Consider the following 71,735-nt stretch of genomic DNA (forward strand, 5'->3'; position numbering starts at 1 on the left):
GACTTAAATGGCATCAATTTCACCATGAGCCACTTGGCCTATGCACAATTGCTTCTCCACAGGCGGTTGTTTCAGTGGCACAATATTCAAATAGTCTCTTTTCCCTTTCTTACCGTACCTGAATCAGACTGGATAGGTAAAAGTAGTGTGGCGGATACTATATAGATCAGATAGTGTATCAGTCTCGGCCATGCTACTTTAATGGATAGTTGACAGAAATCACTGGTCAGGGAATAGGGTAATTTAACAGACTGACGCAGCATTAACTTTGTTTCTCCACTAGTCTTTCCTCGATTCATTTCTTCTCGCTTCCTTCTCATAATTCATTGGAGGAGAAGATCCGGTGGTACCTCACTTTCTCCTCCAAAAAGTTTTAAAGGAATCAAGTGGAGAGGACACAAGGAATTAAGGAGAGACTGCTAATCAAAATCAACATTTCTGTTCACACATTGAATACTAATAGTTCTCTGTGAACTAGTGTAATTGTGCCACCTACAGCTCTGGTCATGAATTGCTTATTGAACTGGGAACGTTATGTTTTGAACTATTTCATTTATCTTAACCAGGCAAGTCAGTTAAGAACAAATTCTTATCTACAATGACGGCTTACACCGGCCAAACCCAGAAGATGCTGGGTCATTTGCACCGCCCAATGGGACTCCCAATCACGGCCGGTTGCGATATAGCCTGGAACCGAACCAGGGTCTGTAGTGACGCCTCAAGCACTGATATTCAGTGCCTTAGACCGCTGTGCCACTCGTGAACCCTAATACGATCACTATTGTATTAAAACAGCCTCGTTTCCCTCTTCATCATTTACCTTTGATGTGCTCAATTCACTTATATTGACATAGTTGGCAACTTAAAACGTGATCGCTGAATATATACAAGTTTGTATTCATGATAAATAAATGGCATTTTAAAGTAAATGCTGCTGGCTTGGCTCTATAATCTGCCTGGACAATGTGCCAGTGTTGAGACCTAATACTGAAACCTGTGATGACACCTTGACCTCCCTCTGAATAATAATTTTGTTGACAAGGTTATGTACGTGACAGAAATAGGTTTGAAACCTGGTTTTCACCAACCCAATAACATTCTCAAGGCTCAAGAAGGGTAGGAAGTAAGGAAGTTTTACACATTTGAACAGGAGTGGCTATTTCTCATTTAAGTCAAAAAATATATACACACACACCATCGCATCCTGTCCTTCACTGCACTGAGACGATAGAACTGACCAGGGGAAAGCCAGCCTGACAATGAGAACTGACCAGGAGAAAGCGAGCCTGACAATGAGAACTGACCAGGGGAAAGCCAGCCTGACAATGAGAACTGACCAGGAGAAAGCCAGCCTGACAATGAGAACTGACCAGGGGAAAGCCAGCCTGACAATGAGAACTGACCAGGGGAAAGCCAGCCTGACAATGAGAACTGACAGGAGAAAGCCAGCCTGACAATGAGAACTGACCAGGGAAAGCCAGCCTGACAATGAGAACTGACCAGGGGAAAGCCAGCCTGACAATGAGAACTGACCAGGGGAAAGCCAGCCTGACAATGAGAACTGACCAGGGGAAAGCCAGCCTGACAATGAGAACTGACCAGGGGAAAGCCAGCCTGACAATGAGAACTGACCAGGGGAAAGCCAGCCTGACAATGAGAACTGACCAGGGGAAAGCCAGCCTGACAATGAGAACTGACCAGGGGAAAGCCAGCCTTACAATGAGCCTTTTAACATATCAACAAGTATTGTCCAATCAGTGCAGATAAAGAGTGGGAGGACAGATAACAGCAACTGAGATAGGCTGCATGGTGGGTCTAAGGAAATGACCACGTATGATAGAGTAAGTATACCATCTAGTGTTATAAAAGGGAAACACATGGAGAATTGTCAACAACACTGCCTTTCTGGTTTCAAAGGGTCCCAAAAACACAACTAAAATATTTAACTTTCATAGTAAACCTCTCCTTTGTGCAGCTGTACCCATCACACATGTAAATGTCTTAATTCTCTTTGGAAACCTTCTGTACCCTCTCAAAATAAACATCTTCTACCCCAGTCTCTACGGCAATGTCATATCTGAGCACAGAATATATAATAAAATATGTTAGATTTATCTTCAAGTTTGGTGCGAAAAGTGCAAATCAATCTCAGAACAACAGCAAAGGACCCTGTGAAGATGCTGGAGGAAACAGGTACAAAATAATCTATATCTATATACACAGTAAAGGAGAAATATCCTCTGGTCTGATGAAACAAAAATTGACCTGTTTGGCCATAATGACTATGTTTATGTTTGGAGGAAAAAAGGGGGATGCTTGCAAGCCGAAGAACACCATCCCAACCGTGAAGCATGGGGGTGGCAGCATCATGTTGTGGGGGTGCTTTACTGCAGGAGGGACTGGTGCACTTCACAAAATAGATGGCATCATGAGTGAGGAAAATATGTGGATATATTGAAGCAACATCTCAAGACATCAGTCAGGAAGTTAAAGCTTGGTTGCAAATGGGTCTTCCAAATGGACAATGACCCCAAGCATAATTCCAAAGTTGTGGCAAAATGGCTTAAAGACAACAAATTCAAGGTATTGGAGTGGCCATCACAAAACCTTGACCTCAATCCTATGGAAAATGTGTGGGCAGAACTGAAAAAGCGTGGGGAAGCAAGGAGGCTTACGAACCTGACTCAGTTACACCAGCTCAATCAGGAGGAATGGGACAAAATTCACCCAACTTATTGTGGGAAGCTTGTCAAAGGCTCCCCAAAACATTAAACCCAAGATAAACCATTTAAAGGCAATGCTACCAAATACTAATTGAGTTTATGTAAACTTCTGACCCACTGGAATGAAAGAAATAAAAGCTAAAATAAATCACTCCACTATTATTCTGACATTTCACATTCTTAAAATAAAGTGGTGATCCTAACAGACCTACACCAGGGAATTTTTACTTGGACTAAATGTCAGGAATTGTGAAAAACTGAGTTTACATGTATTTGGTTAAGGTGTATGTAAACTTTCGACTTCAACTGTATGTAGTTCTGTATTTATGTAGATCTTGAGGGAGATTTTTCACATTAAAGGCAGCAAAATGTGACAACTGTGCAAGGGGCATGAAGAGTTTCACTAGGCACTGCATTTCTGTCTCCCGAGTGGCACAGCAGTCTAAGGCAATTTGTTCTTAACTGACTTGCCTAGTTAAATAAATAAATCAAATATTCTGTAGGAGGTGGGCCTCCTGTGGGGCGGATCTAATGAGCGCACGGGCATGGTCACCTGACCGTCTGAAAATGAGGTTGCAGAAGCTTGGGAGCAGGGGTCTTGACTTCTTTTGGCGCCATTGTTTGAAGCAGTCGCCATGAAAACATTTAAAATTACTTGCCAAGCAGACAGACCAGGAGTCAGGATTTTTTTATTTAACTAGGCATGTCAGTTAAGAACAAGGTCTTATTTACAATGACGGCCTACACTCCAGGATAAAGTGACTAAGGGGGCAGTTGAAATTGGTGAGGGGGGGGGGGCACAATTTGGGAGGAGGGGAATCTTGCAGTGGAATTATACTGAACAAAAAAATATGAAAACGCAACGTGACTAACAACAATTTTACAGTTACCGTTTATATAAGGAAATCAGTCAATTGAAATGAATTCCTTAGAACCTAATCTATGTATTTCACATGACTGAGCAACCATGGATGGGGCATATGCTCACCCATTGGGGAGCCAGACCCAGCCAATCAGAATTATTTTCCCCCACAAAATGGCTTCATTACAAAGAAATGACTTCATTACAGGTAAAACAGCTAAATCCTGGGCTGGCGTGGTTTATACGTGACAAAAAATGCACATTTTAGAGTGGCCTTTTATCTGCTCTGTAATGACCATGCTGTTTAATCAGTTTCTGATATGCCACACCTGTCAGGTGTAATGATCATGTTTAGTCAGCTTCTTGATATGCCAAACCTGTCAGGTGGATGGAATCTTGGCAAAGGAGCAATGCTCTTGAACAGGGAAGTTAACAAATTTGTTCACAAAATGTGCGAGAATGGTCTCGGCCTTTGAACTATATACATTGAACAAAAAATATATTGTTTAAACGCAACCTGGTCCCATGCTTCATGAGCTGAAATTAAAGAAATTTAAAAACATCACAAAAAAATTAATTTGAGTGTTTTTAGCCCATCTCCACTGTATTAGCACAATGGACTGCCCCCACCCCCCATTGACACTAAAGCAAGGTCTCCTACTCCGGACGTAACATAATACATAGAAATCCAGGACACTGGAATTAGTATGATATGTTACGGTTGGCATGGTTACATACAACAGATGGTTGCTTAATTAAAGGCAAAAATAAAAGGGTTGTTGGTTTCGGTGGGTGAATAACGTGAACGTCCAACAACTCAAAAGGTTGTTAGTTCAAAACTCATCACTGACAACTTTAGTATTTTAGCTGATGAGCTATTTTTCAACTGCTCACTACTTTTTACGCTACTTTGTAACTACTTAGCATTTTAGCTAACCCTAACCTAACTCCTACAATGTAACCCTAAACCCCAAATATTAGCCAGCTAGCTAACATTAGCCATGTAGCTACAATTCGTAACAATTTTATAAATTTCTCTAATTCGTAACATTATCATACAAAATGGGTGATGGACATCCACAAATGAATACGTAACATAAGAAACGTAACAGATACTAAATGCATTTACAGATTTACGTACAGAATAATACGGAATGCTCCAAAACTAGGTTTATGACAGACCGACCCCACATACTCAACTCTGGACAGATAAAACATTTAGTATTTTGCTCTATGCAATTCAATCATGAGCGCAGTTTTTAAAATGTTATTATTATGATTTTTTAACGGTGGAACAGACCGTTGTAGGTTACGTCTGAAAACTAATTTTGAGTAAACAATATTGCATTAATACACAATCCATCTTTTTTTTTTTTTAAATAAACATTTAACACACTTCACTTTTTCTGGCCATGATGGGTTCATGTTCCCAAAATAGTCATATCCCTAAAATTACCATGTGCATTTCTCATTGAATTGGGTGTATTAGATACGCTATTAGCGCAGGTATTTTGCTCTATTACGTGAGAAAGGAAAACGTTCTGTAGCTTACAGTAGAATGTAACAGGTGAACAGACAGTTGATGTAATGTAAATGTAAATGTTTAGCATTGAAGTCTGTCTACTTACAGTGGAAGGCGAACAATGTTTCAGAATGTAAGCAGTGCAGCAGCATAGGTTAAAGAAAAAGTCCATGCAAAACATAATCCAATATTAAAATCTAACGGTCGGTTTACAGGTGCGCAGTAATTTGCAGTCGTCTTTCGTAAAAACGTTGTCCGTGTTTGCTTACTGCTCTTCCCTTTAGAAGAACTGCCTCGGCCTAATGCAAAATACTTCCAAAGTATATAGCACATGCGGGCGATATTCTCACACTAAATAGACTTAATCTTTTTTTATTTCCAGGCAGAGTTTTAATGCTCGCTCACGCGTGTTTCAGGACCGGTCTGATTTATAAAACAGAAACATGGGTATGTATGGCATGAGCCAAGATGATAACTCTCAATATTTTTTGTAAGTGTGCAGTCTTTTCAGAAAATGGCCCAAGCAGATATTTAGTGTGACACGAATGACACCCCAGGTGAAAGCTATAATCCCTTATTGATGTCAGTTGTTAAATCAGTTTAGATGAAGGGGAGGAGACAGGTTAGATTAGGATTGTTAAAACTTGAGACGATTGAGACATGGATTGTGTATGTATCAAGAATGGTCCACCTCCCAAAGGACATCCAGCCAACTTGACAACTGTGGGAAGCATTGGAGTCAACATGGGCCAGCATCCCTGTGGGAACGATTCCGACACCTTGTAGAGTCAACATGGGCCCAGCATCCCTGTGGAACGCTTCCGACACCTTGTAGAGTCAACATGGGCCCAGCATCCCTGTGGAACGCTTTCAACACCTTGTAGAGTCAACATGGGCCCAGCATCCCTGTGGAACGCTTTCAACACCTTGTGGAGTCAACATGGGCCCAGCATCCCTGTGGAACGCTTTCAACACCTTGTGGAGTCAACATGGGCCCAGCATCCCTGTGGAACGCTTTCAACACCTTGTGGAGTCAACATGGGCCCAGCATCCCTGTGGAACGCTTCCGACACCTTGTGGAGTCAACATGGGCCCAGCATCCCTGTAGGAACGCTTTCGACACCTTGTAGAGTCCATGTCCTGATGAACTGAGGCTGTTCTGAGGGCAAAAGGGGGTGCAACTCAATTTTAGGAACGTGTCCTTAATGTACATTTGCACTCCTATTTTGAAAGTGTGGGTGCAGCTGCTCCATATGCTCACGGCTCGGGCCGTCGGTTCCCGTGATAGAGAATCCACTGAACACGTTCTCTCAAATAAATATGTACAAAGCACGTTAAGTAGAAGGGGAAAAAAACTTTACTCGATTACAAGCCTTAAAATTCAAAAGAACAAGTGACTCATATGACTCCTTTTCTGAGAATGAAATGATTTTAGAAACATCTAAAAACGAAAAGTCTTTGAGAGCCTTAGCCTGCCTTGTTTACGTCTGTTTCTTCACATCGTTGGCTTTCATTAGGGCCTTAATGGCCCTAGCTCTCATCTCTAACTCCAGGAGCTCCAGCTGCTGGGCGGAGGGCTGGCTTGGCGCTGGAGTTAGGCCAGGGACGGGTGCACTCTGAGCGGGCAGCCTCGTAACCAACAAGGGGGCCTCTGGAGCAGCGGCTAGTGGTGGCACCATCGTTTTCTTTGCGTCTTCCTGGTCAGGCGTCGATGCTAAAGCCAGGATCTCACTAACGCTTTTGTCTATGTCCTTCTGGAGTTCTTTCTTCGGTTCGGGGGGTTTGTCCGCAGAGGTTTTCCCGTCGGCAGGAGCAGGGGTCGCGGAGGGGCCGGGGTTAGACGTTTCTCCAGCAACTACTTCCGGTGTCCTGGCGGCTTCCTCAGTTTTTTCAGACGGCTCGTCTTTGTGTCCCTCGATGTCACTGTCGTAGGTGTCGGCGTTGATGCTAAGGACGTCGCTCTCCTCCGAGCCACCACCTTCTGCAGACAAAGTGACAGGAATCAGTTTGGGTCAAAAGGAATCTGTTCGTCACACTCATCACCGATGTCAACTAGATTGAAGCATTCATTCTATCATTTATGACATTCAGGTAGGCAAAGGCTTATCTAGTCTTGTAGGGCCACATACCACAGAAGAGAAGCTGCATGTATCTAATTATAGACAAGTTGACTTACAAATAGCTTACCAAAATCCTGGAAATTCTAAGCAGAACCATATCTAAATTAGGCAACAAATAAAAAATATATATATACATTTTCACCCCCATAAAAATAAATTGTTCCACCATCTGACTGTAGCCTACAGCACATTTGATATTTGCGGGTTTAGGGTCGGGCCTCAGATTTTCATACAATAGGATGAACAAACAGCTGACCCCCGTGCAGCACTACTGCAGACATCAGGGCCCAGAAAACTCAGTAATGTTATGACGATTGACTTAAAGTAATACTACACCACAAAAGTAACTTTTAAATATTTTGCGCTTTAAAATCCACTGTTTTACACTCGTATACAGGTTGTAAATGGCAGGTTTGGACACTGATAAGCGCCTACATTGGAACACAGTGGCTGTACAGAAAGATGCTCAACAAGCCGTCAGACTTCAGGGTCTCTGCTCCACAGCTCTGTATGGGGGGTTTGATTGACAGCTGTTCTGAACTTGAGCACCACGTGACAGGAAGTCATCCTCCCTCCTACCCTCCTGCTAATTGGGCAACTTTCGGAAATGTTTTGTCAGAGAGAAATGCTGTAAATTAAAGAGGACTCAATGCGTTTTTAAAGAAGAGTCCTTGATTATAGTAAAATACTGCTTTGATTGTCATACAAACAAGCCAAAACACCCGTGAGTCCAAACATGCACTTCACATTTACGAATTATAAAACTCATGTCACCGTGTCCACATTTATGAAAACGATGTTTGATGCACAGTTACAAGATGACACGGCGTTATACATAATATATGCCATTTAGCAGACGCTTTTATCCAAAGCTGTATGTGTGCATACATTCTATTATACCCTGGGTTGTTCTAAACGGAATGAGCCGGTTTGGTTTATTTAGAAAATTCGCTGTGGCACATGCACCTGAATGTACTCATGACCTCTTTCTATGCTCACCAAAATTACAATCCGTTTCCCCGAATTGTCTTGTGAAAGCCTAACACTATTTTAAGATTATATTTTATAACTTTGGTAGTCACGTTGGCAATAGAACAAGATTTCAAATCATGACCACCTAAATCTAGATTGCGCTTTATAAAAATTGACAATTTTGGGATAGCGCAAACAGTAATTGTGTGACGTCGGGGATCCAGGGCTTTGTTTTAAATTAAACTACAAGTGTGTTTGCACTAGTTCCTCAGACAACAAAAAAGTACCTTATAGACTAAATCAAATCAAAAAAGTGCATTGAAATTGCTTAAGAACTGTGCACACTTTGGAGAGATGTGTGGCCACTTGGAAACACCAGTTTGACCTCTCACACAAACCCTTGTCATTTGTTGTTGTTGTGTCTTACACCATGTACCAGGAACAGTCTTATCATGTTACTGAATCAATCCAGAGTATTTTTTAGATGTCTTTATCAACAAATGCAGCGAGAACCGTAATTGTAAAATGCACATACAATCAACAGCGTAACGTCAGGATTCAGTCTTGTCAGGTGAACTGTGGTGTCCCTCACCTTTTAGTTTAATCATTTTGAAATAAAAATCGCCAAACCGTTTCCTTTTAACTGTTACCATGGTTACGCGTTTGCTTTCCATATTTCTTCTGTAAGAAACATTTTTTTTAATACAGGCCAATTCCCATGTGTGTAAATGGGTCATGTTACCCGACCCCAAAATGAAGCATATCAGCGGTCAACAAAAAGCACTTTATACGATGAGCAACAAACAAAAACAAATCCTTGATGCATCCACCGTACGTGCATTTTCCTTTCATCTGACACGAGAGCAGAGAGTGTGGCCAATATGCCGGAAAAATCTAGACCGGCTATTTCACAAAATGTGATTCACGTTTTCAAACAGTCCATTAAAACGTTCACTCTTGCGTAGACATGTAGAAATTAAAAACATGCCCATTTGACAAATAAGCCACAGGAGATGATTGAGCGAGAATTAAGACGACTTTCGAGTAGTAAGACATGTATAAAAGCAACAGGTACCATTAATAAGAAGGTGCTAGAAGCGTCTTATATGGTGAGTGACTAGGACAGACAAGCCCCATACTATTGTGGAGGACTTAATTCTCCCTGCTGCTGCGGATATGGCTGGGACAATGCTGGGGGAAAAGGCCCCAAACAACGATACAGACAATGCCTTCATCAAACAACCCTGTTTCACGACTCATCAGTGACATGGCAGGAGATGTTTTGAAACAATTATTGCTTTGCATACAAGCCATTGAATTCTATGCAGCATCCACCAAGAGGCTTTGTTAAAGCAAGGCCCCTGAACTCATGTATTTTCTGCACCGATACGGGCAGCGACCATGTAACGCTTTTACAACATACAGAAGTGCGCTGGTTATCAAGGGGGAAAGTATTGACACTTTTTTTTTTTTTCATTGAGAGACATGTTTAAAGTTCTCTTAACTGACCATAATTTTCACTTGTCTGACCGCTTGTATGATGACTGGCCTATCTGGGTGGTTTCTTCGTCGCCTGAATGATCTGAATCTGGGATTACAGGGACTGTCCGCAACTATATTCAATGTACGGGGACAAAATTGAGGCTACGATTAAGAAGTTGGAGCACTTTTCTGTCTGCATTAACAAGGACAACAGGTCTTTCCATCATTGTATGATTTTTTTTATATGCAAATTAACGCGCTTACGGACAATGTCAAATGTGATATATAGCGAGGCACCTGAGTGAGCTGGGTGCGCAATTACATTCCCAAACATGGAAGACAACAAACAACTGGATTCGTTATCCCTTTCATGCCCTGCCTCCAGTCCACTTAGCGATATCTGAACAAGAGAGCCTCATTGAAATTGCAATAAGCTGTTCTGTGAAAATTGAATTTAAATCAGAAGCCACTGCCAGATTCCTAAATTGGGCTGCGCTCAAGAGTATCCTGCCTTGGCAAAACACGCTGTTAAGACACTGATGCCCTTTGCAAACACGTACCTATGGGAGAGTGGATTCTCGGCCCTCATTAGCATGATTTAATACTGAGACTCCAATACAACATTGCAGATTTATGTACATCCTTTCAAGCACACCCTTCTCATTAACCTGTGGTAAGTTATTCACAATTTGATGAACAAGCAAGGTTTTATATGCAAGATGGTTAAATAAAGAGCAAAATTTGTGCCCTGGTCCTATAAGAGCTTGGTCACTTCCCACGAGCCGGATTGTGACAAAAACTCACTCATTATTATGTTTAATAAAGGCATCGTATAGTTTGTGTGTGTGTGTGTGTGTGTGGCAGGCTTACAATGATGGCAAAAAACAACATTTGAGAGTGCGCTGACCCTGGTGCTAGAGGGGGTACAGCTGACCCTGGTGCTAAAGGGGGTACAGCTGACCCTGGTGCTAAAGGGGGTACAGCTGACCCTGGTGCTAGAGGGGGTACAGCTGACCCTGGTGCTAAAGGGGGTACAGCTGACCCTGGTGCTAGAGGGGGTACAGCTGACCCTGGTGCTAGAGGGGGTACAGCTGACCCTGGTGCTAGAGGGGGTACAGCTGACCCTGGTGCTAGAGGGGTACAGCTGACCCTGGTGCTAGAGGGGGTACAGCTGACCCTGGTGCTAGAGGGGGTACAGCTGACCCTGGTGCTAGAGGGGGTACAGCTGACCCTGGTGCTAGAGGGGGTACAGCTGACCCTGGTGCTAGAGGGGGTACAGCTGACCCTGGTGCTAGAGGGGGTACAGCTGACCCTGGTGCTAGAGGGGGTACAGCTGACCCTGGTGCTAGAGGGGGTACAGCTGACCCTGGTGCTAGAGGGGGGTACAGCTGACCCTGGTGCTAGAGGGGGGTACAGCTGACCCTGGTGCTAGAGGGGGTACAGCTGACCCTGGTGCTAGAGGGGGTACAGCTGACCCTGGTGCTAGAGGGGGTACAGCTGACCCTGGTGCTAAGGGGGTAAGCTGACCCTGGTGCTAAAGGGGGTACAGCTGACCCTGGTGCTAGAAGGGGTACAGCTGACCCTGGTGCTAGAGGGGGTACAGCTGACCCTGGTGCTAGAGGGGTACAGCTGACCCTGGTGCTAAAGGGGGTACAGCTGACCCTGGTGCTAAAGGGGGTACAGCTGACCCTGGTGCTAGAGGGGGTACAGCTGACCCTGGTGCTGAGGGGTACAGCTGACCCTGGTGCTAGAGGGGGTACAGCTGACCCTGGTGCTAGAGGGGTACAGCTGACCCTGGTGCTAGAGGGGGTACAGCTGACCCTGGTGCTAGAGGGGTACAGCTGACCCTGGTGCTAAAGGGGGTACAGCTGACCCTGGTGCTAGAAGGGGTACAGCTGACCCTGGTGCTAGAAGGGGTACAGCTGACCCTGGTGCTAGAGGGGGTACAGCTGACCCTGGTGCTAGAGGGGGTACAGCTAACCCTGGTGCTAGAAGGGTACAGCTGACCCTGGTGCTAAAAGGGGTACAGCTGACCCTGGTGCTAAAGGGTACAGCTGACCCTGGTGCTAAAGGGGGTACAGCTGACCCTGGTGCTAGAGGGGGTACAGCTGACCCTGGTGCTAGAGGGGGTACAGCTGACCCTGGTGCTAGAGGGGGTACAGCTGACCCTGGTGCTAGAGGGGGTACAGCTGACCCTGGTGCTAGAGGGGGTACGCAGCTGGAGGTTGAATGTTTGAAGGGGTACGGAACTATAGAAAGTTTTGAGAACAACTTGTCTAGACCAATATCAGCTACCAGTACCTTGTTTGATCTCCACTTCAACACTCTCTTTGAGGGACGACGTAGAATCCACATTATTATCCTGCCTTTACAGAAAGAATGAAAAAAAAAAAACACTGTTGAATCACTTCCAGACTAACATTGACCAATCAGATACAATGAATAAAAATGTTTTTTTTTTAAAATCAGGATACGATTATGACAAATGTTTGCATTTCTACCTGCAACTAGCACCAAAATGTCAACTAGCCTACAGACCAGTAATAGCAAAGCAATAGAAATCTATAAGAGTAAAACATTAAACAAAAATTTGCTTTTTACAGCAAATATGCAGTTTGGCCTATTGTGTGTACACAAAGCCATGTCTTACAATTGGTTCTCGCTACACAGGTTGAACACGACAGCAAAAACATCAGCGATAACATGACCTTTTCAGGTCCTTGCGACGGATTATGATAAGGGAAGAAGCAGCATTATGCTCCAATTAAATGCAGTTCTACTCACTGGCTATCGGTGGCGCCATTTTCCATATCCCCTTCAGATGAACCGGTCAGCTCTTCACCTTTTGAGAACATCAACCAAACACACCATCGGATTAATGAGGTGAAAATGGGTGGTGTTCAGAATGACACAACGTAGCCTACTTCCCCATTTTGTGTCTTCTGAACACCACCCAGCATATAACAGACCAAGAGAACCGACAAGGCAGCAGGGTTAACAGAAGACCACCACCTTGTGATGCTGAATGGACCCATGGGCTTACCCTCCAGTATCTGAAGGAGGTGGCTTTGAGACAGCTGCTCCAGCTGCTCCCTGCACAATGTCTTGATTTCATCCAGATTACAGCTCTGTAAAAACAAAGAGAGAACAAATCTGGAAACAAGAGAGGGGAGGAGGGAGACAAGACACCATAACAGTCTACTTTTAACCTATCAATGTAGTACAAATTTATACCAAAAAAAAAAAAAAAAAAAAAAAAAAAATGGCAAATGCCCACAGCACCAAATCAAATTTAAAACAGAAATGACTCAAATGTGACTAATGGTACTGTCTGACTATACTCTTAACTGATTGTCCACAATACATCAAACACATCCAATCTTTACATTAAGTAGCATAGAACAGATGTGCTGACCAAACACACACATGGGTTAGGAGTTAGAAATTAGGTTAGGCCTAGCCACTGCACAGCCAACACCCCTGACGCAGGGACCCCTGGTTCCAGTCCTTTTCATGCTACCCCTTGAATTTCACTACACAATCACCTTGAGTTCATCAGGAAGCATCTTCTGCAGCTTATTCTCTCCCAGCACGTGAAAGCACTGATCGAGCATCTCATGTCTGTCTGCGACATAGGCACTGATGGGTTTAAATGGCACACTCAGGTCCAGTCCTCCCTCCTCGACGTCGCTGCCAGGCTCAATCAGCTCCAGATCCGCCTGCTCCTCCTTGGAGTCCTGTTTCAAGGTGTCATATAGCAGTATGTTTTTTTTTTCAATTGAGGGCCAACATTGTGTCAAAAGGTAGAATGCAAGTAACCACTGAAGTGAAAAATGCAGTGTTCCTAAAAACTTTTACACCCCGAACAGACCGACCAAGTTGGAAACAAACTTTGTTTCCAGTGGATTAAAATAGTCAGATTTTGAATGAAAATTCTACGAAGAACCAGCGAAATAAAAAGGACCATATGAATCTCAGGTAAAATAACCCATCTCTAGTGCATCTCCCGAGACAAACTAGCCATCTAACGTTAAATATACATGAATGTTTCATATGTGTGTTGGCCTTCCCCCAAACTAATACAATCGATTCAGTTGGTTTTGATATTTAACTTGTGTGTAAGGGCTGAGCAATATAGCCTACAAATCCTATCTATATTTTTTTCAAACTTATGGGAAATTCAAGAGATGTGTGTGTGTGTGTGTGTATATATATATACACACACACACATATACATACATACATACATACACATACACACACACACACACATACAGTACCAGTCAAAAGTTGGACATACAGTTGAAGTTGGAAGTTTACATACCCTTAGGTTGGTGTCATTAAAACTTGTTTTTCAACCACTCCACACATTTATTGTTAAGATCCTACAGTTTTGGCAAGTCGGTTAGGACATCTACTTTGTGCATTACACAAGTCATTTTCCCAACAATTGTTTACAGATTATTTCACTGTATCACAATTCCAGTACAACAGAAGTTTACATACATTGAAGTTGACTTTGCCTTTAAACAGCTTAAAAATGTTCAGAAAATGATGTCATGGCTTTAGAAGCTTCTGATAAGCTAATTGACATAATTTGAGTTAATTGGAGTGGATGTATTTCAAGGCCTACCTTCAAACTCAGTGCCTCTTTGCTTGACATCATGGGAAAATCAAAAGAAATCAGCCAAGACCTCAGAAAAATAATTGTAGACCTCCACAAGTCTGGTTCATCCTCGGGAGCAATTTCCAAACGCCTGAAGGTACCACGTTCATCTGTACAAACAATAGTATGCAAGTATAAACACCATGGGACTGCGCAGCCGTCACACCGCTCAGGAAGGAGACGTGTTCTGTCTCCTAGAGATGAACGTACTTTGGTGCGAAAAGTGCAAATCAATCCCAGAACAACAGCAAAGGACCTTGTGAAGATGCTGGAGGAAAACAAGTACAAAAGTATTTATATCCACAGTAAAACGAGTCCTATATCAACATTAGCTGAAAGGACACTCGGCAAGGAAGAAGCCCCTGCTCCAAAACCGCAATAAAAAAAGCCAGGCTACGGTTTGCAACTGGACATGGGGACAAAGATCGTACTATTTGGAGAAATGTCCTCTGGTCTGATGAAACAAAAATAGAACTGCTTGGTCATAATGACCATCTTTATGTTTGGAGTGAAAAGGGGGAGGCTTGCAAGCCGAAGAACACCATCCCAACTGTGAAGCACGGGGGTGGCAGCATCATGTTGTGGGGTGCTTTGCTGCAGGAGGGACTGGTGCACTTCACAAAATAGATGGCATCATGAGGCGGGACAATATATCTGAATAATTTAAGCAACATCTCAAGACATCAGTCAAGAAGTTAAAGCTTGGTCGCAAATGGGTCTTCCAAATGGACAATTACCCCAAGCATACTTCCAAAGTTGTGGCAAAATGGCTTAATGAGAATAAAGTCAAGGTATTGGAGTGGCCATCACAAAGCCTGACCTAAATCCTATAGAAGATTTTTGGGCCGAACTGAAAAATTGTGTGCGAGCAAGGAGGCCTACAAACCTGACTCAGTTACACCAGCTCTGTCAGGAGGAATGGGCCAAAATTCACCCAACTTATTGTGGGAAGCTTGTGGAAGGCAACCCGAAACGTGTGACCCAAGTTACACAATTTAAAAAGGCAATGCTACCAAATACTAATTGAGTGTATGTAAACGTCTGACCCACTGGGAATGTGATGAAATAAATAAAAGCTGAAATAAATCACTCTTTACAATTATTCGGGCATTTAACATTCTTAAAAGTGGTGATCTTAACTGACCTACAACAGGGAATTGTTACTGGGATTAAATTTCAGGAATTGTGAAAACTGAGTTTAATGTATTTGGCTAAGGTGCATGTAAACTTCCGACTTTGACTGTACCTACTCATTCAAGGGTTTCTTTATTTTTTTGTATTTTTTTTACATTCTAGAAGTGAAGACATCAACACTATGAAATAACACATAACACAACCAAATCATGTATTAACCAAAAAATATATAAAACACAACCAATAACACAACCTAATCATGTAGTAACCAAAAAAAGAAAAGTTCAACCAGCTTCATGGGGTAGTCACTTGGAACGCATTTCAATTAACAGGTGTTCATTGAAATGTGGAATTTCTTTCCTTCTTAATGCGTTTGAGCCAATCAGTTGTGTTGTGACAAGGTCGGGGTGGTATAATGTTTTTTTGGTCTTTTGGTCTTTACCAGATAGGGCTATGAGAAATGACAGTCCATCATTACTTAAAAACATGAAGGTCAGTCTATATGGAACTTTTAATGATTCTTCATGTGCAGTCGCAAAAACCATTAAGTGCTATGATGAAACTGGCTCTAATGAGGACCGCCACAGGAAAGGAAGACTGAGGTCTCTCTGCTGCAGAGGATCAGTTCATTAAACCTCAGAAATTGCAGCCCAAATAAATACTTCAGAGTTCAAGTAACAGACATCTCAACATCAACTGTTCAGAGGAGACTGCGTGAATCAGGCCTTTGTGGTCAAATTCCTGCAAAGAAACCACTACTAAAGGACTCCAAGAAGAAGAGACTTGCTTGGGCCAAGAAACAAGAGCAATGATTTATTTAGAATTGAAAGCATACTTAACAAGTATGGCTACCAAAGCATTCTGCAGTGATACACGATCCCATACGGTTTGCGCTTTGTGGGACTATCATATGTTTTTCAACAGGACAATGATACAACACACCTCCAGGCTGTGTAAGGGCTATTTGACCAAGAAGGAGAGTGATGGAGTGCTGCACCAGATGACCTGGCCTCCACAATCACCTGACCTCAACCAAATTGAGATAGTTTGGGATTAGTTGGACCGCAGAGTAAAGGAAAAGTAACCAAGCGCTCAGCTGTCAGAGCAGCTCACAGATCACTGCACCTGTACATAGCCCACCTGTAAATAGCCCATCAAACGACCTTAATCCCCATACTGTATTTATTTATCTTGCTCCTTTGCACCACAGTATCTCTACTTGCACATTAATTTTCTGCACATCTACCATTGTAGTGTTTAATTGCTATATTGTAATTACTTCGCCACCATGGCCTATTTATTGCCTTACCTCCCTTATCTTACCTCATTTGCACACACTGTATATAGACTTTTTCTACTGTATTATTGACTGCATGTTTGTTTATTCCATGTGTAACTGCTTTGCTTTATCCTGGCCAGGTCGCAGTTGTAAATGAAAACTTGTTCTCAACTTGCCTAACTGGTTAAATAAAGGTGAAATAAAAAAAATATCCCACTAGGCTGTCATTGAAAATAAGAATTTGTTCTTAACTGACTTGCCTAATTTAAAAAAAGGAAAAGGAAAATAAATTCTGATCAAGGTAAAGTTGGTTTTATATTCACATTAAGACATTCACCAAAATCCATTTAAATTGTAACAATTTTTTTTTAACTAATTCCTCATCTGTCACAGAAACATCAAACTATAAATGATTTATTCTATAAATGTCTAAAATACTTTCAAAACCTTTTGTTTGGGGGATCCAGTTTTGACTTGCTAGAAATACATCAATAACATCTATCAAATGCCATTTAAAACTGTATAAATCGGGGCATGAAGTCTATGCAATTTTTATTTCTATCAAATCCGAACTGGAATTTCTCCTCAAACCAAAGATTGTAAAAGTATACTAGACATTTATAGAATACATCATATCTAGTTTGATGATTCTGTGACAAAACAGTTATTGGTTATTACTTCTTTTAAAATGGCTGTTGGACAATGTCTGTTGAACGTCAATGTGTGAATATAAAACCAACTTTACCTTGGTCTGATTCTGCTGGACAGAGAGGAAGAAGTGATCTCAACTTTGTTGTTGTGAGTGACAGGGAGGGGGGGTTGGTGTGTGTGTGTGTGTGTGTGTGTGTGTGTGTGTGTGTAATGGGAAGGTGCACACAGAACAGAAGGAGCGACGGTGAGGAAACCAAAAAGACAACATGAATAAAACAAACTAATTAAGTGATTGCGATACAGACACTTGGAATATTAGTTTTTTTTTTTTGTATAAATGAGCAAAGCAGCCAACGTAGCTAGCAATGTTCTCTCACCTCCACACTAGACTCTGTACACCTTCGTCTTCTGTCGACATGCTGCTCTTCCGTATGTGAACTTTTCCTTTTCTTTTCTCTACTAGTGGATTTTTTCCTTAGCATTTTTTGTTTTGTTTTACTGGTTACAATTACGAGCAAACAATATAGCTAAGTGTTCTTCCACAACTAGCTACTGCTACTCTTGTGAACGGGATGACTGACTGCTGCTCACTGTCTCGACGGCAACCGACATAAAAGCTTTTCCGGGTCACGGAATTTTATACATTTTTCTAAATAAAAGCCTCGCCATAATAGTAGAAAAGTGTCAATAACCTGTATTTAATCATGATATTACACAATCATTGTCAAAACATTCACAGTGATTTATATCTGTTTATATTTAAGTGGCATTTGCAACTTCCAAGGTCAAATACATAACACACATTAGCATCATATATCATGAATTAATACAGGCTATTAAAACGTTTCTTCTATTACATGGAGGACTTTTACTTTAGAAATCTTCAAAAAATCCGTGACCCGGACGTGACTCGTTAATGTTGTTTGTATATACAGCCGAGAGGAAGCGGTGAAGTGAGATGGTCGACTCCGCCTAAAATCTGTCTTGGCGAAAAGCGTTAAGCAGAGGGCGGAGTTTTTGTACGGGCGGCAATGAGAGCGCGGCGAATATGGTAAGTACTATTTTGATATGAGAAGCTTATCATTTAATCAAATATAAGTTGCATAATGATTAGGTTGCTACGAGTGTACTGATGTAGCCTATGTGTAATGCACGTAACATTCCGGCAACTTTGTGAAAAAAACATTTATATGGGAGTTGTTGTTCACAGGCGTACCTGCCCTCTCATTGGCTAGAATGTTCCCACCTGATCGCGCATCCTCCCGCCTGCTTTTAGCCTTTGCGGACATGTATTTCCATCGTTAGAGCGGTCAGTCAACCATCTTGTCAATATAATTGATCCTCTTTGCCTTACATTCATTGTCTGTAAGACGCTGGGGAAGAAGAGCGCGATACACATTTCATAGCGCAAATGTAAAACATTCGCCAATAGACATTTAGAAGGTTTTCTATAATATATCATGTCCAGCTGATATATCCAGATGCTGGGTAAGCGAGGAAGATTCCGACGGAGTTACTGTCTTCCTGCTGTATTGTAGCCAATCACATTGCAACATAGTAACCAGTAATATTATAATCAGACTCGCAGTAAGGTTATTGTAGCAACATGAAGCCTCAGTCAAAAACTAACACAGGGATCAAAAGGGAGACTTCAATGTCAGCCCAAGCTCGCCCCTCGAAATCCGCTGGAGAGGGTGAGGTATCGCTCTCTTTCCAGGACGAACTGGCGGCGACGATCCACGGTGCGTTCGAAGTGGCTGTGGAAATTGCCGTATTAGAAGTCACTAAACTGGTAGGTCAAGCGCTTGGGGATGTCCGCGATCAGATGCACGAAACCCTACGGGAAAACAAGTCTCTTAAACAACGCTTGCAAACAACCGAGCAAGAGTTGAATGCTGCGCGTCAGTGTGGGGAAACGAGAGGTGTAAGTCCGCAGGGACAGTTCTCGACAAGTCCTCTCCACAACAACAACTTAGCAAAGACTCAAAAGCAGTCAAAGCACAACGAATTAAATATAAAGTCCTCATATTCATTGGACGAATATGGATATGAAATTGTGGAGGCAGAGATCAGTAGTGAACGACAGAAAGACCATGGGTCTTTCAGTGAAATCAGCGAGGATGGTCGGGTGTGTTCCCAAGACCTACACCCAGCTACAAGAGGACAGTCTATCCCTCATCATGACCTGCTTAAAGGTAGGCCTATTTATCAAGCCAAATGATATGTCATACATACAATATTAGAGAAATTCAGTTTGTGCTTGACTAGCTAGATAAGAACAAGAAATACCTTCTAAGCCTGACAATTGTTCTGAATGTCTTTTTCTTTTCAGAAGTCGGGGAAGAGGCCTCCAGTTTGTGTATGGACCACAAGGCAAGTGCAGAAAGCATCAGTCATAGTGGTCGAGAAACAACATTTGGAGATAATGACCCATCACCACTTCACGTAGTGGTCCAGAGCCTGGAGACGGATCAAGTTAGAGTGAAGGAGGAGAACGGTTCTGGTTCCGGCTCTGGTTCTAGTTTTGACTCTGTGGTAAAAGAAGACTTTGGTCCTGATAGTCTGTCTCTGGTTCAGTCCAAGATGTTAGAGGAGTGGAAACCGGACCCTTTGGACTTACAGATCTCTGACGCTCTGCTTCCTGGAACCAGCCGTAGTCTGTGTAAGTACCAGATAATAGCAGAGAGCTTCCAAATAGCCACTGACTATACCACCAACCTTCATAAGATTGACCACTTTAATTTTTTTAATTTTACCTTTATTTAACCAGGCAAGTCAGTTAAGAACATATTCTTATTTTCAATGACGGCCTGGGAACAGTGGGTTAACTGCCTGTTCAGGGGCAGAACGACAGATTTGTACCTTGTCAGCTCGGGGGTTTGAACTCGCAACCTTCCAACTAGTCCAACACTCTAACCACTAGGCTATGCTGCCGCCACTTACTGAGTAACACTAACCATTATGTGTCAGTATCTCTCAAAATGATTTTTATTAGAATGAGTAATACTGCATGTAGGATGTATGCATATGGAACCTGTGTAATAAAACATTAAATATATATGTTTTAATGTATTCTCTCTCTCTACAGCTCACCCTCATATGGTCAACACAGATGTTCCACAACTGACTGCCCCAACAGCCAGTGCCCTTCCAGCCTTCTCCTCCCAGTTCCCCAACAACCTCTTCCAACCAAGAGAGGCAGCAGCTCCCATCATCCCTGCTACCCCACCTCAGATCTATGGAGTCCAGATCAGAACCAACCCTAATCCCACCATCCCCCACCCCAACCCTAATCCCACCATCCCCCACCCCAGCCACATCTGCAAACTCTGTGGCCAGGGCTTCCACCAGCCCAGCGAGCTCCGTAGACACCACACCCAGGCCCACCCCAAGCGTCAGGTCTTCCCCCCTGGCCAGAGCCCTTACCACTGCAGCGAGTGTGACCGGGATTTCAACCGTCTGGAGAACCTGAAGACTCACCTGAGAATCCACACTGGAGAGAGGCCCTATACCTGCTCGGTGTGCTCCATGCGCTTTCGCCACTCGGGGGCGCTCACCAGGCATTTCCGCATACACACTGGGGAGAAGCCGTACGTCTGCGGTCAGTGCGGAAAGACATTCCGGAACTGTGGGGGACTCCGGTTCCACCAGCGCTCCCATAGTAGACAGGGACAGTGATTTAGGGGGGGGGGGGACAGCTTTGTGGATACAGCAGGGCAAGCTCAGTCACTACCTCCTTTGCCATAATGGTCCAGAACCCTTGGCACAGGCTGAAAGTCTTTACCAAACCCTCCCAGATTTCAAGATTAAAACATATTAAACTTGTCCAGGCCATAAAGGGGAAATCTGCAGTCACTACAAATGTTTATTGATTTGTCAGTTAATAAGGATATGTACCCATTGATTCTTGAAGAATATAACTTTTTGAACATAGTTACCATTTTCGTACACCTCAAAATATGATCTTGTTTTACTCCGATGTTTGTAAACAAAGTTAATGTAAACAAACAAACAGTGACTACCATTGAAACATGGTTAAACCTTTAGTTTTGATATCATGGACCACCTGCATCCATAGCTCTATGAATTTGAGAGTGGTTTCATTTCTCCAGCCCCGTCCTTCAGCTCTTAATGAAACAGTGGCGGGGAGTTCACTTTGTTATTGTCTTAACTGCTGATTGCTGCTTTAACACCAACCAGGTCTGTCATTTCTCCCCCCTTTAACACCAACCGGGTCTGTCATTTCTTCCCCCCCCTTTAACACCAACCAGGTCTGTCATTCCCCCCTTTAACACCAACCAGGTCTGTCATTTCTCCCCCCTTTAACACCAACCAGGTCTGTCATTTCTCCCCCCTTTAACACCAACCAGGTCTGTCATTTCTCCCCCTTTAACACCAACCAGGTCTGTCATTTCTCCCCCCTTTAACATCAACCAGGTCTGTCATCCCCCCTTTAACACCAACCAGGTCTGTCATTCCCCCCCTTTAACACCAACCAGGTCTGTCATTTCTCCCCCCTTTAACACCAACCAGGTCTGTCATTTCTCCCCCCTTTAACACCAACCGGGTCTGTCATTTCTCCCCCCTTTAACACCAACCGGTCTGTCATTTCTTCCCCCTTTAACACCAACCAGGTCTGTCATTCCCCCCTTTAACACCAACCAGGTCTGTCATTTCTCCCCCCTTTAACACCAACCAGGTCTGTCATTTCTCCCCCCTTTAACACCAACCAGGTCTGTCATTTCTCCCCCCTTTAACATCAACCAGGTCTGTCATCCCCCCTTTAACACCAACCAGGTCTGTCATTCCCCCCTTTAACACCAACCAGGTCTGTCATTTCTCCCCCCTTTAACACCAACCAGGTCTGTCATTTCTCCCCCCCTTTAACACCAACCAGGTCTGACATTTCTCCCCCCTTTAACACCAACCAGGTCTGTCATTTCTCCCCCCTTTAACACCAACCAGGTCTGTCATCCCCCCTTTAACACCAACCAGGTCTGTCATTTCTCCCCCTCCCCTCTCTTGTTGTTTTCTACAAATGTCTTACACAATGTGTGACTCATTTTGTGACTAAATTGCTCTCTGTCATGGCTCCCTAAACCCACTTCATGGAAGAACCTCATCGCAGTAAGGCAGCCACAGTGGTCCGGTAATGGGTGTCTGGCTCTATAGGCTCTCCCTGCTGTGCTGGGGAACACACACACACACACACACACACATAGATGTTAACTTACTTACGATACACTACCTGATATAATCCCAGTGTTTCTGTTATATGAATGGGGTTGAAGAAACCCCCTGCACAGATATGCACTTACAGCCCCTCATTGGGTGGTCACTTCACCACATGCTGAAATAGAAACACCTGATTCGCTGCTGCTGGTGTAAATATTTCCGATTGAATTGCCATGATCTTGATGATATACTAGTGTATTGCCTTAGTTAAATGCTATCAACTTAAGAACAAAAAGAGTAGTTCCTTATCTCTATCACAACTACCCTTCTCAGTTGTAATGGCTCCTGTTGTGGCATCGTCTCTCTAGATAACCTTCCTGTATGTCTTTTTGCAGTGTCTTTTCCATGTTGCCTAATTGGGAGTTCTCGTTTCCTATTTGGTAGTGTCCCCAATACCCGCCCCTCCATCACTGCCGATCGACACATATCCGTCACCACCTGTCCCCTCCCTCCTCGTCCCATTGGTCCTTTTTAAAACTCTTCTCCTCCCTCCTCGTCCCATTGGTCTTATTAAAACTCTTCTCCTCCCTCCTCGTCCCATTGGTCTTATTAAAACTCTTCTCCTCCCTCCTCGTCCCATTGGTCTTATTAAAACTCTTCTCCTCCCTCCTCGTCCCATTGGTCTTATTAAAACTCCTCTCCTCCCTCTGCTGGATCACTTTCTTCCACCTGATCCCTCGTTCCAAAGACCTAAGGATGGACTGGAGCGCTTACGGTATTTCCCTCCCATTTTGTCATTCACCATAATCCTGTGTTTTATTATTTTCACTACTTTATTTACAACTTTATACTGTATGGTGCCGTCTTTAGTAGTAGTCTTTAGTAGTCGGTTAATTTGTGTGTGCTCAAACTCTGCTATTGAGCTCTCAGCTCTTGTCTGTTTTTCCTCCCTGATTCGTTATTGTCTCTGGGATGACTCGGTGACCTGGCTCCCCGTGTCTCCGGTGTAGAGGTAGACCCACTGGATGTCCCTCCTCTCACCCCCACCAGTAAGGAGGTCCTGAGTCAGGCGATAAGGGCCACCTTCGCTGGCTTCGCCCAGGAGAGCAGCCGTATGCACATCTCACAAGGTACCATGTGGGGTATACATACAATGACATCTGGTATTATATAACTTGTAGTTTTGTTGTATAGCCTACCTGTAATTGGTCTCTCTGTTTCAGCCTAACCTGCACAGTGTGTCAGCAAATCAAGATGGAAAGAGCGATACAAATTGTGTTTTTGACTAATATTGTATTTCCTCTTTTGTGTCCAGACCCTAAACTGTGGTCAGAGTGGGAGGTGAACCACTGGTTAGACTGGTGCCAGGCTGAGTTCGGGCTCCAAAGCCTGGGCTCGGATTGGAGAGGGCTGCCTGGGAGTGAGCTCTGTACCCTGGACAGAGAGGCCTTCCTGGACCTGAGCTCTGACTACACAGCAGGAGAGATCCTCTGGGAACATCTGGAAACTATGCGTAGAGGGGAGTGATGCTGTATCATACCAGTGTATTTATTCATTCATTGAACCGTGATAGTAGTAGAGATTTATATTGCATGTGTGTATCTATGTGTGTTTCAGATTGTGAATATGATCGTGGTTCCTCTCTAGTCCTTTGCACGTTGAATTCTCTCTGCCAGTCGCAAATGAACCAAGGTATTAAAAACGCATCCTTTCAGAGGTATATAGTCTGCATGTCTCTTATGTCAGTATACATATAATCTATATCAGCTATGCTCTGTCTTCCTCAGACAGTTACGTGGACCATGTGCAGCTCATGGACAAGCAGAATCACCATGGTCAGTTCTCCCATCTCCCAATAGAACCCCCACAGCTTCTGACCCTTGACCCTGTGACTGTGAGATATCAGGACTACCACCGGGTCAAACAGGAAGGACCTTACAGAAACCACCTGTCCTCTGTCCCTCTGCTCCGAGACCTTGACAGGACAGGTAGGAAACCAATGAGACCTTGGTAGGAAACCATAGAGACCTTGGTAGAACGGGTAGGAAGCCATAGAGACCTTGGTAGGAAGCCATAGAGACCTTGGTAGGAAGCCATAGAGACCTTGGTAGGACGCCATAGAGACCTTGGTAGGAAGCCATAGAGACCTTGGTAGGAAACCATAGAGACCTTGGTAGAACGGGTAGGAAACCAATGTGACCTTGGTAGGAAACCAATGAGACCTTGGTAGAACAGGTAGGAAACCAATGTGACCATGGTAGAACAGGTAGGAAGCCATATAGACCTTGGTGGGACAGGTAGGAAGCCATAGAGACCTTGGTGGGACAGGTAGGAAGCCATAGAGACCTTGGTAGGACAGGTAGGAAGCCATAGAGACCTTGGTAGGAAGCCATAGAGACCTTGGTAGGACAGGTAGGATGCCATAGAGACCTTGGTAGAACAGGTAGGAAGCCATAGAGACCTTGGTGGGACAGGTAGGAAGCCATAGAGACCTTGGTAGGACAGGTAGGAAGCCATAGAGACCTTGGTAGGAAGCCATAGAGACCTTGGTAGGAAGCCATAGAGACCTTGGTAGGACAGGTAGGAAACCAAAGAGACCTTGGTAGGAAGCCATAGAGACCTTGGTAGGACAGGTGGGAAACCAAAGAGACCTTGGTAGAAAGCCAAAGAGACCTTGGTAGGAAGCCATAGAGAACTTGGTAGGAAGCCATAGAGACATTGGTAGGAAGCCATAGAGACATTGGTAGGAAGCCATAGAGACCTTGTTAGGAAGCCATAGAGACCTTGTTAGGAAGCCATAGAGACCTTGGTAGGAAGCCATAGAGACCTTGGTAGGACGCCATAGAGACCTTGGTAGGAAGCCATAGAGACCTTGGTAGGAAGCCATAGAGACCTTGGTAGGAAGCCATAGAGACCTTGGTAGGAAGCCATAGAGACCTTGGTAGGAAGCCATAGAGACCTTGGTAGGAAGCCATAGAGACCTTGGTAGGAAGCCATAGAGACCTTGGTAGGAAGCCATAGAGACCTTGGTAGGAAGCCATAGAGACCTTGGCAGGAAGCCATAGAGACCTTGGTAGGACGCCATAGAGACCAAGGTAGGACAGGTAGGAAACCATAGAGACCTTGGTAGGAAGCCATAGAGACCTTGGTAGGACAGGAAGGAAACCATAGAGACCTTGGTAGGACAGGTAGGCAACCATAGAGACCTTGGTAGGACAGGTAGGATACCATAGAGACCTTGGTAGGACAGGTAGGAAACCATAGAGACCTTGGTAGGAAACCATAGAGACCTTGGTAGGACAGGTAGGAAACCATAGAGACCTTGGTAGAACAGGTAGGAAACCATAGAGACCTTGGTAGGACAGGTAGTAAACCATAGAGACCTTGGTAGGAAACCATAGAGACCTTGGTAGGACAGGGAGGAAACCATAGAGACCTTGGTAGGACAGGGAGGAAACCATAGAGACCTTGGTAGGACAGGTAGGAAACCAATGAGACCTTGGTAGGATACCATAGAGACCTTGGTAGGAAACCATAGAGACATTGGTAGGAAACCATAGAGACATTGGTAGGAAACCATACAGACCTTGGTAGGACAGGTAGGATACCATAGAGACCTTGGTAGGACAGGTAGGAAACCATAGATACCTTGGTAGGATACCATAGAGACCTTGGTAGGACAGGTAGGAAACCATAGAGACCTTGGTAGGACAGGTAGGAAACCAATGAGACCTTGGTTGGAAACCATAGAGACCTTGGTAGGACAGGTAGGAAACCATAGAGACCTTGGTAGGACAGGTAGGAAACCATATAGACCTTGGTAGAACAGGTAGGAAACCATAGAGACCTTGGTAGGACAGGTAGTAAACCATAGAGACCTTGGTAGGAAACCATAGAGACCTTGGTAGGACAGGGAGGAAACCATAGAGACCTTGGTAGGACAGGGAGGAAACCATAGAGACCTTGGTAGGACAGGTAGGAAACCAATGAGACCTTGGTAGGATACCATAGAGACCTTGGTAGGAAACCATAGAGACATTGGTAGGAAACCATAGAGACATTGGTAGGAAACCATACAGACCTTGGTAGGACAGGTAGGATACCATAGAGACCTTGGTAGGACAGGTAGGAAACCATAGATACCTTGGTAGGATACCATAGAGACCTTGGTAGGACAGGTAGGATACCATAGAGACCTTGGTAGGACAGGTAGGAAACCATAGAGACCTTGGTAGGACAGGTAGGAAACCAATGAGACCTTGGTTGGAAACCATAGAGACCTTGGTAGGACAGGTAGGAAACCATAGAGACCTTGGTAGGACAGGTAGGAAACCATAGAGACCTTGGTAGAACAGGTAGGAAACCATAGAGACCTTGGTAGGACAGGTAGTAAACCATAGAGACCTTGGTAGGAAACCATAGAGACCTTGGTAGGACAGGGAGGAAACCATAGAGACCTTGGTAGGACAGGTAGGAAACCAATGAGACCTTGGTAGGATACCAGAGAGACCTTGGTAGGAAACCAATGAGACCTTGGTAGGATACCATAGAGACCTTGGTAGGAAACCATAGAGACATTGGTAGGAAACCATAGAGACATTGGTAGGAAACCATAGAGACATTGGTAGGAAACCATACAGACCTTGGTAGGAAACCATAGAGACCTTGGCAGGAAACCATAGAGACCTTGGCAGGAAACCATATAGATATGCTTTGTGTTCTTCATACCACTATGTGTGTTCTATTTAATTATGTGAAGAACTTTTCTCCTTTTGTGTTGGATTAATATTTGATTGAAGGGAAAGGGTTTAACATTCAGAATGTATTTCTAATTGATAAGCCTTTGGAAATGTATCATTGCTTTAGACCAGGGGCTTTGGAGGTGTCTCTCCTTCTGTTAAGAGAGATTCATGGAATAGTTTCCTATCATCAACCAATTTTCTCAATCTCTTTACTTCAGAGTGTGATTCTGAGTTTGGGACCCTGCATTATGAGGACACGGACATCACCGCTTCTCTGTCCTTGACTAGACCAACGCAGGGTGTGGAAGAGTCCATCTCTGAGGACCCCTTCAATTTGCCACCCCCACACAGGAGCTTCAAAGAGTTTATCGGGGACAAGACTGATCTGGGTAGAGCTGTGATTCCGGCAGGCATTCTGTCTGCTTATACTGGTGAGTGATGTTCTTTGTGTAGAAAATGACCACTCTCTTTGATTACCCGTTGATCTACAATCTAGGTTCTGCTTTAGCCAACTCCTTTGCCTGGATCTTGATCTCCTTAGTCTTGGGGCTCCTGAGTGTTGCAGCGGTCTAAGGCACTGCATCTCAGTGCTAGAGGTGTCACTACAGACCCTGGTTCGATTGCAGGCTGTATCACAACCAGCCGTGATTGGGAGTCCCATAGGGCGATGCACACAATTGGCCCAGCGTCGTTAGGGTTTGTTTGGGGTTGGCTGTCATTGTAAATAAGAATGTGTTCTTATTAACTGACTTGCTTAACAGTTTAATCCCTCCCTATGTGTCTCAACAGGCAGTGGTCCCATTCAGCTGTGGCAGTTTCTATTGGAGCTCCTCATTGACCGCAGCTGTCAATCATTCATAATTTGGACAGGGGATGGATGGGAGTTTAAACTGACAGATCCTGACGAGGCAAGAGTTGTAGCCTATTATATGCTGTTGTTACAGTGTTCTTATTTTGAAGTAAGGTCAATTAGCCAACTTTAGATAGGCCTATATACTGTATAATATGTTGATGATAATACTAGTTTAATGGTTTGTTATCCCAGGTGGCTAGATAGGCCTATATACTGTATAATATGTTGATGATAATACTAGTTTAATGGTTTGTTATCCCAGGTGGCTAGATAGGCCTATATACTGTATAATATGTTGATGATAACACTAGTTTAATGGTTTGTTATCCCAGGTGGCTAGATAGGCCTATATACTGTATAATATGTTGATGATAATACTAGTTTAATGGTTTGTTATCCCAGGTGGCTAGATAGGCCTATATACTGTATAATATGTTGATGATAATACTAGTTTAATGGTTTGTTATCCCAGGTGGCTAGATAGACCTATATACTGTATAATATGTTGATGATAACACTAGTTTAATGGTTTGTTATCCCAGGTGGCTAGATAGGCCTATATACTGTATAATATGTTGATGATAATACTAGTTTAATGGTTTGTTATCCCAGGTGGCTAGATAGGCCTATATACTGTATAATATGTTGATGATAATACTAGTTTAATGGTTTGTTATCCCAGGTGGCTAGATAGGCCTATATACTGTATAATATGTTGATGATAATACTAGTTTAATGGTTTGTTATCCCAGGTGGCTAGATAGGCCTATATACTGTATAATATGTTGATGATAATACTAGTTTAATGGTTTGTTATCCCAGGTGGCTAGATAGGCCTATATACTGTATAATATGTTGATGATAATACTAGTTTAATGGTTTGTTATCCCAGGTGGCTAGATAGACCTATATACTGTATAATATGTTGATGATAATACTAGTTTAATGGTTTGTTATCCCAGGTGGCTAGATAGACCTATATACTGTATAATATGTTGATGATAATACTAGTTTAATGGTTTGTTATCCCAGGTGGCTAGATAGGCCTATATACTGTATAATATGTTGATGATAATACTAGTTTAATGGTTTGTTATCCCAGGTGGCTAGATAGACCTATATACTGTATAATATGTTGATGATAATACTAGTTTAATGGTTTGTTATCCCAGGTGGCTAGATAGACCTATATACTGTATAATATGTTGATGATAACACTAGTTTAATGGTCTGTTATCCCAGGTGGCTAGATAGGCCTATATACTGTATAATATGTTGATGATAATACTAGTTTAATGGTTTGTTATCCCAGGTGGCTAGATAGACCTATATACTGTATAATATGTTGATGATAACACTAGTTTAATGGTTTGTTATCCCAGGTGGCTAGATAGGCCTATATACTGTATAATATGTTGATGATAATACTAGTTTAATGGTTTGTTATCCCAGGTGGCTAGATAGACCTATATACTGTATAATATGTTGATGATAACACTAGTTTAATGGTCTGTTATCCCAGGTGGCTAGATAGGCCTATATACTGTATAATATGTTGATGATAATACTAGTTTAATGGTTTGTTATCCCAGGTGGCCCAGCTATGGGGCCGGAGGAAGAACAAGCCTAAGATGAACTACGAGAAGTTGAGTCGAGGCCTGCGCTACTACTACGACAAGAACATCATCCACAAAAACGCTGGCAAGCGCTACGTCTACCGTTTCGTCTGTGACCTGCAAGGCCTGCTGGGATACGAACCCTGGGAACTGCACGCCATGTTGGATATCACGTCCAAAGACGGCCATGAGTGAAAGCGGGGAAATGGGCGTTTCCTTTATTCCTCGACCGCTTCTTAACACGCATTGGAGGAGAAGGTCCGAGGGGAGGAGCCGTAGAGCGGAAGGGGAGGAACCTCAGATCTTCTCCTCCAATGAGTTTTGAGAAGGAGGTTGAAGAACCAAGGAAAGATTTTTGAGATTCACCCAGACGTTGGTGCAGACGGGTCAAGAGACAAGAGAGTGTGTTAACAAAAACTCAACCTCCTTATCATTTGGCAATCATTTCTTTGATCATGGTCAACTGTAAGCTGTGGGGCTTGTATGTTTTTATATGTGATATGTATATATTCAATATAATTATTGAAGATATGACCAGAGAAACAGTTTTGTTTAAATTGTTGTTTATACAGGGCCTTCAGAAAGTATTCACCCTCTTGACTTTTCCCACGTTTTGTTGGGTTAAAAGGTCGATTAAAAACATTTTGGTCAATGATCGACACTAAGTACTCTGTGATGTCAAAGTAGAAGAAATGTTCTAACATGTGTACAACAAAAAAATGAAAAATAAAACTCATATCTTGATGACTTAAGTATTCAACCCTTTAAGTCAATACATGTTAGAAATCACCTTTGGCAGCGATTACAGCTGTGAGTCTTTCTGGGTAAGTCTCTAAGAAATTTACACACCTGGATTGTACAATATTTGCACATTATTCTTTACAAAATTCTTCAAGTTCTGTCAAGTTGGTTGTTGATCATCGCTATACAGCCGATTTCAAGTATTGCCATACAGTTTTGACTTAAATTGTATTGAAAATCTAACTAGGCCACTCAACAACATTCAATGTCTTCTTGGTAAGAAACTCCAGTGTAAATTTTGCCTTGTGTTTTAGGTTATTGTCCTGCTGAAAGTTGAATTGGTCTCCCAGCGTCTGTTGGAAAGCAGACTGAACCAGGTTTCCCTCCAGGATTTTGCCTGTGCTTAACTCTATTCCATTTATTTTTATCCTAAAAAAAGCTCCCTTGCCAATGACAAGCATACCCATACCATGATGCAGCCACCATCATGCTTGAAAATATGAAGAGTGGTACTCCGATATGTGGTGGATTTGCTCCAACATAACGCTTTGTATTCAGGACATAAAGTTCACTAATTTACCAAATATTTTGCAATTTTACTTAAGTGCCTTGTTGCAAACAGGATGCATGTTTTGGAATATGTTTATTCTGTACAGGCTTCCTTTGTTTCACTCTGTCATTTAGCTTAGTATTGTGGAGTAACTACAATGTTGTTAATCCATCCTCAGTTTTCGCCTATCACAGCCATTAAACTATATAACTGTTTTAAAGTCACCATTGGCCTCATGTTGAAATCCCTGAGTGGTTTCCTTCCTCTCCAGCAACTGAGTTAGAAGGACGCCTGTATCTTTGTAGTGACTGGGTGGGTATTGATGTAATTAATAGCTTCACTATGCTCAAAGGGATATTCAATGACTGCTTCTTTACTTGTACCCATCTACCAATAGCGGGCCCTTTGCGAGTCTTTGGGGTTGAATCTGTGTTTGAAATTCACAGCTCGACTGCTTACAGATACTTGTATGTGTGGGGTACAGAGATGAGGTAGGCATTCAAAAAGCATGTTAAACACTATTGCACACAGTAAGTTCATTCAATTTATTATGTGACTTAAGTAGATTTTTACTCCCGAACTAATTAAGGCTTTGTCATAACAAAGGGGTTGACATTTCAGCTTTTCATTTTTTACATTTTTTTTTATTAATTTGTGAAGAATTACAACAACAAAAACATTTCCACTTTTGACATTACGTGTTATTGTGTGTAGACCAGTTACAAGAAAATAATCATAATTGAATCTATTTTAAGTTCAGGCTTTAACATAAAACGTGAAGAAAGTCAAGGGGAGCGAAACCTTGCTGAAGACATACAGGTGCTGTATATCTTTTATCGACCATCTTCAGCAACACGGATCTTATTGGTCAACAGTTTGTCAGGTTTACAGGTTTTAGCAAATAAAAAGTGGTTAAAAATCACGTCTGTTTATAAAATAGTCTATGCTGTGTTTTGAGACATGATTGAGGGGGGGTTGGTTGACACAGACACAAGTTGCACTAATGGAACCTAAGTGAGATGTGTCTTCTTGCTCACCAAATCAAGTCAAGGGTAGCAGGTGCGTGCGTGTGTGTGCGTGTGCGTGTGTGTGTGTGTGTGTGCATGCGTGTGTGTGCGTGTGTGTGAGCGTGTGTGTGTGCGTGCGTGCGTGTGTGTGTGTGTGAGCGTGTGTGAGCGTGTGTGTGCGTGCGTGTGTGTGAGCGTGCGTGTGTGTGTGCGTGCGTGTGTGTGTGAGCGTGTGTGTGCGTGTGTGTGTGCGTGTGTGTGTGCGTGCGTGTGCGTGTAGAAGCTGGACCCTGTGGAGATATGACTCCAGCAGTGTTAATAACACTGACCCTTCTCTCTGTTCTGTTTTCATCTCTAATGCTTCACCTCCTTATTGATTGGCTGCCTGACTTCCAGCTGGAGTTCTTATTTCCAGTTCATTAATCCAAATTGTATCTGCTTATTTTAGCCTACTTCGTTTTCTGACTGAATCGCCGATATTATACCTGGGTGACAGTGTGAGTGGACTCTTCTCCTATTGGTGTAAATCAAACACAGTGAAAAGCAAAGATGAAGTGTATCTCTACTTATTGTAATGATGCGCCCCGAAAGCCTGACTTACTCAAAACAAACAAAGCCCAGGGCAGATAACCACTTGTGTTACATACCGTATAACCAATTGGTAAACAAGGCTTTTCAAGTCATCTTGTCCACGATGAGTATCATCAAGATTAACGGTTAAGTGTGATCTGTTAAATTACCTGATAAAATATTGTAATCAGATTCCAGATACTTTTGAAAAGCTAGATTATTACTTCGATGATTACTTTTAAATTCAGAAAGGATGTTTGGGGAAAATATGATCTTTGACCCTTCTCTGTTTTCACAATGACATTCAAATCAGCATTGAAAAAAAGGCTCACGTTTAAATTTGTTCCACCTGAGGGAGTCTGACCACCAATCAGAGACCACTATGATGACACACCAAATGATGACCACCAATCAGAGACCACTATGATGACACACCAAATGATGACCACCAATCAGAGACCACTATGATGACACACCAAATGATGACCACCAATCAGAGACCACTATGTTGACACAACAAATGATGACCACCAATCAGATACCACTATGATGACACACCAAATGATGACCACCAATCAGAGACCACTATGATGACACACCAAATGATGACCACCAATCAGAGACCACTATGATGACACACCAAATGATGACCACCAATCAGAGACCACTATGTTGACACAACAAATGATGACCACCAATCAGATACCACTATGATGACACACCAAATGATGACCACCAATCAGAGACCACTATGATGACACACCAAATGATGACCACCAATCAGATACCACTATGATGACACACCAAATGATGACCACCAATCAGATACCACTATGATGACACACCAAATGATGACCACCAATCAGAGACCACTATGATGACACACCAAATGATGACCACCAATCAGAGACCACTATGATGACACACCAAATGATGACCACCAATCAGAGACCACTATGATGACACACCAAATGATGACCACCAATCAGAGACCACTATGTTGACACAACAAATGATGACCACCAATCAGATACCACTATGATGACACACCAAATGATGACCACCAATCAGAGACCACTATGATGACACACCAAATGATGACCACCAATCAGATACCACTATGATGACACACCAAATGATGACCACCAATCAGATACCACTATGATGACACACCAAATGATGACCACCAATCAGAGACCACTATGATGACACACCAAATGATGACCACCAATCAGAGACCACTATGATGACACACCAAATGATGACCACCAATCAGATACCACTATGATGACACACCAAATGTGTTTGATGGATTGCGGGAAAAGAGCAGGAATAGGCTTTTGTAGGCTACAGTACCAAACTATGTCTTCCAACGGTGAGACTGCTGTCGGCATCTAAAGATTATCCATCTTGAATAAACGCTTGGAGGTAAAGGTGACATCAGTGATGTTGTCTACGATGTGTCACACTGCTGCTCTCTCATTTAGCTTTTGTTGCCTTACAGATACGAATATCACCTATTATTGATATCTACATAGTTTTAATTTGACCTTTATTTAACCAGGCAAGTCAGTTAACAATCATTCTTATTTTCAACCAGTGGAACAGAGGGTTAACTGCCTGTTCAGGGGCAGAACGACAGATATGTAACTTGTCAGCTCGGGGTTTGAACACGCAACCTTCCGGTTACTAGTCCAACGCTCTAACCACTAGGCTACCCTGCATTGATGTGAACACACTGTTGCTCTCTCATTTAGCTGTTTGTTGCCTTACAGATTGTGGTTGTTGTGGACAGCTGTTCACAAATCTAAATGTGTATTTCAACCCAATAATGGTTGAATTCATAGAAGTTTAAGCTGCCTGTCAATCACTGTTTTTGAAACCAATGGACAGCCAGTGAAAAATATGCTCTTGCAACAGTTGCATAGTATATGCAACTAATAATATATAATATATATTATTATTATTATTATATTATTATTATTATATATCAGATCCCAGCCTATGGAACAACAGTTGCATAGTGCAGATCTCAGCCTATGGAACAACAGTTGCATAGTGTAGATCCCAGCCTATGGAACAACAGTTGCATAGTGTAGATCCCAGCCTATGGAACAACAGTTGCATAGTGAAGATCCCAGCCTATGGAACAACAGTTGCATAGTGTAGATCCCAGCCTATGGAACAACAGTTGCATAGTGCAGATCCCAGCCTATGGAACAACAGTTGCATAGTGCAGATCCCAGCCTATGGAACAACAGTTGCATAGTGTAGATCCCAGCCTATGGAACAACAGTTGCATAGTGTAGATCCCAGCCTATGGAACAACAGCTGCATAGTGTAGATCCCAGCCTATGGAACAACAGTTGCATAGTGTAGATCCCAGCCTATGGAACAACAGTTGCATAGTGTAGATCCCAGCCTATGGAACAACAGCTGCATAGTGTAGATCCCAGCCTATGGAACAACAGTTGCATAGTGTAGATCCCAGCCTATGGAACAACAGCTGGATAGTGTAGATCCCAGCCTATGGAACAACAGCTGCATAGTGCAGATCCCAGCCTATGGAACAACAGCTGCATAGTGCAGATCCCAGCCTATGGAACAACAGCTGCATAGTGCAGATCCCAGCCTATGGAACAACAGTTGCATAGTGTAGATCCCAGCCTATGGAACAACAGCTGCATAGTGCAGATCCCAGCCTATGGAACAACAGTTGCATAGTGTAGATCCCAGCCTATGGAACAACAGTTGCATAGTGAAGATCCCAGCCTATGGAACAACAGCTGCATAGTGCAGATCCCAGCCTATGGAACAACAGTTGCATAGTGTAGATCCCAGCCTATGAAACAACAGTTGCATAGTGTAGATCCCAGCCTATGGAACAACAGTTGCATAGTGTAGATCCCAGCCTATGGAATAAAAGTGGGGCTTTTATTTCTCAATCTAATTCATGCTGGTATAAAAAGAAAATCCACAGGCCTAATGGACACATGCTCAAACTTGCACACATTTTATAGACTTAAAGGGTAATTCTGTAGTTGCTACATACATTTTTGGACTTACAAATGCTTTACTGTATATTAATGTAAATATATAATTTTATGTATTATTATATGTAGTAGAAAGCGATGGGTTAGAGGAAGCCTACATAACCAACCCATAAAGTAAAATTGAACATCCCATATAAGGCCAGCTATGAAAACTTCAACATGGATTTATCCTGCAACAGATGTCGTTCAATTGGTCACATATATTTTTGTCTTCTTCTAATGCCTCTTAAAGGGGAAAGTAATCTAAAAGTAATGGAATGTAATCAGATTACGTTACTGAGTTTGAGTAATCCAAATAAGAACTCCAGCTCAAGTTGCCAATCAATAAGGAGGTGAAGCATTAGAGATGAGTAATCCAAAAGTTACATTACTGATTACAATTTTGGACAGGTAACTAGTAACAGATTACATTTGGGAAGTAACCTACCCACAAACCCTGATCATGAACATCATATTCCATTTTGGGCCCATCTAATGTTGGGGCTTAAAACATCTCAGCCCCCTGAGAAGAAGAAGAGTGGTCGTCAGTGAAATGGATACAACGTGAGGAGCACTTCCCTCCTGTCTCCTCCCATCTCTCCTTCTCCCATGCTGTTCCTTCCATTTACCGCATGGGAGCCTGGGCATGAGGAGAAAAGTGGTGGAAGTAATCCTCACATCCTCCGAGACGGGGTCATGTCTTTGTCTCCGACTGGTTTTGCTTTCTCCCACTCTGCACTCAGTCAGTAACTGTGCAGGTGAGTCACAATGCAAAGCAGGACGGCAGAATAAAGCTGTTCATTTAATCACACTTTTTTTTTTTTAAATGCACATTTGGGAAACACAGGGGCTGCATTTACACATGGAGCCCAATTCTGATCTGTTTTCCAATTATTAGCTAAAGATCTGATTTGTCAAAAGAGCAATAATTAGGCAAAATATTATCATTTGTCTGCATATGTAAATGTAGCCACGGGGCATATAATTACTATGATTGAACCAAGATACCCAGGGCGTGACTCATCTCACCGTCAGGGCAAACCTCAACCGAGTCATGCTGCAAACCTCAGCCTGGTAGACATCCTTGCTCCTTTACAGACCCCAGATACAGTATATACTACAGATGTTTACCCATTGGGCATTCCTCACCTTTCCTCAAACAGACATACACTCTTAGGGAACAAAAGGGTTCCGAGGGGGTTCCTCAGGTGTCCCAATAGGTCACAGGCCTGGGCATTTCCAGTCCTCAGGGAGCCTGATTGGTGTTCTAGATAGCGCCTTTGTTTCTAAGAATGTAGCAGAATTCGTGATCGCAGGGTGGACACACAAGATGCATATAAAAGGATACGTGCACCTTTCTGCTGTGTATTTGATGAGACAGTAGCACGTGGAGCAGGCATGAAGACCTGGCAGCCCAGAACAGGGTCGGTCACTGTCCCACAGGTCAGCAGGGTGGCTACCAGCCCACAGGACCTGGTACTGGCCTCTGAGATTAACCAGGGAAAAAGGCAGGAACAGCACAAGTAGTGAGATCTGGTGGAGAAGTGGCTGGGCTGGCCAGCAGACGCCTAACAACGTGGGAGCCGTCTGGGCGCGAGAACAGGGGGGGAGATGTTTACAAATAATATTTATTATATTCTCTTTTGGCGAGTCTGTTAGTTGTTAATTCAGTGTGAAAAATCAATTGCTGCTCACTCACTACACACGAGGAGCCAGTGCACCTACACTCTTTGTTCTAGTGCTTTGTGCAATAGAGGAGTCATATTATTAATATTCAAAGCTGTGCCAGTCCATTTTATTGAGTTACACTTGATCTCACACTTCTTGGAAAGCATTTTCATTTGGGCTTTCCAGTCTGAAAAGCAATTTCCTTGAGTCTAATCATTCATTGTTACAATTTGATTTTTGTACCTGCTCACCTTCTTGTATTTTTCCAGGAAAATCTTGAATTTATTTCACCTTTATTTAACTAGGCAAGTCAGTTAAGAACAAATTATTATATTAGATTTTAATCTGTCGTTCTGCCCCTGAACAGGCAGTTAACCCACTGTTCCTAGGCCGTCTTTGAAAATAAGAATTTGTTCTTAACTGACTTGCCTAGTTAAATAAAGGTATAAATAAATTTTAAAAACTTTGAAGCTGGCAGCACATTGGTTAGAGGATGTGTCTTCAACCTCCTGTCAAAAGAAAGAAAGGTCATTGGTGAGGTCATACATCAGCCCAGGAATGGCCAAAACCACTGGGGGGGTGCATGTTTTTGCTCCAGTCCTGCACTAAACACACGATTCAACTGAATTCTAGTGCTTGTCTTATTTGTTTTCTTCTCTCATATTTCCAGTTTTTCTTCCTCTCTATATTATTACCTGTATTGTGCATTGTTGGGAAAGTGCTCGCAAGTTAAAGCATTTCACTGTACTGTTTTACACCTGCTGTATCCTGTGTATGTGACACTAAAACCCTGAACTAATTTTCTGTTTGTAATTGTATTGACTGGACTCCCTAGTGCCCCGCTGGTGTTACACCACTAGGTGTCGCTAATACACAACACTGATCATGGCCAATTGATTAGTGGATTCAGACTACTGCTAGGCATGGGATAAAAAAAAGTGTGACACCAATCAAGGCCCTCAAGGATTGGTGTTGCCCACCCCTGAGAGTGTGCAAAAGCTTGAACACGCAGTAGCTCTCCAGGAGCAGTGTAAATGTTAAATACACAATGGCCAATAATAGATAACGTAGCCCACTAACGTTATGGGTTGCAGCATACGTGTGCGCATTCATTGGAGAATGGGGAAACATGACACATACCACATGTGTCGCTCCGAACTCCTTGATTAGTTTGTCACGAATTTGATCTGTTGTTACATCCATACTTTTGGAAACAAGGCACCCACTGTTGTCCCTTTTATGATCCAAAACGTTACGGTGGGTTATTTTGTTCCACAGGTAACGAAAGCGGGTCGACTACTGGTGAATGTATTGAGAGGCGGGATTAGATACTCAGGAAATATAAATGTATCCAATCACAACTATTGAATCAGACCATCTAACCAACCAGAAACTTGCTTTATATTATACTCGATTATATTATACTTTGTATTATACTAGATTAATATTTTCACACCAATGACCACTAGAATTTGCCAATCTCGGAGTTAACGTCAACTGTTCTTCTGTTACATGTTTTGCCTAAACAAAATATATTAAAACATGTATGTATCCCGTCACATGACCTGGATACAAAATTGTGCGATTTTTGATATTTTTCGCAAATCCACATTTTGAAAAGTTCAAATGTTACTTGTGCTTTGCAATGTGTATTAGGCACTAGGTTAAACACCTATTAATTTGAAACACACAAAACGTTTAGTTTACAAAAAACAATTCTCATGTAGGGTTTCCACCACTTCCGAGTCTTCAGACGAAGGCCCGCCCCCATTCATTTTCAACGGAAGGACGCGGAACAATGCGCAAGGGATTGTGGGAAGGTGATCTGCTAGGGGAGAAGTTGAAAACATTTTTAGCTCCGCTCTACATTATGCAAATTGCATGCTAACCAAATTCCCATATCGATCAATGTGATTACAATCCTTTTCCAAAGCGTCTGGTCTATATCTTAACATTAATAAATGTGAACTCATGGCTGTCAAAGATTGTGTGACACCTTCATATTATGGTATTCCAGTAAAAGAAGAACTTACATATTTAGGCAAAACCATTACAAAGGATCAGAAGTCTAGAGGCTTACTCAATTTTAACCCTCTTATTTTTTTAAACTGAAGAAACTAAATCAATGGCTACAGAGGGACTTATCTTTAAAAGGTAGAGTCCTAATAACCAAGGCTGAAGGTATCTCTAGACTAACATGTGGTGCTCTATCTTTATATCTTGACAGTAAAATAAGCAAGGAGATAGACCAGATGCTTTTCAACTTTCTGTGGAGAAACCGTACCCATTACATTAGGAAAACTGTTGTAATGAACACTTATGAGAATGGTGGACTGAATTTTCTGGACTTTACTACTTTAAATAATGCTTTCAAGATCAATTGGATAAAACAATTCCCAAGAAGACCCACTTCTATCTGGAATGTTATTCCTCATCATGTCTTCTCTACTTTTGGTGGCCTTAACTTCATGTTGTTTTGCAATTATAATATTGACAAAGTTCCAGTGAAACTTTCTGCTTTTTCATCGGCAGGTTTTCTTGTCATGGTCCTTAATTTATAAACACAATTTTTCACCACACAGATATTATATATGGAATAATCGGGATATATTGTATAAAAATACCTCTCTGTTTTTAGAATATTGGTTCCGAAATAATATCCTATTGGTGAGCCAACTGGTAAATGCAGAGGGTCTTTTACTCAGTTATAAAGAATTCTTATCACTTTACAAGGTCCCTGTAACACCTAAAGATTTTGCAATTGTTTTAGATACCATTCCATTCCCTCAGGTGTTGCTATGTTATTCAGGAACGTGTCAAGACCTGACCCTCAGAGCCTACCTTCTGTTGACCCTGTTGACTCATCAGTAGGAACGATTTGTTTCTCTTTTGGTCCATTCACCAACAGAGCGATACGATCCTTGTTTCAGCAGGATGTTGTATCTATACCTTATGTCATGCCTTATTGGAATGGATTTATTGATCATATCTGTTGGAAAAAAGTTTAGATGTTGCCACACACATACCTACTTGTTAACAAAATTAAGGAAGTTTCCTTTAAAATTATTCATAAATATTATCCTGCCAACCAGTATATGAAGAAGTTTAAGGAAAACATCAACTCAAATTGCTCCTTTTGTAATGACCACCCAGAAACAGTTTTGCATCTTTTTGGGCATTGTATGCATGTAAGAAAACTGTGGCAAGACATCAGTAGGTTTATAATTGAACACATTTATGAAGATTTTACACTATTGTGGAGAGATGTACTGTTTGGATTCTTTACATACAATAGAAATAAGCGGAATCATTTTTATGTAATTAATTTCATTATTCTTTTGGCCAAATTTCATATACACAAATGTAAATTTACAAACAGAAAGCCACATTTCCGTACCCTACAAAAATAAATTTAACTGTATTTTAAGACGGTTAAATGCTCTACTAACAAAAAAGCTGTTAGAATTGTAAGTATATGCATGTCCCTTAAGGTCCTTGTGTAATTGTAATGTGATATTGTACCCCATAGCCCCGCCCCCAGCCCCGCCCCCAGCCCCGCCCCTAGCTCAATTGTCTATTGTTTGTAATCTATGTATGCTTGTGTTCCCTCCTGTGATTTATGTATTGATTTGTTGTTAATAAAAATTAAAAATTAAAATAATCACAACAATGGAGGAAAGCAAATGATCACTGTCTGGTTTTCAAATCCATATGATTTTGCATTGCTAGAATACAGAGACAAAATCATAAGGTCAAAGACATGGAGGAGGATTGCAGATATTTTTGGTGTTGTTGGTGGGTGACGAACAATGTGCACCACAATGTTTGCATTTCGCTACACTCAATAACATCTGCTAACCATGTGTATGTGACGAATACAATTTGATTTGCTGCTAGCTAGCTATGAACACCAAGCAACCTAAACCTCAAAACTGATCAAAGCCACCATTTGTGAATGTGTTTAGTAAATTTAAATTGTGAAATTTGCCCGCCAAAGGATAGAAATCACCAGTAACATGCATTATAATATTCTAAGTGATACAGTAAGCATCAAATCAAAATCAAATCAAATTTATTTATATAGCCCTTCGTACATCAGCTGATATCTCAAAGTGCTGTACAGAAACCCAGTCTAAAACCCCAAACAGCAAACAATGCAGGTGTAAAAGCATGCATTTCGCATGTAATATGCTACCAATTGGATAATGGTATTTCAACGTTATGATTCTCATATTATAGTATATGTCTCTTTCATTATACTGGTGTCATGGCATTGATGAATAGCTCACTTCCTGTAAAATACAAAGGTCTACATACACATGGATGGGTACTTTGGGCAAACTAAATTGTGGTTTTGACTCGCAAACATTGTCGTGCAAATCTGTCTTTAGCCACCGCCAACACCAACATCTCTGCAATCCTCCTTCATGCCATTGACCTTCTGATTTTGTCTCTGTATTCCAAAATCATTCTCGGTAAATACGCGATGTAGAATTACAACGCTCCCCATGGCACATTATTTACATTTTAACGTGTTTAATGAGCCTACAAATTGCCAGAACCTTATTTTCATGTACAGTACAAGGGTTGGATTTGAACCAAACAATTTCACGTCAGAAAAATAATGTAGAAAATGTGATTTATGATTAACAGAGAGGAAGAGAAAGCGAGAGACCCAACTTGGCGGAAACTCTGTATCTCTCCAGCAGGTGGCGTTGTTTCGCCCACCAAGCATGGAGTTTTTGGGTCAATGAGAGTGTCGAATTTGGTCGACAAAAAAATGAATGGCATGTTTGCTACGTGAGGTTTATTTGATCGAATGGAAGTTTCTTTTGTTACGAGTGTACGTATATAAGTAGGACACATCCCGACAACGGAGAAAAACTACTTTGTATCGAGTTGTCACGAGATGGCTATGGATATTCATGTCATTTGTATTTGTATTTACTCTTCCTGGGGTCCGGCAGAATTAAGGCAGTTATTTAATTTTAAAAACATTACAATACATTCATTACAGAATTCACATCACACTAATTGTGTGCCCTCAGGCCCATATTCCATTACCACATATCTACAACACAAAATCCATCTGTATGTATGGTGCATATGTTATCATGTGTGCGTATGCATGTGTCTGTGCCTATGTTTGCAGTGGTGTAAATTAGTATTTTTTAAAGTAGTTTATTGGAGTATCTGTACTTAACTATTTATATTTTTGACGACTTCCTAAATAAAATGATGTACTTTTTACTCCATACATTTTCCCTGACACCCAAAAGTACTAGTTACATTATGAATGCTTAGCAGGACAGGGAAAATGTCCAATTCACACACTTATCAAGAGAACATCTCCGGTCATTCCTACTGCCTCTGATCTGGCGGACTCACTAAACAGAGAACATCCCTGGTCATCCCTACTGCCTCTGATCTGGAGGACTCACTAAACAGAGAACATCCCTGGTCATCCCTACTGCCTCTGATCTGGAGGACTCACTAAACAGAGAACATCCCTGGTCATCCCTACTGCCTCTGATCTGGAGGACTCACTAAACAGAGAACATCCCTGGTCATCCCTACTGCCTCTGATCTGGAGGACTCACTAAACAGAAACATCCCTGGTCATCCCTGGCCTCTGATCTGGAGGACTCATTAAACAGAGAACATCCCTGGTCATCCCTACTGCCTCTGATCTGGTGGACTCACTAAACAGAGAACATCCCTGGTCATCCCTACTGCCTCTGATCTGGAGGACTCACTAAACAGAGAACATCCCTGGTCATCCCTACTGCCTCTGATCTGGAGGACTCACTAAACAGAGAACATCCCTGGTCATCCCTACTGCCTCTGATCTGGAGGTCTCACTAAACAGAGAACATCCCTGGTCATCCCTACTGCCTCTGATCTGGTGGACTCACTAAACACAAATGCTTATTTTTCTAAATTGTTTTGGAGTTGCCCCTGGCTGTTTAAATTGTGTTGGAGTTGCCCCTGGCTGTCTAAATTGCGTTGGAGTTGCCCCTGGCTGTCTAAATTGCGTTGGAGTTGCCCCTGGCTGTCTAAATTGCGTTGGAGTTGCCCCTGGCTGTCTAAATTGCGTTGGAGTTGCCCCTGGCTGTCTAAATTGCTTTGGAGTTGCCCCTGACTGTCTAAATTGCGTTGGAGTTGCCCCTGGCTGTCTAAATTGCGTTGGAGTTGCCCCTGACTGTCTAAATTGCGTTGGAGTTGCCCCTGGCTGTCTAAATTGCGTTGGAGTTGCCCCTGGCTGTCTAAATTGCGTTGGAGTTGCCCCTGGCTGTCTAAATTGCGTTGGAGTTGCCCCTGACTGTCTAAATTGTGTTGGAGTTGCCCCTGGCTGTCTAAATTGCGTTGGAGTTGCCCCTGGCTGTCTAAATTGCGTTGGAGTTGCCCCTGGCTGTCTAAATTGCGTTGGAGTTGCCCCTGGCTGTCTAAATTGCGTTGGAGTTGCCCCTGGCTGTCTAAATTGCGTTGGAGTTGCCCCTGACTGTCTAAATTGCGTTGGAGTTGCCCCTGGCTGTCTAAATTGCGTTGGAGTTGCCCCTGGCTGTCTAAAAAAAGTACTAAAAAAGGAAATGGTGCCGTCTGGTTTTTGACGTGTTGTATAAAGAATGTGGTGTGGAGTATTTACTTTTACTCAAGTATGGCAATTGAGTACTTTTTCCACCACTGTACTTAAGTACATTTTTACTACTCAAGTAGTATTTCACTGGGTTACTTTGACTTGAGTCATTTTAGATTGTTTTATATACTTTTACTCAAGTATGACATTTTAATACTTTTTCCACCTCTGTATATTTGTGTTACTAGTTAATAAACATTTTTTTTTTTAAATCTAACCTTTATTTAACTAGACAAGTCAGTTAAGAACTAATTATTATTTACAATGATGGCCTACCCTGGCCAAACCCATATGACGCTGGACCAATAGTGCCCCGCCCTATGGGACTCCCAATCACAGCCAGATGTGATGCAGCCTGGATTCAAACCAGGGACTGCGGTGACACCTCTTGCACTGAGATGCAGTGCCGAGTTGGGTCTCTCTCTCTCTCTCTCTCTTATTAATGAGGCTCGTTGCAAAGATTTTTCTAACTAATCAAAGATAGACCACAACCTATTGTTTCCAATGGGAATACATTATTCACGGTGGGCAGCAGGGAAGCAACTTCGGTTTTAGAAGTGGGTGGGACATAATATTCATATTTGTTTTATCCAATTGGGTAAACGCTACAAACAGCCTACCCGACTGCACAGAGACGTCTGCAGGGTCCTAAAGCACCCCAAGTGCCTCGTTTTTGTATCACATTCCAATGATAAAACTGGGTGGGACACACAAAAAAAAAGCAATTTCCCGAATGTGGGAGGGGGACATGTCCCTCCCGTACCTGTGAAAGTTGCACCCTAGTGGGCAGAACTAGCCAGGAGGGGGGCAGAGCCAAGTACGAGTAAGCAATATCCTATTGGCGCATTCTAGCATGTATTTGCATATTTCCCATTAGGGAACGCCTACTATGTGATAACTCTATTCGCCCTTTGCACTCCTTCTAATCTACTCAAGGATTCGATTAACCAAGGTCCTGATGAACAGTCAATTAGGTAAATGTGATGTTTTCATGCAGGGTTGGAACGAAACCCCGCATCTTAATTCCTTTTTTTGTTGTTGCCCTGTAGCTATTCAGGCCCAGGGTTGGTAGCAATACTGTACAGCTTTACTATACACTGACATTAGATTTAAGAGGCATCTATCTGTCCTCCTCCTCCTCCTCCACTTCCTTCTGATTCTGTTTCTTGGCCCTAGACGCTGCCAAAGTCTACAGGAACGTACAATGGTGGCTGAAGGCCTTGTTTAACAATCCATATTGTACTCCTGCTTCAGCCAGCGGGCGGTGTGGGGGAGGTGGCTACACGGCGCCACCCGCAGCATGTTGCACACCACATGACAGTGAACTGGAGGCATCACCCAGAGCATGTTGCACACCACATGACAGTGAACTGGAGGCATCACCCAGAGCATGTTGCACACCACATGACAGTGAACTGGAGGCGTCACCCAGAGCATGTTGCACACCACATGACAGTGAACTGGAGGCGTCACCCAGAGCATGTTGCACACCACATGACAGTGAAGTGGAGACATGTTGCACACCACAGAGCATGTTGCACACCACATGACAGTGAACTGGAGGCGTCACCCAGAGCATGTTGCACACCACATGACAGTGAACTGGAGGCGTCACCCAGAGCATGTTGCACACCACATGACAGTGAAGTGGAGGCGTCACCCAGAGCATGTTGCACACCACATGACAGTGAAGTGGAGACGTCACCCAGAGCATGTTGCACACCACATGACAGTGAAATGGAGGCGTCACCCAGAGCATGTTGCACACCACATGACAGTGAAGTGGAGGCGTCACCCGCAGCATGTTGCACACCACATGCCAGTGAAGTGGAGGCTGGCCACCGGGAAGCAGTGTGCATGCTGGGAATGTTAACTCTGTGTCCCCTGAAAATCACTCGTTCTGTGTTGTTACACAGCAAAGGCAAAACTAGAACAAATCTTAGCAATATTTGCTTTTTCAATAATAATCAATAATAATAATCAATAATAATGTTTCAATAACCTCATGAATTTATTTACCATAGTAATAAAACTAATAGTTGTTTTTATTTCCAGGTCAAGGATATGTATATTAGGGTAGTCAACTCACAGACAGGGAGCCTTTGGCCCTGCTGGTTATTTCTTAATTTCTCTTGTCCAATCGGTTGGCGACACTGACTTAAACAGAGTTGAGTACAAACACTCCCAGAGTGATCTGAGTGATATGTTGAGAGGAAATATCCACAAGGTCAGGATTCCTATAGGATAGATGCAGAACATTTTAATGGTTCGTTTTAAACTCGATTAAATCAAGTCAGTTAATTAATTTAGAACAATTTCTTAACTGAATCGGTCATTTATTAATATAACCGTGGCTTTTTCTGTAGGGACTTTATGTAGATTGAGTTAGGTTTCTTGTGGGTTGAGGTGATTAATTAGCCTTTTAAAATGATAAACTAGGATTAGCTAACACAATGTGCCATTGTACACAGGAGTGATGGTTGCTGATAATGGGCCTCTGTACTCCTATGTAGATATTCCATTAAAAGTCAGCCGTTTCCAGCTACAATAGTCATTTACAACATTAACAATGTCTACACTGTATTTCTGATCAATTTGATGTTATTTTAATGGACCAAAAATGTGCTTTTCTTTAAAAAACAAGGAAACTTCTAAGTGACCCCAAACTTTTGAACAGTAGAGTGAAAACAGGCCAGTCAACTCATCTAGACTCACCATACAGGGTGAAAACAGGCCAGTCAACTCATCTAGGAGAGGAGAGGAGAGGAAGGAGGGTGAAAGGGGAGGGGAGGAGAGGAGGAGGGACTCAGGGGAGGGGGAGGGGAGGGGAGATGAGAGGAGAGGAGAGGAGAGGAGAGGAGGAGGGAGAGGAGAGGAGAGGGGAGAGGAGAGAGAGGAGGGAGGGGAGGGGGGGAGGAGAGGAGAGGGAGAGGAGAGGAGAGGAGGAGGAGAGGAGAGGAGAGGAGAGGAGAGGAGAGGGAGAGGAGAGGAGAGGAGAGAGAGAGGAGAGGAGAGGAGAGGAGGGAGACTCCCAGGAGAGGAGATCCTGATTCCGAGGAGAGGAGAGGAGAGGACTGGAGAGGAGCTGATGTGGAAAACATTGAGAGCAATCTGAGTTATCAGAGTGAGAGGAGGAACTCCCACTCTATCCTGATTAATACCTTCCTCTCACTGATGATATAAAACATTGAGAGCAATCTGAGTTATCAGGTGAGGAGAGGAACATATATGATAATAATCCATTATGTAAGATAACATTGAATGGTTTTATCTAATAGACCGACACTTTTCTCAGGATTTCTTCCATATGCTAAACTGGTACTTGTCCTAGGCCACATAATGTACAAATTCTTGATTTAAGTTATGCTGTGTATTGATTAATGAACTATTGATTAGGCGTGCGTACACCCAACGCCAAGAGTTCAGACTTCAGGAACATATGTTTATGGTGAGGATTCCTCTGAAACGTCACTGCGACAAGGGATTCTTCTGGCCTGTGTGCGGCAAGATGGATCTGCCCCTGTCTCCAGGGTTACCTTCTTCCTCTGAAAATAGCATTTGAAGTTAAAGGGACAAATCTGCAGTTGCTACACATCAATTTTTTTACTTTTAAATAAATCATATATACCCATATATTCTTGAAAAATATAACTTATTATATATAAATGATCTTCATTGTAAACTGCCAAAGTGCTGATTTGTGGGACATGTACTTGTGTAAATCAAACCATATGAATATGAGAGTAAATACAGCCAAATATATTGATAAAAACCTTGTCCTAGAGAGATTTACATGGTTATCAAAACGTCACACCAAAGTAAGCCTACACTAAACACAGCCCTTATTTTAAGTGTTTCTAAAATCCCCTTTGGGAAAATTGAATTGTGTAAAAACGATTGGAACCATTTCCCTGTTTAACAGCTAGGTTTTATGGGTATTATGACACCTCCACTGTGGGCTCTATACATTAAGGACATCTCTGACAGACTGGAGCTGCTCCCTGCTTATGTCGTTAGGTTAGGGCACGGGGTGAATACGCTGTCATCAGCTACGATCGACTTGTTGCGAGGCCCAGGAATGACGAGGAATCACGGAGATTCGGAGAGATCATGAGTCCACCTCAACAGTGATCATTAAAAACATGACTCTGTTTTCTGACGGGCTATCTTACATTCTCAGTGAATGTATCAGTCACTTCGTTTCATCATGACTGATGTCCGCAGCATGAACCTCTTATCTCGTCTGACAAATCGCTGCCTATCTCTTCCCAGTAATGATATGATCGATCGTTCATTTTATACAATCTGTATGCGTATTGAGCCCTTGACCATTTAATCATCTCAGAGACGAAGAGCTTGGCACAGCACTGTCTGAAACACCTAGCTGGACTATAATTTTGCTAGTCAATACCTAATACGACACATTGCATTTACCAAATTCGAGAGTGATTATGATAAGAGAAAAAAATGTGATCCTGACATAAATAGCTTTTTTCTGGTATAAAACTAAATATTTTGTCTAACCGTAAGTATTATCTTGAGAAAGATTTAAAATACATTTAGACATGCTGGTTTATCTGTCATGTTTAATCATCTTATCCTTGGATTATTTGGAATTAATTAAAATATATATATATATATTCTTGGAGTTACAGACTCATGGTTGTGTGAAGATAATGTAGAGAGCTCTACCATATTGAAAACTATAATCACGTTTGCAGGTGTAGAGAAGGCCGAACCGGCGGAGGTCTCTTTGATGACGACATGGAATACTCTCAAAGGAATGATATAGAATATTGTTTTTGTTGTTGTTGTTGTTGTTGTTGTTGTCTGGAGAATCCAGTGGAAACCATTGATAACCAAAATCATTGGGTGAATTTTACAGACCTAACTATAACAGAAAACAATTAAACCTCCCGCTTGGCAGACACACTTGCTATAGGAACTAGGTAGGGGTAAGAACTGTTATATCTCCCAATATCATAAACTCTGCCCATCATAATTTTACTAATATGTTTTTGGATACCATGTACTCACATAGTTTTTAATCCTGTAATTTTCAAACCAGCTAGAATGACAGAAAACTCAGCAACTGTGATTTAAATAACATATTTACACATTTTCCACAAGGACTTATTTTGTTGGTATTCTTTGCATCAATATTTCTGCTCTTCTTCCCATATGCACAATGACTTTGATGTCAGAGAGGAGACAGTTTAATGACTGTTACAGGTTTAGATTTTTTGCTTTATATTTTGAGGTTGGACGTTAGCAAGCTAGCACGTTGGCCTGCACTGATTGGTGTCACCTCGTTAGTCATAATGTGTAACACCTGGGCTGGATTTGTCATCTCGTCAGTCGAAAGGCGTTTCACCTGTGTTGGCTCAGGTGATATTTAAGTGTGGCTGGCCCAGTGCTCCAGTTAGCTTGAGAGATGTGGAGAGATTATAACACCTTAAATTGGCCCTCCCTATTTGCTAGAAAAATCTAATCAAATAAAAAAGCTGTCCTTTGTCTGATCTTCCCTGTTTTTGTTTTGTTCCACCTTTTGGGTTGCTTCCTGTCTACGTTTGGTGTGGGGTTTTCTTTAGTTTGCCTCTTCTTGGGCAAATTTAGTGGGCGGCTCATGATGGGTGTCTTTCAGGTTCCAGTTGTTGTTGCTAGGCAACATGAGTGTCTTTTAGAACCCCTCATGGAACCCCTCCTGTCTCGTTTTGGTTGTTGTTAGTGACTCTTTGTTTTACTTCCCCCTTCTGTTTAAAGTGACATTTTTGGTTTTCTTGCTGGGGAATATAACAATGACATCAGTCAACACAGTTATAGGATAGCCAATCAGCATACAATCAATCACTTTTAGAATTTGCAATGATACTACAGCAGTGGTGTAGAGTACTTAAGTAAAAAATACTTTCAAGTACTACTTATGTCGTTTTTTTGGTATCTGTACTTTACTATTTTTGACAACTTTTACTTTTACTTCCCCACATTCCTAAAGAAAATAGTGTACTTTTTACTCCGTACATTTTCCCTGACACCCTAAAGTGACTCCTTACATTTTGAATGCTTAGCAGGACAGGATAATGGTCCAATTCACACTCTTATCAAGAGAACATCTCTGTTCATCCCTACTGCCTTTGATCTGGAGGACTCACTAAACAGAGAACATCCCTGGTCATCCCTACTGCCTTTGATCTGGAGGACTCACTATACCCAAATGCATTGTTTGTAAATGATGTCTGACTGTTGGAGTGTGACCCCTGGCTATGCATACATACATGAAAACAGAAACATGGTGCTTATTCCACCACTGTACTTTAGATCGGGGCCTTTTGAAGGCCCTCGGAAAGTTGTGGTCTCAACTTACTTAGTTAGAATAGTAGAATACAAAGGATGCAATTTCGAAATGTGGTTGTGCATCAGCAATTTTTCTCTTGTGATGTCAGTCACTGACCGTCACGCAATTAGCCCATGTCATCAAAACATTTTTAGATTGCTAAGTTAGTTTAGCGGCCAGCTATCTAAACTTGTTAGATAGCTGGTCGAATTACCGGCTGGGTGGCCCCCGTTGATTTTGTTAGTCAGTCTCACTCAGATATCATATTAAAACTGCAAACATTTCTCTTCCCCTATGTCAAAAAGGTGTAGAATTTCAAGAAATTAGCTATAAAACAGCTCATTTACCTCTCCACCCCATGGCAAAATGTGTGGAATTGAAGCAAACTTGCTTTAAATGGCAACATTTTAACTAAACCCCATGGCAAAATGTGTGGAATTGCATGAAATTAACTCTAAAACTTAAAAATGTGTCTCCGCTTTCAAATAAAATGAAAACAAAACAAAATGTTTGCTCTCATGGTGGGGTGGGGGGTCACGAGCCACTGTGGCCCCTCTTGATGAGGTCAGATTCTTTGTGGCCCCCACCCCTTCAGAGTTGCCCATCCCAGCATTAGATACTTGTTTATCTTCAGCAAGCCTACAGAGCCATCAGACTTATTCAGACTTTTTCCACATTTTGTTACGTTACAGCCTTATTCTAAAATTAATTTAATTGATTTCCCCCCCCCCCCTCATCAATCTACACACAACAGGTTTTTAAAAATGTTTGCTAATTTATATTTAAAAAGAAAGAACAGAAATTTCACATCTACATACGTATTCAGACCTTTTACTCAGTACTTTGTTGAAGCACCTTTGGCAGCGATTACAGCCTTGATTCTTCTTGGGTATGACGCTACAAGCTTGGCACACCTGTATTTCGGGAGTTTCTCCCATTCTTCTCTGCAGATCCTCTCAAGGATCAGGTTGGATGGGGAGCATTGCTGCACAGCTATTTACTCAGTACTCTGTACACCCAGTGTTTTAGTGAAATATCCAGATCCTACAACCTTGACTTCCCTGAAAATATATTCAAACTAGTGAAGCACAGCCTAAAGAAGAGAAAGACTGATTATTGGTATTATTATGAGATCCCTTTCTTTCAATAACAAATTATTTAAAACATATATTTTTAAACCCAAATCCATATAACCATGAAACATACAGACACAAACTCTACCATATATTGTTTTGCTGATGATACAAGTGTCCTGTACTCTCGCAGAGATCTAATCAACCTAATCGATGTTGTAAGTCGCTCTGGATAAGAGCGTCTGCTAAATGACTTAAATGTAATGTAAATGTTAATGATGAATCGTGTCATTTCTCAAAGAGGTTTAAAAATCAACAAATTGTCACTGAATCAAAAAACAAAACAAAAACAATGTAATTACTTGGTACAAAGTACATCAAATACAGACTATATTTAGCCAGGAGTCCATATTGATGATATACCTGTACGATGAATTGTCATGGAAACCACACATAAAGACAATAACCTTGAAGATGGCCAGAAATAAGGAGATGCTTGGCAGAGGCACTGTTCTCAGTCTCTACTACACAGTGACCTTCTCATTCATCAGTTACTGTAACATTAGACGGACCAGCACACAACATGACCAAACTACTATCAATTTATCACCTGCAGAAACGCTCTGTAAGGGTCTCTAAAATCTAAAAATCTACCGGTTTTAGAGACCATTTCAGCACCACTGTTCAAACAATTAGGACTTCTGAAAATGTATCTAATTAATTATCTAATATCTGAAAACATAATCTAGACGAGGTTAATCATGGGCCTTTTTTTTATTATGTATGCCACTCAGTTAATCAAAGGGAATGTTTCAGGTTTTAAATGTAAAGTTTTGTACAAAAGGGAGGCATACTTTTGAATGCAAATGTCCATTTGTGTTTTCAATTTCTTGTCTATTTGTCTCAATTATTTTGTGTAACCTATAGTTAATGTTACACACCGTTGATATGACTCAGGGTTTTAATTTTTACCTTTATTTAACCAGGCAAGTCAGTTAAGAACACATTCTTATTTTCAATGACAGCCTAGGAACAGTGGGTTAACTGCCTGTTCAGGGGCAGAATGACAGATTTGTACCTTGTCAGCTCAGGGATTTGAACTTGCAACCTTTCAGTTACTAGTCCAATGCTCTAACCACTAGGCTACCCTGCTGGCCTTCTAGGCAGAGTTCCTCTCTCCAGTGTCTGTGTTCTTTTGCACATCTAAATAAAAAAATGTATTGGCCAGTCTGAGATATGGGTTTTTCTTTGCAACTCTGCCTAGAAGGCCAGCATCCCAGAGTTGCCTCTTCACTGTTGACGTTAAGACTGGTGTTTTGCGGATACTATTTAATGAAGTTGCCACTTGAGGACTTGTGAGGCATCTGTTTCTCAGTTTCTCAGTTTCTTCAGTTTCTTGGCAATTTCTCGCATGGATTAGACGTCATTTCTCAGAAAAAGAATAGACTGACGAGTTTCAGAAGAAAGTTTGTTTCTGGCCATTTTGAGCCTGTAATCAAACCCACAAATGCTGATGCTCCAGATACTCAACTAGTCTGAAAGAAGGCCAGTTTAATTGCTTCTCTAATCAGAACAACAGTGTTCAGCTGTGCTAACATAATTGCAAAAGGGTTTTTTAATGATCAATTAGCCTTTTAAAATGATAACCTTGGATTAACTAACACAACGTGCCATTGGAACACAGGAGTGATGGTTGCTGATAATGTGCCTATATTCCATAAAAAATCTGCCGTTTCCAGCTACGATAGTCATTTACAACATTAACACTGTATTCCTGATCAATTCTATGTTATTTTAATGGACAAAAGAAAATGTGTTTTTCTTTCAAAAACAAGGACATTTCTAAATTACCCCAAACTTTTGAACGGTAGTGTAGAATCAGATGACCTAAACCGGCCAATCATAAGGAGGAAAAAAGGAATACAAATATATGACTCTGGGGCAAATTGCATTGTAAGGGATTACATTTGGGATCAGAAAGCACAGTGAAGAAGTTCTGACTCATCTAAACATAGGGAATATTACTGTTCTATGTTGCCACAGTTACAGGTTCCTAATGTTGATTATGGCCTCAATTACTATTCTTTTAGTTTAATTTAATTTAGGAAAAAATTACTTTGATTTTTTTACATGTTATTATGTGCCACGTATCATCTTGGAAAAAAAGGTTGAGAAATGAAAACATCCCAAATAAACTTGTATTAATGTGTAAATGTGGTTTTGGAGTTTATTTGGAGTATTGAATCTGGCAAAACACTAAAGATCAAAGTTGGGGAGTAACGGATTGCATGTCAAATACAAAACAAACGGTACCTGTAAATCCGTTAAATTACCTGATAAAATATTGTAATCAGATTCCAGATACTTTTGAAAAGATAGATTATTACTTAGAGGATTACGTTTAAATTCAGAAAGGATGTTTTGAAAGAAAAATGATCTTTGACCCTTCTCTGTTTTCACAATGACATTCAAATCAGAATTGAAAAAAAGGCTCACGATTAAATTTGTTCCACCTGAGGGAGTCTGACCACCAATCAGAGACCACTATGATGACACACCAAATGATGACCACCAATCAGAGACTACTATGATGACACACCAAATGATGACAACCAATCAGAGACCACTATGATGACATACCAAATGATGACCACCAATCAGAGACCACTATGATGACACACCAAATGATGACCACCAATCAGAGACTACTATGATGACACACCAAATGATGACCACCAATCAGAGACCACTATGATGACACACCAAATGATGACCACCAATCAGAGACTACTATGATGACACACCAAATGATGACAACCAATCAGAGACCACTATGATGACATACCAAATGATGACCACCAATCAGAGACCACTATGATGACACACCAAATGATGACCACCAATCAGAGACCACTATGATGACACACCAAATGATGACCTAAAAAATGTTAGCTGACATGGGCTAATTGACTGACTATCAGTTACTGACATAAGAGAAAAACTGCTGATGCACAACCGAATTTCAAAATTGCGTCTTGTGTATTCTACTATTCAAACTCAAAACAATAAGTTGAGACCCTTGAAGAGTTCGTTAAAAAAAAAATGAAATTGAAGGTCCTCGGGTCAATTTCTTTTTTTTTAACGAACTCTGCAAGGGTCTCAACTTATTGTTTTGAGTTTGAATAGTAGAATACACAAGACGCAATTTTGAAATTCGGTTGTGCATCAGCAGTTTTTCTCTTATGTCAGTAACTGATAGTCAGTCAATTAGCCCATGTCAGCTAACATTTTTTAGATTTGCAAAGTTAGTTTAGCGGCCAGCTATCTAAACTTGTTATCAACAGCGGCCCCTCAAGATGAGTTCAGATTTGTTTTTGCCCATCCCACCATGTAGCCTATGACACAACACACAGATCAATATCATAGGGCAACCTGGTCTCAGCGAAAAAACGTATTATATTTTTTACAATAAATCCATAACACTCCATTTGGTATTTTTTACCTTTATTTAACGAGGCAAGTCATTTACAAAAAAAAACATCTTATTTTCAATGACAGCCTAGGATCATTGGGTTTAACTGCCTGTTCAGGGGCAGAATGACAGATTTGTACCTTGTCAGCTCGGGGATTTAAACTCGCAACCTTTTGGTTACTAGTACAACGCTCTAACCACCAGGCTACCCTGCCGCCCCATGTATAATATGTTACTTTATGTTATGGTCACACTACATTGGCCTACTGCACAGACGTTCCAGATGTCAATCCTCTGACTCAAAGGGAACGGACCAGGAATGAAAAGTAACGGGGAACAAAAAGTTTAAGGGCGTCCAGTGGTTTCGCAATGAATGTCTGTAAAATAAGTCAAACATAGGCATTTGTAATGATTACACCGAAGATTTCAGCGATCCTACGGGTGCAATCCGCAGTTCGAACCATGACAAAGAGGTCAGTCCACCACTGATTTGGTAAAGAGCTTAAAGGGTGGGGCTGGAGGACTGTAACCTAATCACTCTCAAACTCATGGACAGCATAATGAATACAAGAACTGACCCACCATGATATCAAAACGTTTTGAGGCTATACAGTATAGTTTGTTTAGCCTATATTGTTTACGAACGAAGGACTTAAACAAGTTTATATTTTGGGGGTTCTGATGGGGTATGACAGACAATTGAACTAAGCTATAGGTTATAAGTCGCTCTGGATAAGAGCGTCTGCTAAATGACTTAAATGTAAATGTAAATGTAAATGTAAATGTAAATGTTATAATTTTCAAGAATCAAATGGGTAGCCTAAATGTAATTAAATAAAAAGTTTAATGTAGCAACTGGAAGATTGCCCCCATTTAAGTTTAAACGCCCTTCAGATGAGGAGGTCGGCAGCCCTGGAGACAAGGGCAGATCCATCCATGAGCGCCACACCAAGGGCCAGAAGGTCCCCTTGTCGCAGTGACATTTCAGAGGAAAGCATAAAACATAAAAATATGTTTCTGGAGTCTGAACCGATGGCGTTAGGGGTACACACGCCTAATCAATCATTTATTCAGCCTTACAAAGCATAACATAAATCAGGATTTTGGTCATTAACATTATGTACATTATGTACCAGCAGCATACCACCCTGCATACCACTGCTGGCTTGCTTCTGAAGCTAAGCTGGGTTGGTCCTGGTCAGCAGCATACCACCCTGAATACCACTGCTGGCTTGCTTCTGAAGCTTAGCAGGGTTGGTCCTGGTCAGCAGCATACCACCCTGCATACCACTGCTGGCTTGCTTCTGAAGCTTAGCAGGGTTGGTCCTGGTCAGTCCCTGGATGGGAGACCAGATTCTGCTGGAAGTGGTCTTGGAGGGCCAGTAGGAGGCACTCGTTCCTCTGGCCTAAAAAAATATCCCAATGCCCCAGGGCAGTGATTGGGGACACTGCCCTGTGAAGGGTGCTGTCTTTCATATGGGACGGATGGGACGGGTGTCCTGACTCTCTGAGGTCATTAAAGATCCCATGGCATTTATTGTAAGAGTAGGGGTGTTAACCCTGGTGTCCTGACTCTCTGAGGTCATTAAAGATCCCATGGCATTTATTGTAAGAGTAGGGGTGTTAACCCCGGTGTCCTGGCTCTCTGAGGTCATTAAAGATCCCATGGCACTTATTGTAAGAGTAGGGGTGTTAACCCTGGTGTCCTGGCTCTCTGAGGTCATTAAAGATCCCATGGCACTTATTGTAAGAGTAGGGGTGTTAACCCTGGTGTCCTGACTCTCTGAGGTCATTAAAGATCCCATGGCATTTATTGTAAGAGTAGGGGTGTTAACCCTGGTGTCCTGACTCTCTGAGGTCATTAAAGATCCCATGGCATTTATTGTAAGAGTAGGGGTGTTAACCCTGGTGTCCTGACTCTCTGAGGTCATTAAAGATCCCATGGCATTTATTGTAAGAGTAGGGGTGTTAACCCTGGTGTCCTGGCTCTCTGAGGTCATTAAAGATCCCATGGCATTTATTGTAAGAGTAGGGGTGTTAACCCTGGTGTCCTGACTCTCTGAGGTCATTAAAGATCCCATGGCATTTATTGTAAGAGTAGGGGTGTTAACCCTGGTGTCCTGACTCTCTGAGGTCATTAAAGATCCCATGGCATTTATTGTAAGAGTAGGGGTGTTAACCCTGGTGTCCTGACTCTCTGAGGTCATTAAAGATCCCATGGCATTTATTGTAAGAGTAGGGGTGTTAACCCTGGTGTCCTGGCTCTCTGAGGTCATTAAAGATCCCATGGCATTTATTGTAAGAGTAGGGGTGTTAACCCTGGTGTCCTGACTCTCTGAGGTCATTAAAGATCCCATGGCATTTATTGTAAGAGTAGGGGTGTTAACCCTGGTGTCCTGGCTCTCTGAGGTCATTAAAGATCCCATGGCATTTATTGTAAGAGTAGGGGTGTTAACCCTGGTGTCCTGGCTGAATTCCCAATCTGGCCCTCAAACCATCACGGTCACCTAATAATCACCCTGTTTACAATTGGCTCATTCATCCCCCTCCTCTCCCCTGTAACTATTCCTCAGGTCGTTGCTGCAAATGAGAATGTGTTCTCAGTCAACTTACCTGGTAAAATAACAGATAAATTAATGTAGCCTATACATTGTAAACCTCAAGGCATTTCTTACTTAAACATTAATACATTAAATACTTCTATTAGGTTAAACTCAAAGTAAATGAAAAGTAATTATTACTTAAAATGTTTATGTGGTACTGACTCAAAACTAAATGAGCAGTCACGTCAACAAATTCTCTTTTTTCCCAGCATGCTCTACTGCAGGTTGATTTTTGTAATTGTTCTTAATATCTGTGTTTTTCCATGTATATTGAGTGGTTAATTTATTAATCTTATGCTACACAAAGATAAATAACATACAGTTCTCTAAACTAATCCAATCATTTAGTTAGATGTTTCACACCTGTTGCTGAAATGGTTGCTCCAACCAAAATGCCTTAGGTAGTTTACTCACACTGTTCCTAGTCATGGCAGTCGTTATGAATGCAGGTTACAAGGGAATAAAAATGTAAACTGTTGGATATCCTAACGCTGGCTGGATTCCAATAGGAATTACAAATCAAATCTTATTGGTCACATACACATATTTGTAATTGCGGGTGTAGTGAAATGCTTGTGTTCCTAGCTCCGACAGTGCAGTAGTATCTAACAAATATACACATCACTTTTCAGATAAATTTCCCAGGAAGGGGGATGTCCACACTGGTGATGTTGACAGAGGGCTGAGAACGTTCTATTACATGTTCTATGGCATTTTTAGGGATTTTAAATACATTTAAAAAATACACAATGTCATGATCGTTGTCAACAAGATTTGACTGTGCACTTCTTTGCTGAGTTACTCTCGTCTCTCGTCTCTCGTCTCTCGTCTCTCGTCTCTCGTTTCTCGTCTCTCGTTTCCCGTCTCTCGTCTCTCGTCTCTCGTCTCTCGTCTCTCGTCTCTCGTCTCTCGTCTCTCGTCTCTCGTCTCTCGTCTCTCGTCTCTCGTCTCTCGTCTCTCGTCTCTCGTCTCTCGTCACTCGTCTCTCGTCTCTCGTCTCTCGTTTCCCGTCTCTCGTCTCTCGTCTCTCGTCTCTCGTCTCTCGTCTCTCTCCCGTCTCTCGTCTCTCGTCACTCGTCTCTCGTCTCTCGTCTCTCGTCTCTCGTTTCTCGTCTCTCGTCTCTCGTCTCTCGTCTCCCGTCTCTCGTCTCTCGTCTCTCGTCTCTCGTCTCTCGTCTCTCGTCTCTCGTCTCTCGTCTCTCGTCTCCCGTCTCCCGTCTCCCGTCTCTCGTCTCTCGTCTCTCGTCTCTCGTCTCTCGTCTCTCGTTTCCCGTCTCTCGTCTCTCGTCTCTGTCACGCTGGCTGCCTCCTGTCCCGTCTCCACAATGGTCAGTGTCAACATAGAAATACTAAAGAATAGACATTAGCCTTGTGGAAAAGATAAGTTTGGTTGGAGTTTAAAAAACAGGCTTGACCAGGTCCCGGTTTCTTTTGTCTGAAGACCCACAAATACTGGTCCTGTATGGTGAGTCTAGATACAGTGAGTTGACTGGCCTGTTTTCACCATGTATGATGAGTCTGGATGAGTCGACTGGCCTGTTTTCACCCTGTATGGTGAGTCTAGATGAGTCGACTGGCCTGTTTTCACCCTGTATGGTGAGTCTAGATGAGTTTACTGGCCTGTTTTCACCCTGTATGATGTGTCTAGATGAGTTGACTGTTGTTGATGTTGAGGGGTATAGTTAGTTGATGACTAACTATACCCCTCACACATCAACTAACTAACTATACCCCTCACACATCAACTAACTAACTATACTCCTCTCACATCAACTACTAACTATACCCCTCACACATCAACTAACTATACCCCTCACACATCAACTAACTAACTATACCTCTCACAATCAGCTAACTAACTATACCCCTCACACATCAACTAACTAACTATACCCCTCACACATCAACTAACTAACTATACCCCTCTCACATCAACTAACTAACTATACTCCTCTCACATCAACCTATACCCCTCACACATCAACTAACTATACCCTAACTCAACTAACTAACTATACCCCTCACACATCAACTAACTAACTATACCCCTCTCACATCAACTAACTAACTATACCCCTCACACATCAACTAACTAACTATACCCCTCACACATCAACTAACTAACTATACCCCTCACACATCAACTAACTAACTATACCCCTCTCACATCAACTAACTAACTATACCCCTCACACATCAACTAACTAACTATACCCCTCACACATCAACTAACTAACTATACCCCCTTTCACTGTACATGGGGAGATAGTGGTTAGGGCATTAGTAACCGGGTAAGTTCAAATAGCTGACAAGGTACAAAATCTGGGGAACAGGGTTCAATGGTTTGTTCTTAACTGACTTGCCTAGTAAAATAAAGGTAAAAAAAAATATTGAGATATGGGGAGGGGAATGGTCAGGGTATTTACTGTAATATGGGGGAGGGGAATGGTCAGGGTATTTACTGTAATATGGGAGGGGAATGGTCAGGGTATTTACTGTAATATGGGGAGGGGAATGGTCAGGGCATTTACTGTAATATGGGGAGGGGAATGGTCAGGGTATTTACTGTAATATGGGGAGGGGAATGGTCAGGGTATTTACTGTAATATGGGGAGGGGAATGGTCAGGGTATTTACTGTAATATGGGGAGGGGAATGGTCAGGGTATTTACTGTAATATGGGGAGGGGAATGGTCAGGGCATTTACTGTAATATGGGGAGGGGATGGTCAGGGTATTTACTGTAATATGGGGAGGGGAATGGTCAGGGTATTTACTGTAATATGGGGAGGGGAATGGTCAGGGTATTTACTGTAATATGGGGAGGGGAATGGTCAGGGTATTTACTGTAATATGGGGAGGGGAATGGTCAGGGCATTTACTGTAATATGGGGAGGGGAATGGTAAGGGTATTTACTGTAATATGGGGGAGGGGATGGTCAGGGGTAATGGGGAGGGGAATGGTCAGGGTATTTACTGTAATATGGGGGAGGGGAATGGTCAGGGTATTTACTGTAATATGGGGAGGGGAATGGTCAGGGTATTTACTGTAATATGGGGGAGGGGAATGGTCAGGGTATTTACTGTAATATGGGGGAGGGGAATGGTCAGGGTATTTACTGTAATATGGGGGAGGGGAATGGTTAGGGTATTTACTGTAATATGGGGAGGGGAATGGTCAGGGTATTTACTGTAATATGGGGGAGGGGAATGGTCAGGGTATTTACTGTAATATGGGGAGGGGAATGGTCAGGGTATTTACTGTAATATGGGGGAGGGGAATGGTCAGGGTATTTACTGTAATATGGGGAGGGGAATGGTCAGGGTATTTACTGTAATATGGGGAGGGGAATGGTAAGGGTATTTACTGTAATATGGGGAGGGGAATGGTAAGGGTATTTACTGTAATATGGGGAGGGGAATGGTTATTTACTGTAATATGGGGAGGGAATGGTCAGGGTATTTACTGTAATATTGAGATATGGAGGGGAATGGTCAGCGTATTTACTGTAATATGGGGGAGGGGAATGGTCAGGGTATTTACTGTAATATGGGGAGGGGAATGGTCAGCGTATTTACTGTAATATGGGGAGGGGAATGGTAAGGGTATATACTGTAATATGGGGAGGGAATGGTCAGGGTATATACTCCTGAGTGGCACAGCGTTCCAAGGCACTGCATCTCAGTGTAAGAGGCATCACTACAGTCCCTGGTTTGAATCCAGGCTGTATCACATCTGACCGTGATTGGGAGTCCCGTAGGGCGGCACACAATTGGTCCAGGGTTGTCCGGGGGAGGCCGTCATTGTAAATAAGAATTTGTTCTTATCTGACTGAGTTAAATAAAGGTCAACTAAATACAAAAACAGTATACAATTTGAATTATGTGGTTTTTACTATACTTACAAACCTGTAGTGATTTTGCAGACTTTACTACAGTGTTGCTTTTTTTCTCCAGATAATACTGTAAAACAAAAAGTAGGCTACTGTGTGTATGTGTGACTGCGACACAAGTGAGATAACGTGTATTCCATTCCTATCATCACTATGTCGTCACCCAGCAATGATCTGAGGAGGACTATGTTACCTTACGAGAAACCCTTGACCAACAAAATACTTTCTATAAAGAAATGCTAAACATACAATAAGCCAACTTCCGATCTTTCTGCAAACAACTGGATTGATTCGCCAGTCATGGAAATACTTAAAGACCAGTTTGCACAGCATGGTCTCAGAGAAAAACGTATAATATTTTACTCAAATTCACGCCACTCCATTTAGTATGATATGTTACGTTTAGGATGGTCAACATGAGACAATAGGTTACTTAACGTCAAAATGAAAGCAGGGTGGTTGGTTGGGTTGGATGGCTGGGCGAATGACACGAATCTCATCACTGACAACTTTAGCATTTTGTCTAATTTAGCAACTTCACAAACTACTTTTTAACTCGAATATCTAACAACCCAAAAGTTGCGTGCCAGGGGAAAAGTAGAATTGATTTATTCCCGTAACGGGACCGATGTATGCAAGTTCTTGTCAAACAATCGCTTCAAAGGGCTCCTTTACTAGGCTGCCCGCACACGTTCATCCCCTCACAACCCGTTTCCTGCCTCATAACAGTCGTGAATGGAAAGAGACATCCGTTAAAACCAAAAATCGAATGAAATTCGTCGATTGTCATGAGGCCGGAATACATGTGTCCACTGGTTGTCCCCGCTCGTCTCGGCTACACATCTTGGCAAAATGGCTGGTTGTTCTCGTTGAACCACGGCGCATTTTGAAGCGTAGGCTGTACCAGCCGATTTGTTCATGCCTCTGACATGCGGTAATGAGTTAATAGTGGTGTAATAGCCTACAGTTCTCTGGACATTTTGTTTGAATTATTGCCGAAAAGCCTCATGTTTTACCTGTACAGCGTACCCCTGCTATTTATTTCGCCGTACCGCCTTACTTTCACCCCTGGTTGCAGTGTTTCAATTACATTTACATTTACATTTAAGTCATTTAGCAGACGCTCTTATCCAGAGCGACTTACAAATTGGTTTCAATCTCATCATGGACAACTTAAGCTACTTTACAACTATTTAACATGTAAATTAACAGGTCAATTATTCCCCCTAACTTTAAAACTCTTAATTAAGGATACGCCCCCTTTTTTTCTTCTTCAAATTTTAGCCTAAAATTATCTAACTGCCTGTAACTCAGGACCTGAAGCAAGGATATGCCCATTCTTGATACGATTTAAAAGGAAACGCTTTGAAGTTTGTGGAAATGTGAAATTAATGTAGGAGAAAATAACACATTAGATCTGGTAAAAGATAATACAATGAAAAAAAACATGTTTTTTAAATTTATTTATTTATTCATCATCTTTGAAATGCAAGAGAAAGGCCATAATGTATTATTCTAGCCCAGGTGCAATTTAGCAGTTTATGTTTGAAGTTTTAGACTGATCCAATGAACAATTGCATATCTGTTCAAAATATTGTACCAAGACTGCCCAAATGTAACTAATTTGTTTATTAATACATTTTCAAGTTCATAATTGTGCACTCTCAAACATTAGCATTGTATTATTTCACTGTAATAGCTACCTTGAATTGGACAGTGCAGTTAGATTAACAAGAATTTAAGCTTTCTGCCCATATCAGATATGTCCTGGGAAATGTTCATGTTGCTTACAACCTCATGCTAATCACATTAGCCTACGTTAGCTTAACTGTCCCGTGGGGGGGACCGATCCTGTAGACGTTAACCTTAACCCTTATGTAATGTAACCTAACCTAATGTAGCATATCATACTAAAGCAGTTGAAAGTAATGTATCATACTAAATGGATTAAACCAAACTGGTGGGATTAAGACATATTGAAAACAAATGTTTAACCTTTATTTAACTAGGCAAGTCAGTTAAGAACAAATTCTGCTTTACAATGACGGCCTAAGGGGAACAGTGGGTTAACTGCCTTCAGGGGCAGAAATACAGATTTTTACCTTGTCAGCTTGGGGATTCAATCTAGCAACATTTCGGTTACTGGCCCAACACTCTAACCATTAAGCATCCTGTCGTCCCAGAGGATAATAGGATAATATATGTCCTACAATTAGTTTTATATTGTATAACTGCTATTATATTGTTAGGCCAATGTAATGTAACCTAACTTAAAGTAACATATCAAACCAAATGGAGTGTTATGGATTTCTTTTAAAAATATAATAAGTTTTTTGCTGAGACCAGGTTGCCCTATGATATTGATCTGTGTGTTGTGTCATAGGCTACATAGTGGGATGGGCAACAACAAATCTGAACTCATCACGAGGGGCCGCAATTGATAACAAGTTTAGATAGCTGGCCGCTAAACTAACTTTGCAAATCTAAAAAACGTTAGCTGACATGGGCTAATTGACTGACTATCAGTGATTAACATAACAAGAGAAAAATGCTGATGCACAACCGAATTTCAAAATTGCGTCTTGTGTATTCTACTACTCAAACTCAAAACAATAGGTTGAGACCCTTGCAGAGTTCGTTAAAAAATGGGTGGAAAGTCATCCGAGGGAAAGAGGGGGGTCGCAGGCAGCCAGTGGTCCATCCCTGATCTACATGATGGGAGAATACAATGAACATCAATAACCATATCAGTGTTCATACAATAGGACATTCCCACAGTTAATGTATTACAAATAACTTGAATGACTCAATTAAAAGCCCCTACAGTATATCCTTAGCAGGGTTTGGGTAGGTTACTTCCTAAAAGTAATCTGTTACAGTTACCTCTCCAAAAATTGTAATCCATTTTTTGGGATGACCTAAACTCAGTAACGTAATCTGATTGCGTTCAGTTACTTTTAGATTACTTTCCCCTTTAAGAGGCATTAGAAGAAGACAAACATATATGTGACCAATTGAACGACATCTGTTGCAGGATAAATCCATGTTGAAGTTTTCATAGCTGGCCTTATATGGGATGTTCAATTTTACTTTATGGGTTTGTTATGTAGGCTTCCTCTAACCCATCGCTTTCTACTACATATATTATAATACAAATAAATTACATCTTTACATTAAAAACCAAAGTCTATCAGAATTCCAGTCATTCCTATAAATGTTATACCACCTTGACCTTCAAGAATAAAACTTGGAAATACGGAAGTATAGATTAGCCAAATTGTTTTACCAGAGCATAACCCCTTAACTAAGGACTTATTAGCCAGCTTTGCTCTGTTGTTTATGATTTTGTTGTCATGGAGGACTGATTGGGCTCTTTGATTCGAGTTGAAAAATAAATGTTGCGCTCATGGAATGGCGTGCTTTGAGGACTACTGAATAAGTGCTATTTACATGTGAGAAATGAATGCCATATTCTACATTTGATACAGGCCTTTTGTTTAACTTTGTGTTGGTGACTCTTAGATATCTTGATAATATGCAGCTGTTTAAAGGGCAAATCCACAGGTGAAACAATAACAAAACGATCGCCCCGCCTGTTTTGGTAAAAATCTGAAGGATGGGCCTGGAGAAATGTAACCACTCTCAGATTAATAGACAGAGCTATGGATGCAAGGACTGACCATCCATGATATGAAATGATTGTTTTTAACCATGTTGTGAGGCTATACAATGTTTGTTTACATTTACAATGTTTACAAACAAGCGAGAGAAAAACGTTTATATGTTGGGTTCTCGTGAAGTGTGAGAGTTGAACTAAGATCATGAGGCATTTAGAAGTTATATTCTTCAAGACACAGCCGGTCAGAAGGTTTAGAACTCCTACTCATTCAAGGGTTTTTCTTTATTTTTACTATTTTCTACATTGTAGAATAATAGTGAAGACATCAAAGCTATGAAATAACACATATGGAATCATGTACTAACCAAAATAGTGTTAAACACATCAAAATATATTTTATATTGGAGATTCTTCAAATAGCCACCGTTTGCCTTGATGACAGCTTTGCACACTCTTGGCATTCTCTCAACCGGCTTCACCTGCAATGCTTTTCCAACAGTCTTGAAGGAGTTCCCACATATGCTGAGCACTTGTTGGCTGCTTTTCCTTCACTCTGTGGTCCGACTCACCCCAAACCATCTCAATTTGGTTGAGGTCGGGGGATTGTGGAGGCCAGGTCATCTGATGCGGCACTCCATCACTCTCCTTCTTGGTAAAATATCCCTTACACAGCCTGGAGGTGTGTTGGGTCATTGTCCTGTTAAAAAAATAAATGATAGTCCCACTAAGACTCCCACACCATAACACCTCCTCCTCCATGCTTCACGGTGGGAAATACACATGTAGAGATCATCCGTTCACCCACTCTGCGTCTCACAAAGACACGGAGGTTGGAACCAAAAATCTCCAATTTGGACTCCAGACAAAAGAACCAATTTCCACCGGTCTAACGTCCATTGCTCGTGTTTCTTGGCCCAAGCAAGTCACTTCTTGTTATTGGTGTCCTTTGGTAGTGGTTTCTTTGCAGTAATTCGACCATGAAGGCCTGATTCACACAATCTCCTCTGAACGATTGATGTTGAGGTGTCTATTACTTGAACTCGGTGAAGCATATATTTGGGCTGCAATTTCTGAGGATGGTAACTCTAATGAACGTATCTTCTGTAGCAGAGGTAACTCTGGGTCTTCCATTCCTGTGGCGTTCCTCAAAAGAGCCAGTTTCATCACAGCGCTTGATGGTTTTTTACGACTGCACTTGAAGAAACTTTCAAAGTTCTTGAACATTTCCCAATTGACTGACCTTCATGTCTTAAAGTAATGATGGATTGTTGTTTCTCTTTGCTTATTTGAGCTTTTCTTGCCATGATATAGACTTGGTCTTTTACCAAAAATGGATGTAGCAACTACAGATTACCCCCACACCATAACATCTACACTATGCAACTGTTGCTCCATAGGCTGGGATCTGCACTATGCAACTGTTGATCCATAGGCTGGGATCTACACTATGCAACTGTTGTTCCATAGGCTGAGATCTACACTATGCAACTGTTGTTCCATAGGCTGGGATCTACACTATGCAACTGTTGTTCCATAGGCTGGGATCTACACTATGCAACTGTTGTTCCATAGGCTGGGATCTACACTATGCAACTGTTGTTCCATAGGCTGGGATCTACACTATGCAACTGTTGTTCCATAGGCTGAGATCTACACTATGCAACTGTTGTTCCATAGGCTGGGATCTACACTATGCAACTGTTGTTCCATAGGCTGGGATCTACACTATGCAACTGTTGTTCCATAGGCTGGGATCTACACTATGCAACTGTTGTTCCATAGGCTGGGATCTACACTATGCAACTGTTGTTCCATAGGCTGAGATCTACACTATGCAACTGTTGTTCCATAGGCTGGGATCTACACTATGCAACTGTTATTCCATAGGCTGGGATCTGCACTATGCAGCTGTTGCAAGAGCATATTTTTCACTGGCTGTCCATTGGTTTCAAAAACAGTGATTGACAGGCAGCTTAAACTTCTTGAATTCAACCATTATTGGGTTGAAATACACATTTAGATTTGTGAACAGCCGTCCACAACAACCACAATCTGTAAGGCAACAAACAGCTAAATGAGAGAGCAGCAGTGTGATTCACATCAATGCAGGGTAGCCTAGTGGTTAGAGCGTTGGACTAGTAACCGGAAGGTTGCGTGTTCAAACCCCGAGCTGACAAGTTACATATCTGTCGTTCTGCCCCTGAACAGGCAGTTAACCCACTGTTCCCAGGCCGTCGTTGAAAATAAGAATGTGTTGTTAACTGACTTGCCTGGTTAAATAAAGGTAAAATTAAAACTATGTAGATATCAATAATAGGTGATATTCGTATCGCTGTAGACAACATCACTGATGTCATCCTTTACCTCCAAGCGTTTATTCAAGATGGATAATCTTTAGATGCCGACAGCAGTCTCACCGTTGGAAGACATAGCTTGGTACTGTAGCCTACAAAAGCCTATTCCTGCTCTTTTCCCGCAATCCATCAAACACATTTGGTGTGTCATCATAGTGGTATCTGATTGGTGGTCATCATTTGTTGTCATCATAGTGGTATCTGATTGGTGGTCATCATTTGTTGTGTCATCATAGTGGTATCTGATTGGTGGTCATCATTTGTTGTGTCAACATAGTGGTCTCAGATTGGTGGTCATCATTTGTTGTCAACATAGTGGTCTCTGATTGGTGGTCATCATTTGGTGTGTCATCATAGTGGTCTCTGATTGGTGGTCATCATTTGGTGTGTCATCATAGTGGTCTCTGATTGGTGGTCATCATTTGGTGTGTCATCATAGTGGTCTCTGATTGGTGGTCATCATTTGGTGTGTCATCATAGTGGTCTCTGATTGGTGGTCATCATTTGGTGTGTCATCATAGTGGTCTCTGATTGGTGGTCATCATTTGGTGTGTCATCATAGTGGTCTCTGATTGGTGGTCATCATTTGGTGTCATCATAGTGGTCTCTGATTGGTTGTCATCATTTGGTGTGTCATCATAGTGGTCTCTGATTGGTGGTCATCATTTGGTGTGTCATCATAGTGGTCTCTGATTGGTGGTCATCATTTGGTGTCATCATAGTGGTCTCTGATTGGTGGTCATCATTTGGTGTGTCATCATAGTGGTCTCTGATTGGTGGTCATCATTTGGTGTGTCATCATAGTGGTCTCTGATTGGTGGTCATCATTTGGTGTGTCATCATAGTGGTCTCTGATTGGTGGTCATCATTTGGTGTCATCATAGTGGTCTCTGATTGGTTGTCATCATTTGGTGTGTCATCATAGTGGTCTCTGATTGGTGGTCATCATTTGGTGTGTCATCATAGTGGTCTCTGATTGGTGGTCATCATTTGGTGTCATCATAGTGGTCTCTGATTGGTGGTCATCATTTGGTGTGTCATCATAGTGGTCTCTGATTGGTGGTCAGACTCCCTCAGGTGGATTTTTTTTTAACTTGCACCTTTTTTTCAATGCTGATTTGAATGTCATTGTGAAAACAGAGAAGGGTCAAAGATCATATTTCTTTCAAACATCCTTTCTGAATTTAAACGTAATCCTCGAAGTAATAATCTAGCTTCTCAAAAGTATCTGGAATCTGATTACAATATTTTATCAGGTAATTTAACGGATTTACAGGTACCGTTTGTTTTGTATTTGACATGCAATCCGTTACTCCCCAACTTTGATCTTTAGTGTTTTGCCAGATTCAATACTCCAAATAAACTCCAAAACCACATTTACACATTAATACAAGTTTATTTGGGATGTTTTCATTTCTCAACCTTTTTTTCCAAGATGATACATGGCACATAATAATAACATGTAAACAAATCAAAGTAATTTTTTCCTAAATTAAATTAAACTAAAAGAATAGTAATTGAGGCCATAATCAACATTAGGAACCTGTAACTGTGGCAACATAGAACAGTAATATTCCCTATGTTTAGATGAGTCAGAACTTGTTCACTGTGCTTTCTGATCCCAAATGTAATCCCTTACAATGCAATTTGCCCCAGAGTCATATATTTGTATTCCTTTTTTCCTCCTTATTGATTGGCCGGTTTAGGTCATCTGATTCTATATCTGTGGTTAAAGGCAACTTCTACCTCAAGCTATCTGACCACTGTCAAAGTTGACAAGATAAACACTCAGTGGTCCTGCAATTACTTATGGTTGTCACATTCGACTAATAAAATGTTCTCGAACATGTTTACATACCAAATTATTACCACATCACAAGGGAAAGAGTGTGTAATAGCAAATAATGGTCAACAAAACACTTGAGACAAATAGACAAGAAATTGAAAACACAAATTGCGATTTACATTCAAAAGTATGCCTCCCTTTGACAAAACTTTACATTTAAAATCTGAAACATTCCCTTTGATTAACTGAGTGGAATACATTGTTTTTTTTTAAAGGCCCATGATTAACCTCATCTAGATTACGATTCGGAAATCAAATAGCCTAATAGGCCGTTCTAAAGGGTTGAGGGCAGTGGTACAAACACAAAGAAATTAATAATAAGAAGAAAAGAAAAACAAGACAGCATAGGTTCAAAATCCAGCTATAGTAGAAAGCACATTGTGAAATACTGCACTGAAAGTTTCTGACGTAGAAGGTAAAACAAATACAGACACAATAGTTGATGGTTTGTCGAGCACTGGACATCACAGTAGCACCGGATATCACAGTAGCACCGGACATCACAGTAGCACCGGATATCACAGTAGCACCGGATATCACAGTAGCACCGGATATCACAGTAGCACCGGATATCACAGTAGCACCGGATATCACAGTAGCACCGGATATCACAGTAGCACCGGATATCACAGTAGCACCGGATATCACAGTAGCACCGGATATCACAGTAGCACAAATGACACAATCTAAAATGTTCAGCAGCCAAAAAGTTCAGAGTGAGTATATTCAAAGTCAGTATATTTGAATCCTAGTATCTGATCCAATACATATGATCCACCTCAATTAATGAATGTACAAATCAACTTAAATGAAACTGCCGGTCTACAACGCTGAAATATTCCCTCATCTTATCCATATAGATAGTTTGTGTATGAGCGGTACAGTTAGTTAGTTTGTGTGTGAGCGGTACAGTTAGTTAGTTTGTGTATGAGCGGTACAGTTAGTTAGTTTGTGTATGAGCGGTACAGTTAGTTAGTTTGTGTGTGAGCGGTACAGTTAGTTAGTTTGTGTGTGAGCGGTACAGTTAGTTAGTTTGTGTATGAGCGGTACAGTTAGTTAGTTTGTGTGTGAGCGGTACAGTTAGTTAGTTTGTGTGTGAGCGGTACAGTTAGTTAGTTTGTGTATGAGCGGTACAGTTAGTTAGTTTGTGTGTGAGCGGTACAGTTAGTTAGTTTGTGTGTGAGCGGTACAGTTAGTTAGTTTGTGTGTGAGCGGTACAGTTAGTTAGTTTGTGTGTGAGCGGTACAGTTAGTTAGTTTGTGTATGAGCGGTACAGTTAGTTAGTTTGTGTGTGAGCGGTACAGTTAGTTAGTTTGTGTGTGAGCGGTACAGTTAGTTAGTTTGTGTGTGAGCGGTACAGTTAGTTTGTGTGTGAGCGGTACAGTTAGTTAGTTTGTGTGTGAGCGGTACAGTTGGTTAGTTTGTGTGAACAGTTGGGGTTACAGCAGTGTTAACAGTTAACAGCAAGTGACAAAAACACGATGGTGGGTGTATTGAGACTGTGAGCTGATACAGTGCGCCCTTTGACCCCTGAGTGGCTCTTCAGAGGGACTGGTAGCCATCTGATCTTTTTCGCCTGCTCAGGAGATAGGCCACCACCACGATGATGATGAGGATAAGGAGGACAATCCCCACAGCAATGGCCACGCGGTAGTCAGCAGGTCTGTCGGCGGGGCAGGGGTCAGCTGGAACACAGACAAATGGGTTTAGGGTCAGAGCTAACTATGCGCGTGTTAGATATCTTATCTAGACAACTGAAGCTATTAATCAATTGTTAAGAGTATTTGGTTTTGGATTGGTTTCATTTGTCTGTATTGGTTTGAATCGGTTTGGTGAATCAACTGAGGACCAGAGAGGAACAATAACATGAACAGATGAAACATGTTTGTTTTGTTTTGGTAGTAATCTAAAAACCCGTAAACACATACTGGCAATGCAAAACGTCAGAAGACATTTAACATGTTTGTTTTGTTTTTGGTAGTAATCTAAAAACCCGTAAACACATACTGGCAATGCAAAACGTCAGAAGACATTTAACAGGTTTGTTTTGTTTTTGGTAGTAATCTAAAAACCCGTAAACACATACTGGCAATGCAAAACGTCAGAAGACATTTAACATGTTTGTTTTGTTTTGGTAGTAATCTAAAAACCCGTAAACACATACTGGCAATGCAAAACGTCAGAAGACATTTAACAGGTTTGTTTTGTTTTTGTAGTAATCTAAAAACCCGTAAACACATACTGGCAATGCAAAACGTCAGAAGACATTTAACATGTTTGTTTTGTTTTTGTAGTAATCTAAAAACCCGTAAACACATACTGGCAATGCAAAACGTCAGAAGACATTTAACAGGTTTGCCCTGAAGTTTAGTATGTTCAACATTGCAATGCAATGGGATACATACATGTGCCGAAGTCCCACTCCTTGGTGATGTTGAAGGCCTGTATCCTGTCCTGGGTGATGTCCAGATAGAGCCCTTTTCCCATGAAAACTGATTCGCTCTTGCAGGAGTAGGAGTGGCCAACCTTAGCGTGGAAGAG

At 41.8% G+C, this 71,735-nt stretch overlaps 4 protein-coding genes and 3 long non-coding RNA genes across 12 annotated transcripts in view; 4 read left to right on the forward strand and 3 right to left on the reverse strand.

Annotated features, from left to right (window-relative positions):
• Positions 1 to 6,446: 6,446 nt before the first annotated feature.
• On the reverse strand, positions 6,447 to 18,022 carry LOC118391849 (caspase activity and apoptosis inhibitor 1). The gene is made up of 6 exons (XM_035783307.2): positions 17,789 to 18,022; positions 13,227 to 13,418; positions 12,725 to 12,809; positions 12,466 to 12,523; positions 11,983 to 12,047; positions 6,447 to 7,088 (listed from the first exon to the last, which is right to left on the reverse strand). The coding sequence occupies exons 1-6, from the start codon at positions 17,891 to 17,893 to the stop codon at positions 6,589 to 6,591; spliced, it is 1,005 nt and encodes a 334-aa protein (XP_035639200.1). The 5' UTR covers positions 17,894 to 18,022; the 3' UTR covers positions 6,447 to 6,588.
• A 263-nt stretch (positions 18,023 to 18,285) lies between these two features.
• Positions 18,286 to 30,544, forward strand: LOC118391848 (protein C-ets-1-like). 2 transcript variants are annotated; one of them, XM_052459275.1, is made up of 9 exons: positions 18,286 to 18,462; positions 23,335 to 23,361; positions 23,597 to 23,716; positions 23,902 to 24,103; positions 24,202 to 24,278; positions 24,374 to 24,574; positions 27,547 to 27,759; positions 28,118 to 28,236; positions 29,774 to 30,544. In XM_052459275.1, exons 2-9 carry the CDS (start codon positions 23,343 to 23,345, stop codon positions 29,990 to 29,992), a joined length of 1,170 nt encoding a protein of 389 aa, XP_052315235.1. In that variant the 5' UTR covers positions 18,286 to 18,462; positions 23,335 to 23,342; the 3' UTR covers positions 29,993 to 30,544. The 2 variants fall into 2 exon arrangements, with proteins under 2 accessions (XP_052315235.1, XP_052315234.1); XM_052459274.1 differs by lacking the exon at positions 18,286 to 18,462 and having other exon boundaries at positions 22,406 to 23,361.
• Positions 18,477 to 21,624, forward strand: LOC118391846 (zinc finger and SCAN domain-containing protein 5B-like). The gene is made up of 3 exons (XM_035783304.2): positions 18,477 to 19,606; positions 19,744 to 20,073; positions 20,500 to 21,624. Exons 1-3 carry the CDS (start codon positions 19,018 to 19,020, stop codon positions 21,087 to 21,089), a joined length of 1,509 nt encoding a protein of 502 aa, XP_035639197.1. The 5' UTR covers positions 18,477 to 19,017; the 3' UTR covers positions 21,090 to 21,624.
• Positions 28,243 to 29,778, forward strand: LOC127906674 (uncharacterized). Of its 4 annotated transcripts, none has more exons than XR_008062333.1 (4): positions 28,243 to 28,443; positions 28,514 to 28,653; positions 28,724 to 29,353; positions 29,704 to 29,778. It is a non-coding gene; the product is annotated as an uncharacterized LOC127906674 (long non-coding RNA). The 4 variants fall into 4 exon arrangements; XR_008062330.1 differs by lacking the exon at positions 29,704 to 29,778 and adding an exon at positions 29,424 to 29,683; XR_008062331.1 differs by lacking the exon at positions 29,704 to 29,778 and adding an exon at positions 29,424 to 29,683 and having other exon boundaries at positions 28,724 to 29,283.
• A 3,868-nt stretch (positions 30,545 to 34,412) lies between the features above and the next one.
• On the reverse strand, positions 34,413 to 38,666 carry LOC118392617 (uncharacterized). The gene is made up of 3 exons (XR_004827402.2): positions 38,506 to 38,666; positions 37,617 to 37,874; positions 34,413 to 37,183 (listed from the first exon to the last, which is right to left on the reverse strand). It is a non-coding gene; the product is annotated as an uncharacterized LOC118392617 (long non-coding RNA).
• Positions 38,667 to 68,724: 30,058 nt separating this feature from the next.
• The window catches only part of cd68 (CD68 molecule), an 8,057-nt gene continuing 5,046 nt past the window's right edge, over positions 68,725 to 71,735 (reverse strand). The window contains exons 5-6 of the mRNA XM_052459277.1: positions 71,600 to 71,735; positions 68,725 to 70,879 (exon numbers count right to left, since the gene is read on the reverse strand). The exon at positions 71,600 to 71,735 is cut by the window's right edge and continues 50 nt beyond it. Of these exons, the coding sequence (XP_052315237.1) occupies positions 70,737 to 70,879; positions 71,600 to 71,735 (279 nt within the window). The 3' untranslated portion in view covers positions 68,725 to 70,736. The remainder of the gene's footprint in view (positions 70,880 to 71,599) is intronic.
• Positions 70,887 to 71,629, forward strand: LOC127906675 (uncharacterized). Of its 2 annotated transcripts, none has more exons than XR_008062335.1 (3): positions 70,887 to 71,155; positions 71,235 to 71,469; positions 71,548 to 71,629. It is a non-coding gene; the product is annotated as an uncharacterized LOC127906675 (long non-coding RNA). The 2 variants fall into 2 exon arrangements; XR_008062334.1 differs by having other exon boundaries at positions 71,235 to 71,313; positions 71,392 to 71,592.

Source organism: Oncorhynchus keta, chromosome 13 (genome assembly GCF_023373465.1).
Source record: "Oncorhynchus keta strain PuntledgeMale-10-30-2019 chromosome 13, Oket_V2, whole genome shotgun sequence".
In the NCBI taxonomy this organism is placed as follows: Eukaryota; Metazoa; Chordata; class Actinopteri; order Salmoniformes; family Salmonidae; genus Oncorhynchus; species Oncorhynchus keta.

What these genes read in the sequence shown, in the direction of transcription:
- LOC118391848 (XM_052459275.1), top strand. An exon ending in CCGAGACCTTGACAGGACAG is followed by an intron (nt 24,575 to 27,546) that starts GTAGGAAACCAA and finishes TCTTTACTTCAG; the next exon opens with AGTGTGATTCTGAGTTTGGG. An exon ending in AACTGACAGATCCTGACGAG is followed by an intron (nt 28,237 to 29,773) that starts GCAAGAGTTGTA and finishes TTGTTATCCCAG; the next exon opens with GTGGCCCAGCTATGGGGCCG.
- LOC118391846 (XM_035783304.2), top strand. Translation starts at nt 19,018, where the DNA reads ATGAAGCCTCAGTCAAAAACTAACACAGGGATCAAAAGGGAGACTTCA. An exon ending in TCATCATGACCTGCTTAAAG is followed by an intron (nt 19,607 to 19,743) that starts GTAGGCCTATTT and finishes TTTTCTTTTCAG; the next exon opens with AAGTCGGGGAAGAGGCCTCC. An exon ending in TGGAACCAGCCGTAGTCTGT is followed by an intron (nt 20,074 to 20,499) that starts GTAAGTACCAGA and finishes CTCTCTCTACAG; the next exon opens with CTCACCCTCATATGGTCAAC.
- LOC118391849 (XM_035783307.2), bottom strand. Translation starts at nt 17,893, where the DNA reads ATGCTAAGGAAAAAATCCACTAGTAGAGAAAAGAAAAGGAAAAGTTCA. An exon ending in CCTCCTTCAGATACTGGAGG is followed by an intron (nt 12,524 to 12,724) that starts GTAAGCCCATGG and finishes TGTTCTCAAAAG; the next exon opens with GTGAAGAGCTGACCGGTTCA. An exon ending in TGAAGTGGAGATCAAACAAG is followed by an intron (nt 7,089 to 11,982) that starts GTACTGGTAGCT and finishes CTTTGTCTGCAG; the next exon opens with AAGGTGGTGGCTCGGAGGAG.